This window comes from Parasteatoda tepidariorum, chromosome 3 (assembly GCF_982258835.1).
Source record: "Parasteatoda tepidariorum strain Cologne lab strain chromosome 3, Ptep-v5.0, whole genome shotgun sequence".
NCBI lineage: Eukaryota > Metazoa > Arthropoda > Arachnida > Araneae > Theridiidae > Parasteatoda > Parasteatoda tepidariorum.
Window position 1 is genome coordinate 110,979,252 of NC_141757.1, and position 71,977 is coordinate 111,051,228.

General features: G+C 29.2%; 1 long non-coding RNA gene across 4 annotated transcripts; it reads right to left on the reverse strand.

Moving 5' to 3' along the window:
- Positions 1 to 30,859: 30,859 nt before the first annotated feature.
- LOC147814168 (uncharacterized) lies at positions 30,860 to 38,860 on the reverse strand. 4 transcript variants are annotated; one of them, XR_015432703.1, is made up of 5 exons: positions 38,561 to 38,860; positions 36,819 to 36,848; positions 35,424 to 35,457; positions 34,751 to 34,795; positions 30,860 to 31,029 (listed from the first exon to the last, which is right to left on the reverse strand). It is a non-coding gene; the product is annotated as an uncharacterized LOC147814168 (long non-coding RNA). The 4 variants fall into 4 exon arrangements; XR_015432706.1 differs by having other exon boundaries at positions 38,150 to 38,860; XR_015432704.1 differs by lacking the exon at positions 36,819 to 36,848.
- Between the last annotated feature and the right edge of the window lie 33,117 nt (positions 38,861 to 71,977).

Consider the following 71,977-nt stretch of genomic DNA (forward strand, 5'->3'; position numbering starts at 1 on the left):
GAATATGCTTAATAAAGAATTAATTGCATTGGAATGATTTCGTTAGAGAAACGTATGAAATTTTTAGAACTCAGTCAGTTTAATCTCTCCTCGCATTGGACATGTTTAAAAAAATAGTGCTAAGTAGGTAAGTATTGTAAATACCCACCAAAAATTAATTTCTGTAAATTAATGGGAGGCAAAAAAAAAGAATGCTTGATTTTTCTGATGGTTAAGTTCAGTCACAGGAGCCATCTTGGATTTTAGTCTAATTTTTGAACTTTCGTCCTCCGAGAGATTTTAAATTTCTTTTTCTTATTTTTAATAAACGTTAATTGATAGAGTTCTATATTACTATACTTTTAAAATAGGTATTAAAATAAATGCTTCTGTTTCTTGGATTAGGAGAAACAGATCTTAATAAAAAGAATTTCTATGGATTTTTTTTTCTCAAAAAATAATATTATGTTTTTGTATCCTTGTAGTGGTAATAAAATACTGAACTGATAACGCAGTAAAAAAGTAATTTAAGGAATTTAACAAATGTGTTATATTAAATTAAATTTCCAGAAATGCTTTTGTCAGAATTGTTTGGAAGAAGAATGTATCAAGTGTTGTTCTAAAATATTTCCCATTGTAATTAGGTAATTTTCATGATTTGAAAGATACTACCGAATAGAGTAAACAACTTCAGTTTTAATTAAGTAAAAAAGAGCATGTTAAGAATTTTCTCTCTCTGAGATTGATTGATTGCTTTCGAGATTGATATTTTCTGGTAAGAGACAGAGAGTATTAAGAACAAGGTTGAGAAGTGCGGCAAAAGGAAAAAAAATATTCAATTTTTAAGGACGGAAAGAAAAGTTATAAATATTCAAACAACCACTTGGATCTTTCAGACTAACTTACTGGTAAGATTTTATTCTGGAATAAACAAAAATAAAACTATGAATACTGAGATTGACGAATTAAGACATGGTGATAAACTACAGGAAAACGAGTAACACTAAATATAAATAAATTTGACTAAAAAACGTTTTAAAAATTTGGAAAACATTTCAAATTACCAGAGTTACTTTATTTAAAATGAATGTAATAAAAAAACTCGATGAAATACTAAACCTTTTATCAATTGCGCTCATAGCAGAGATGGGCATTTGTCACTCAGAATAATGAATAAAGAGTGATGAATAATTTTTTAAAATCTTCCTGAATAATGAATAAGGACTTATTCATTAGTCAGAAATATTTTGAATAAAGAATAAGTCATTCATTAGTCAGAAATATTTTGAATAAAGAATAAGTCATTCATTAGTCAGAAATATTTTGAATAAAGAATAAGTCATTCATTATTCTTTATTCATTAGTTAAGAATAACTGAATAATTTCACTGGTCAACAAAAATGGCCACGGAATACTCTATTTGACTACAATTGTGACAACTACAAATAAAACGCACATGGTACTAAACTATTTGTAATTATTTTATAAGTTAGAAGTAACGATTTCAGATAAAAAGTGATTATGATTACCTGTAATCACAACAAACTGGCATATGGTTACAAGAGACTGAAATCTTTTATTTTAAACAGTCAATGTAATCAATATGTACTATTAAAAGCTGTCATTTTTACCAGCAATCATAATCTAACGAATAATAGTAACTGCTCGAATACATAAACTTCTTGCACATACATGAGCACTTAATTACGCTGCATATTTCTGCGTATATATACACACGAACGAGACTTTATATTAATACTTGCATGAATAAGTAAAAAAAGTTTATTGCTTATATACATTGTATATCTGCTCATACTGTATAGTGCATAGTATATCCGTACTTACGTACATTGTATGTTAAAGTGTACATGCATACGTAAGTAGGACACACAATGTATGTTAGTATGCATGGATGCGTGCAAAGCAAGTGTGCGCATGAGTGCACAGATGCACATACAGTGCACGTAGGTACATAATGTACGTATACATATAAAATGTATGTGTGTATAACTGTACATACGTACGGGTAAATGAATACGTATGCAAAATATGTGTACTTGCAAAGGTGTAGATGCAATACTTATGTTCATACAATGTACTTGTGTATGAAATATGTAATAGCAATTTATATACGTTAGTTAGCTCATATAACATACACTTATATACATACAGGCGTACGAAAATAATTGGGAGTCGATTACAGGAATCAATTACTGGCGATTACAGGTATCTAATCAATTACTTACAATCGTGCTTACTATTTTTAATATATGTATTCACGTAGGCACAATATATGTAGATGCAATTATTTATACATTCGATATATATATATATATATATATATATATATATATATATATATATATATATATATATATATATATATATATATATATATATATATATATATATATATATATATATATATATATATATATATATATATATATATATATATATATATATATATATATATATATATATATATATATATATATATATATATATATATATATATATATATATATATATATATATATATATATATATATATATATATATATATATATATATAAAAGGTAAATATAACGCGTTTTTTTCTATCCCCGTATTTTAATGAGAAGTGAACAGAGTTATTCATAATAATTCATCCCACTATATTTTTTCTAACTTTTTTTTAATCGTTTCTTTTCATCTTGCTTTTTTCTCAATCGTTTTCTTTTGAAAATTGCCTCATAAAGAAGGAATATACATTCTCATAATATAAAGTCAAATAGAGCTTCTTACCCCATTCATTTGAATACTACGAACATCAAAGAGCGAAATGAAGCACTTTGATCTAATAGATTCAATTGAAAAGGATTTCATTAACACTCGTCAAGAGAAAAATTCTCTTTACGAATGAGGGGGAAAGGTATGTCGAAAGAGATAAAAGTTCAACTCCCTGCATAAACTATTAAAATGTATGTTTGCTAAAATATGATTAAAGTTCGGCTTATTTTTATTCAATGGAAATCCAGACGAATAGAAACAGATATTTGTGTTTGATCTGCAACTAACGACACAGTAATATACCAAAGAAATCAGATATCTAACTATTAATAATAAATAATAGTTCATAAATTTTTCTTGAAACTTTACTGTGTTAGACAAGGTATGTTTGCTAAGTTTAATGACTTAAGGCTACGGAATCAGACACAAGAACAAAATTTTCCGAAATATTTTTTTTTATTTTAATGAATTTTGATTTCAGACTCTCAAACTATGAGGAGTAGCCTAAACCTGAAAAGTAGGGGTACAATATAGTTAAAACAAGAAAAAAGTTGAAAGTTACTTTTAATGTCACCTTTCCGCATTTTTTCGTGTTTTTAGCAGTCTTTGAGATAAAAAATTAATTTTTGCATAATATTTTAAATTTTGTTTATCCGAAGATATTTATATGCTAAAAAATTTTTTATTACATAATACATTTTTAAAAAGTAATTTAATAATGATTGAATGAATTTCTATACTAATTTTTACTTCAATTTAATGCAAAATCCAAAATTGTAAGGAAATAATCAAAATAGTTCTTGAAAAATAAAGTAAAAATTTTCAAATTATGACTTCTTTGAGATGGCGAAATAAGGAATAAGGGAAATTAATATTAGTGACTTAAAATTTTATCTGCTTTTCTGTTTGAAATATTGGGATCATATTTTCCAGATTACGGCAACCCCTTCCCCATAATTTGATAGTCGAAAACCCATATCTGTTTAAAAGAAGCTATAATTATTCATGGAAGTAACTTAAATAATTTTTCGAACAACTTAGTTAGCATATTTGAGATCATCTCTTTTAACCATTGTAGACACTTTGTTCCTAAAATCAGATCATTCGAATAAAAGTTATTCATTGTGATAGGTTTTTAAATCTATATTGCATCCTGTACATACGGTGATTGTCACACAACGTTCTCAGACCACCAGTTAGAAAGTAAACGCACATTCATTTCAAATAGGATTAACATTAAGATCGATGCAGGAATTAAATAGCAGTTGTTTTCAGTTTAAAATAATTGAAATTTCAGATGGTGAATGACAACATTAATTTTCTTCAAACTAAATAAGGAATTACTTTGCGTGTGTATTGCGCATTCTTACTAATAACTCAGTTTTAGTTTACTTTGTTACGTTAGAACAAGTAAAGCACTTTTCTTCATGCTCTCTTGAAATAAAATGATTCTGAATGCAAACAATAATTTCAATTTCAAAACGTGTGCTTTTTATACTTAAAATGCTACTTTAATTTTATTTTAAAATACTACGTGTTTTTTTTACTTATCATTTATATATATATATATATATATATATATATATATATATTATCTCACCCTTTTTTAAAAAATATATTATGGTAAATGTATGTAATATAAGAAGTCTTAAAAATTTTTTTCATTACAAAGAAGTTAAGTATTTTTCGCTACAATGATACAATGTTAGTGGCAGTTGCGTGTAGAGATGAGAGTGCATGCACAACGTTTCCTCCTTTAGTTACTCCTGAGGAAAGAGGTACAATAATTCTATTTCTAGAGGAGGAAACGATAGAGATCTGGTGATTGTGTGGGTCCACGACGCAATGTAAATTCACCATCATATTTTCGAACCATCTGATGACAGTACGAGCTGTATGAGAAGAAGCATTGTCTTGCTAAAAGTATCATCCCCAGCAGGGTACGCCATTAACATAACCTTATGTACTTGATCTGCGATGACACTTAAATACCCTCGGGCATTCAGACGTTGTTCTACAGGAATCAAAGGACCCATGCAATGCCAAGAAAATATTCCCAAATCCATAACATTGTCTCCACCAGCTTGTAGGGCATGCATTTGGGATCCATGCTTTCGTGCTGTTTTCGCCATATCCGAGCCCTGCCATCTGCATGGTGCAATTAAAAACGCAATGACTCTTTTCCAGTCATCTACTGTCCAATCCTTATGCCCTTTGCAAACTGGAGACGTCTGCCTTTGTTCAAGGCTGACAGCAGAGACTTTCGAACAGGTCGTCCGCTCTCATATCCTATACAGTGTAATGAGTGGCGCACAGTTCGTTCAGAGACGTTCGCAGTTAGACCTTCATATTTGACGTACTGTTGCTCTTCAATTGGACTGGACAACTGTGGCAAGTCTCCTTTCAGCTCAATCATTCAGTAGCCTGTGATGACCACTATCCTGATATTGAGACCCGGTTTGCAGCTTGGTAGTCCACTCTCTGTAAACAATTACAACTGCTGCTTTCGAACACTTCACAAAAGCCGTCATTTTACTGATATTGGTTCCAACGCTTTGAGAGCCTACAATCATCCCATATTCAAACTCAATTAACCCAAGAAAAAATTCTTGATAGTACCATAAAAGGATTTTGATGGTTTATGCTTGTTTCAATAAGATTCTTGATGGTCTAACATGTGATGATGGTCACCATCAAAAAGCGATTTACATCTAGCTTTGATGATTTTTGATGACCTAATAAATTTCCGTCATTACAAAATGGAAAATGTTGCTTTTGTGTTATGATGGTAAACCATCAAGTAATGTTTCATTAGTGAACCAATATAAATCATCATATTTTAATGGCAGATGTTGTTTTACCATTATGGTGGTCAACCAAAAAGTCATGCTTTTTATTATTGGACCATCAAAATGTGATGAAAGCTGCTGTATGGCTATTTTGATGGTCTACCAACAAGTTGTGTTTATTAATATTGGATTATGTTTAATTTTGGAGCAAAAAACAAATATATCAATGCAACGTGAAATATGCTGTTTTACTATTATGTGCACATGTATCATGCATCAGTCTCGAGAAATGTTTTCTAAAAATTTCAAAGCTTTAAATTATAAGCGTAAGGTCAAATAACAATAAAAGGTTAAAAATAAATAGTTAATGCAAATAATCGCAATAAAACTATAAAACTGCTTATTAAGATTTTAAAAAAAAAGAGAAAGATTTATTTATTTATGTACCCAAGTGATCGATAAAAGAAGATAAATTTCCTATTCACACGAACACTACGCACGAGATTTTGATTATTGAACATAAAGGGAAATTACAATAAGGGATTCAAAAATAAATAGATATTGAAAATATTTTCATTAAGGTGAATTTGAGAAATATAGAATAATTAGGCTTTATATCAGGACTAATAAAGTTAAGAAATATTCATTCATATTGATAGGAGAAAGAAATTACATTTTTATGTGCACGTGAACTGCTTGAGCTTTGTGTGTGACATTTTACTGAAAGGTTTAAGCATGTGATGAAAGTATTGTTATGAAAGGTAATAAATAAATGGTATTACAATTAATAAATTAAGGTGAATTTTAGAATTAGGCAACACATGAGGATTAATTTAATTAAGAAAGATTTAATTGAGATATTTTTATTCACTCGTGCGATATAGTCGAACATATTTTTATAGTACTTTACGATGGGGTTAAAAGTTGAACTTTTAATTGCAAAAATTGCAGTAATATGAATATATGAAAAAAAAGTTAAAGGTTAAAAATTTATAGTAATGCGTGCGGTATAGTCGAACATATTCTTATGATACTTAACAATGGGGTTGAAAGTTCTTTAAATGCTAAAAATGTAGTAATAGGTTGTTAGGTTAAAACTAATAGAAACTGCAATTAATATCATAAAAGGGAATTTTAAATTCAGAAAACAATAAAGCTACATATCAGGATTAATGAAATTAGGAAAGATACATTCATATAAGTACACGAGTGATAGATTAAATTTTTATGTGCACGTGCACTACTTCAGCATTGTCTGGTTACTGAAAGGTTAAGACTTGCGATTGAAATTATTTAACATGTGGTTATTGCAATTAATAATATTATGGCAGTTTTTAAAAATACAAAACAATAAAGCAGCATGTCAGAATTAATTAAATTAAGAAAGATTTAAATAAGATAAAAATTTTTTTTTAGAAGTTTTGCAATATGCATAAAAGTTCTATTCAAGGTTAAAAATAAATAGTTATTAAATATAATAACATTGAGGTAGATTTTAAATTTACAAAATATTGTATATATTCACATTAATAAAATTAGAACAATTCGTGGGTTTAGGTAAACGATTGATATATTTAATGACGAAAAAACGCATTTTCTTTGCACGTTTACCTAAGTCGAGCATATTCTAGTAACATTTTACAATGGCGTGGAAATTTGTGATTGTAATAAATAAAATTATTATATATACATTGCTTTGGTTGTCGTCGACCATGAAGGCAGAAGGGTGCGATTGTACCTGTTTTCCACTCACATAATCTATGGTAAAGAATTCTGCCACACCCATATGTCACACCCGTTTATATGGCGGAGCCATTCATTCATCCATAGATCGTAATTGAGATCTGAACTAGAGAACGATTAATCTCCATTCCAGTACCCTCAGAGATATAATTTGTTATGGGAACTTGGACGACTTTGTGACCCGACATATTTAAGGTAAACCATTTACTACTAGGGGAGACTTCGGCTGGGTAGATTCGAATTCCGTTCTCACGAACGTGAGTCGAACACGTGAGAACGTGTATTATACCGGGTGTCCCAAAAGGTCGTTTACAAACTTAACATGCTGGTCTGTCATATCATGATGAACAAGATTTACATAGAACTTGTGTCCGAAAATTAAAACTGAGACCGCTGGAGGGCGTTAAGTGCAGGTTTGGATGAGGAGAAAAAAAATTATATCGATAGCTGTATTAATATGATTTTTATTATAAAGCATCATTACATCACAGCAAATGCTCAAAATTCCTTCCATTCGCCACAATGCACGTTTCACAGCGTCGGCGCATGGATTCACGAACCCGTTCAAATTGGCCAGGAGTGTCACGGACACGTGCTTCCGCTTCCGCGATCCTGGTGATAAGATCCATGTCCGATGTTACAGGTGTCTCGTACACTATAGACTTCATGTGTCCCCACAGGTAGAAATCCAGGGGAGTCAGGTTGGGGGATCGCGGTGGCCATGGGACTGGTCCGCCTCTACCGATCCAGCGATTGGGAAAAATCCTATCGAGGTATTCTCGAACAGCGTAGCTAAAGTGGGCAGGCGCTCCATCATGCTGAAACCAGATGTTTCGGCGTGTAGCGGCTGGAACGTCACCCATCAGAACCGGCAAAACTCTTTCTAAAAAAATGCGATAGGTATTTCCGTCGAGGCGTTCAGGTAGAAGGTAAGGGCCAATCAACATGTCACCGATAATACCAGCCCAAACGTTTACGCTGAAACGTTGTTGATGTGCATGGGCACGAGTACATCTTGGGTTTTCATGCGCCCATACGTGCATGTTGTGCAAGTTCACGACACCATCCCGTGTAAAGCAGGATTCATCAGAAAACAAAATCCATGATGGAAAATCTGGCTGTGCGACCCGCTGTTGCAAATACCAGCGTGAGAATGCAATGCGTTTGGGATAATCGTCAGTGCACAATGCCTGTACTTTTTGGAAGTGGTAAGGATGTTGCATGTCATCGTGCCGTATGCTCATTATGGTGGAAAAAGCTACACCCAAGACACGTTCGCCTTCTCGGAGACTTCTTTGCGGGTTGATGGCATACTCCTGTAGCAGGGTTTCCTCTACGACAGGTGTGCGTGTAGCACGTTCTCGACCGATGTGGCTACGTGCTACGAAAGCACCTCTTTCACATAATCTGCGGTGCAATCGTCCAAACAAAACATGACTTGGCTGACGTCTGTTTGGGAAGCGCTCAAGGTACGTCCGTGCCGCGGCTCGTCCATTTCCATCAGCGGTGCCGTATACGTAATGCATGTCGGTCATTTCTGCGTTACTAAACTCATTCATCCTTCTCCTTCAACGTCCACGCCTGAAATGATTGTTTTCCCCACTCTCCCGTTTTCGTGCAATTATCGCCCTCTAGCGGTCGCAGTTTTAATTTTCAGACACAAGTTCCTATGTAAATCTTGTTCATCATGATATGTCAGACCAGCATGTTAAGTTTGTAAACGACCTTTTGGGACACCCTGTATATATATGGATAAGATATAGTGATTGCAATAATTAATATATTGAATTTTAAAGACACAAAACAACAGGTAAGAAACTTAATAATACTTATGTAGTTTATTATTTAAGTGTTCTGCTGGTAATGCAGGCACACAAAATCATCATTTTGAATAACTTCGATCCAATAATAGGATTTTCAGATTCTATTTTTCAATTTCAGCAACCCTGAGGATGATCCGAAGACATATGCCATCACTAATTTCCACAGGTCACTTCCTCAATTTATAAACTCGATCGTCGTGTATTACTTTATTTTAACTATACAATACAAATACATCATATCAGACATAGACGTTTGAAAATTAAACACATATAAGAATTTAACAAAACGTTATTAAATGTTATAAAGATAATAAGAGAATGTAATTTTGTTTCAGGATTTTCTGTGATTAAAATTAAATGTATGTTCATCTGCAAACATTTGTTACTTAGATGTTTTAGCATTGATGCATATTTGCGATTTTTTTTAAGAAATAGATTAATTAATTTCATATTTCATGTGCAACACCGAACTGTGAAATCATCCAACAGTTTCACTTGTGTTAACAAAAGATTTACGTAATAATTTTATTTTTTATGTGTCATTAATGAGCACAACATTGAAAAATGTTGTTTTGAACAAAATTCCCTATTTTTCCTCAAAAATAACTTTTTTTCTTAATTCTTAAGTCCTGTAGCTTTCCTTTTTAAGTTTTTCTCAAAAGTAAATTTAAATTTAAGGCATTGTAACTACAAAATAAGATAAATATAGTTGTTTTATTTTTTATAGGAAATTGAGGAATGGAAATCAATTTACTCAGTCCAAGATATTTTTAAAGTCTTATGAAGTTATATTATATACAAAATAAATTTTATGTACAAAAAGCCTCTACCATCTCAGGCGTCATAAAGTTTTGGCAAGCAACGACCTCCTCACACAGGTAGGCAAATTTCCATGAATCTGCCCACATAATTAATAAAACTTGAGTATTGGCAAGACATGGCATCTACGCTCAATCTTGATGGTTGAAGGGGGTGATCTCAAACTTGTTAATTAATTAAAGTACAGACAATATCTTATATTACGAAATCAGACAAATTTCTCTGCATAAGCATACTTTTTCTACGACTGAATCAGAGTTTGACCCCAAAAATACAGTGAGTAGCAGCAATATAGAAAATATGGTCCCCATAGTTTGGTCATTAGAGCGATCCTAAGTTTGGATCTCTTTGTTAATTTTTCTCTTTGCGTATTTCGTTACGTCAATGAAACATTATAAGATTGAAAATTTTCTCAACCGATTATAAAATTTGTTTATCCAAAGATAATTCTATGTAAAAAATAACTTTTAGTAAATATATACTACTTTTTAATATTTTATTTAATAATAGCTAGAAACAAATTTGAATTGCAAGATGTACAATTTTCATTTATATATATATATATATATATACAGGTAAATAACAGGTAGAACAGATATAAACAGGTAGACAAAATAATAGGAACACCTGTGAAAGAATGGAGTCGTCCTCGACCGTCCAATAAGCGGCGGGCACGTGTCGCAAAAATGTGCCACCTAGTGGTGATGAAAATCTAGTGGTGAGATTTGCATGAGAAAAATCTGTTTCTAGTAAAACGAGATTATGTCCGACCTCTCTGACCTTAAAAGATGCATGATAATCGGAGCTCACCTGGCTAAAGTGCCCGTGTCCAGAACAGCGAACCTTGTAGGTGTTTCAAGGACCACTGTATCAAGGACTCTGTCGGCATACACAAAGTTGGGTAAGGTGTCTTCGGCGAGGCACAACACCGGCAGGAAATCGAACTTGTCAGACCGTGATAGACGGGTGTTGAAGAGGATAGTCGCTCGAAAACGCAATACTGCTCTGCCGGTGATAACATCCGAGATGAATACCCACCTTCAGAACCCTGTATCCATGAAAACTATTCAACGGGAGTTGCATGCTGCTAACATTCATGGCAGAGTAGCATGGCATTCATGGCAGCAGATTCATGGCATGGCAAAACCGTTAGTTTCAGCGTGGAATGCTTTGAAGAGACTACAGTGGTGTCAAGACCACCTAAAATGGACACAACTGCAATGGGAACAAGTCATCTGGTCTGATGAATCCTCTTTTACACTATTCCAGACCACCGGACGTGTTTTCGTGTGGCGAACGCCGGCAGAAGCATTTCATGTTGCCTGCCTGGTTCCAACCGTGAAACATGGAGGTGGTTCTGTGATGGTGTGGGTACTATATCTGCCCGTGGATTGGGGTCTCTCGTTGTGTTGAAGGGGGTGGTCAAAGGGGACCATTACCGAAGCATTCGTGCGGATCATCTTCACCCTATGCTTCATACTCTCTTTCCGAGAGAACGTCCTATGTTCCAAGATGACAACGCCCCTGTTCGCACGTCTCACTGTTTTCAAACATGGTTAAATGAGCATAATGATGAAGTGGACCATTTAACGTGGTGTCCTCAGTCCCCTGATCTCAATATCATTGAGCCTTTGTGGGGTTTTTTGGAAAAAAAAAGTCCGCGCTCGGTTTCCTCCTCCAAGCACACTCTCTGAACTCGAGACAGCTCTGCAAAAGGAATGGCTGCAAATTCTAATGAACTTTGTTCAAGACCTTTATTTGTCACTCCCACGTCGAATGCAAGCTGTCATTCAGGTCAAAGGTGGCCCAACTCCCTATTAATAAAATATTTTCATTTTTTCACAGGTGTTGCCATTATTTTGTCTCCTATACTTGTATATATATATATATATATATATATATATATATATATAGTTTATAATACAAACTTTTTCGACTATTATTAAAGAAAATAATAAAAAAACTAAGAAATATTTAAGAGAGTTGTAGTTGTTGTTACACTTCACCCTGGCGGAGGATTGCCTACACCAGCTCCAGAAGGCTCTGTAGCGTCAGTTCCCCATATATCTGCAGAAAGTCCCGATCAACCAGTAGCTGCTTAAAAGAAGCTCCAAGGCAAAGAAGAAGGTGATCAGGACTAACAGGTTGTGAGCAGGAACAAGGTTGGAAAGCCTTCTCTCCATTTTGAAACCTCAACGAAATTTGGCCAGCATACCACTGATGGGATGGAGTACGGCGCCACACTGGAAGCAAACGATGTTTTCCCGGGGAGTGGATCTCAGTGAGAGTAAGACGGTTCAAACAGTCCATAGGAAGATCACAGCCATTCTTGGCGAGCACATCGGCTGTCTCATTGCCATGTACTACCCCGACATGCGGTGGGATCCATTGGAGGCTTATTGGTGTCTTATTTAAGAGAGTGGATCAAATATAACTGTGACTTTTTTAATAATTCAATATTAAAATTTTATTTTCAAAAAATAAAGAATTTTTTTTCTACTTAATTTTTGTGAACTTTAGTCCCGTTGGAATAGAAAGAAATGGGTCATGTAGTAAACCAATAGAGCGCAAAATCTTCTACAACTTCATTGAATGAAAATATCTTTCCCCTTCTTTAAGGGGTACAAACAAACGGTTGTCAGAATGTGCCAAATCGAAGCTGTAGGTAAGATGTTCAACAGTTTCCCAGTGCAATGCCTTTTTTTTGTTTTACTGCAGTTTTAAGAGGCTTTTGACAAATGTCTTTTCTTGCGTCCTTTTAATTTGTGCTCAATATATTAAGCACAAAATTCGCTGAAATTTTTTGATATTCCAAATCGTCGTGAATTACTTCCTTACGCATCTCTGTTATAGAATTTTCCTTCATCAGTCATTAAGAATAAGGTCACGAACTTGGTCAATTTCTTTTGTATTAAAGCTCGTTCTTGGTTGATGAGCATAAAACAAGTTTTCAACTTCTTCACGACCTTCATAAAATAACTTGTGCCATTTGCTTACTTGAGCCCTATGAGGGCCTTACACGTATCATTTCCAAACTATACCAATTATCTGCGCAGTATTTCAATAGGTTAGGCATTTTCTCTTTTTAAAAATTTAATTATTATGCTTTGCACCTAACTTTATTAGGAACGTTACGCTCCCTTATGATTCAAGTTACTGAAAAAAGAACTGAAACAGGAACTAAACACATATTTAAACTCTAGATAAAGTTCTATTGTTGCCACGATAATGATAATAAGAATCATTTGCTGCTATTAAAAAAAGTCTCATTTATATTTGATTCCCCTGCATACTGAAAGTTATTTTTTGTACAGAATTATCTTTGGATAAACAAATTTTATAACTGTTTGTATTTTTTAATTCGCTTTAAAAGATTTTGAGATATAGCAAGATACGCAAAAAGTAAAATTAGCAGTCAGGGGTCCAAACTTAGGATCGCTCACCTGATTAAACTATGGGACCATATTTCCCAGATTGCGGCTATCCCATATAGGATTGTGGTCACCTCAAACAAATCCAAATCTGTCGAATAACAGGTATGTTTATTCAGCGAAAATACTTTTTTGTGTCTGATTTCGTTCCTTAAAATATCGTCTTCTTTAAATCCGATCATTAGGTCAAAAGTTATGCAGGGGGGTCCATTTTATATTTTGCGCACAGTACATTAATATATAAACTGGTAAAAACACTTTTAAAAACTGTAAAACTCTATTGAGGAAAACATCAAAATCAGTTTAATTGCCTTGATAAAATGGTATCGTTTTTCGTAAATAATTTCAGAAATTTTGTCAAAAATGTATACAAAGGAGCAAATTAATATTTAAGAATCGAAAGGAAGACGCTTTCGAAGTCTGTCAAATATCTACTGAGGAAAATATCAAAACCAGTTTGATTACCTTGATAAAATGCAGTGACATTTCTAATGATCAAATTAATGATTTTTTCTGTTTCTAAAGATATTTGTGCTCTTGTGATTCCTAAAATTTTTAAATTTTTTTTTCTAATTTCCCCTCATTCAAACTTCAAATATGACAGCTGAGACCACTAATATGCATATAACTTTATTCCTTTCCTGACAAAGATTTTAAAAAGACATATTATGAGAGGTCCATACCGAACACCCGTACATACAATAAAATGAAGTACAGGCCCGTATATTTTTTTAAATACGTAATTGTTTTTATTCAGTTATATAGTGCCTTAAGCATTGGTAATAATATTAACAATATATTTTTAGATTTTTTTAGTTGAAATACGGGTATATAAATATACAATATTTTAATACTTTTAACGCTAATCATAGCAAATTTTTTTTGCACTTCAAATTTCTGAAATTATCTATTTGATATCAGCTACTCATATTAATCAATTATTCTGAAATCATTTATATCACTGATTATAAAATTAATCTGATTCTTTTGAAAATGGAAAAAAAAAATTATTATGTTAGTCTCTCACTTGGCCGAAGGTCTCTCATCGGGAGAAAATGCAAGCCGAAATGAGACACTCTTTCGTTTATGAAGGTCCGAAAAGTAATTTTAAAACTATATTTTACTAAATATTTAATAAAAATGGTCTATTAACATTTTTGAAAACATTTATCTATAAATATAAAATGTATATACAAATTATCAAATATTTGTTCATAAAAAACTTAGGAAATTATCTTATCTGTAATTACCAGTATGTGCATAAAATATGGATCACCTTTGAAATTAGAGTCCTTAAATTGAGATTGATCGAAATTGAAACATCCTTTCCTGATTTAAAGCAAACGGTAAGCGAAGCGAATTTCAAAAGTAAATGCTCGTAGAATAACAAGCGCTTTCTTTACCTTTCCTTTAAATCTGAGCACCCAAATTTCTGCGAAGGAGAAATTCTCTTCTGCTCCTGGTTACCATGACAACTCTACGGTTTGCTCCCTGCTGTAACTCTCTTAACATTTTATTCTCTCTCCTTTTTCTAGTTACTTAACCTTTTCCGGGGGGCTGTGACAGCAGTTGTCACGTCTGATCTTGGGGTCCTGTGGTGCGCATGTGACACTTTCAGGGTGTGACAAGTTACAGCGGGACGTGTTTTATTGTTTTAGTGTTTACGAGAGGTCTCACCTTTTTAAGTTAAGGGGAGAAAAGTTTCCTTAAACATCTATTCCAAGTTTGGGTACTTTTTTTTTTTTGTCCGCCGTTTTCTTACGTCTTTTTTAGTCAGTTTCATTGTCGCTATTTTTTTGTACAAATTTTTTCGTTCTAGTTGTGAGTTATATTTTGAACAAATTGATTTCGTTATTGCAAATATAATTTAACAAATATTTTCAATAGTATATAAAAAATATGGAATAATCAGAATCGAAAAGCGTTCTTTTAAGTAAATTAAATTAAATTGAAATAAAATATCAAAGCAATATATTTTACATAAACTCAAATAAATAGTTTTTTTTAGGTTATATTTTAAATTCATGTTATAAATATAGTTATTGGAATTTTAAAATTTTGATTATAATTCCTGCAGTTTAAAAAAAATGTTCTTACATGATTTTAAATAAATATCTGCATTTCCGAAGAAAAATATCTATATTTAATACTACGCAGGATAGTATTTATTCATACTTTAGGATTAATAAATATAATAAATGTCACATTTATAAATATATAATTTATAATTACTAATGTATTTTCTATGTTTGAGAAATTGAAATCATAAACGCTATTTCTTCTTTTGGTGGCAATTTTCATGTTTCTTTCCCTCATTCTGCACACAGTTCAACTTTTAGTTATAGAAAGCTAAATTTTTGAACAATAAAATTCTATAAATCTATTACATGAGTAAGTTGAAGTCAATTGTGAATGACTATATTTTTTAAATTATGTAAAAGAGGAAGAAAAAAAAATGTTATATATGCTACGCAGTTTCAATAAAGTGCTTACGTTTCACGAAATTTAATGCAAAATAAGAGAAATGAGCCCGATTGTTTTATGTTAATCAATTACAACTGTAACACATTAACTGAAATATTTCTGAGTTTTCGCTGTATTTCTGACTATTTTAAAAAGACATAAGGGAAGTTGACGAAAAATATTGTTAGAAATTTAGAACGCATTTTAGTTTCTAACTAAGAGTTCATGGGATAAATGTGCTAAGAAATGTGTTATAATTTTAGAGTTCCGGTAACGCATAAAATATTTTTTAAATGAATAATTTAAACAATTATATACAACTTAGAAAATTAATTTAAAAATTCTGTATGATTATTTTTAAATAATTAGCATAGTTATTATAGTTTATAATTTTTTAAGAAATCTTAAAAAATTAAAAAATAAAAAGAATTTATTTGATAACATAATTTTCAATCGAAATGATCTTGCTTTCTTGAAAAAAGAGGATCTTTCAAATTAGCTGGGAGTTAGGGCAAAATTATCGTCATTTACCTTGCTTTTCTATTTCATTATTATTAGTAATAATAACAATAATAAATAAATGACCCTGATGAATGAAGAGAAAAAGTATTTATCATTTATTGAAGTGACCGGTATTTTTCATAAGTCGATAGATGAAAATAAAATAATTCAGTCAAAGAGTTAATATCAAATTAAATTTCCTATGTTTTCTTCCATCGGCTATGACTTAAATCCCTTCACTAACTCAGACTGAAGAGGCCTGTCTACAAAAATATGACATTATAACTATTTATATCCTTTCCCAAGATTTATAATCTTTCGATAAAATTATGAATTATCTGCAATGTTACAAATATTTAATAAGTAAAATCTTGATATATATAATGTTTAATATAGATATTTATAATTAACCAAATTAAGATCACGAAAAAGAACTCTTTTTGCATATAAGAATAGATTCAAAGAAAAATCGATTTTACTCGCGAAAAAATAAAGGTTTTACCGCACTATGACCCAATTTCACTGCATGATAACTCTCGGGAAAAACTGATTTCACACTTAAAACATAGTAATCCTATAAATGCGAAAGAGCATGATCTATCCGTTATTTATGTGAAAAATGGATATAAACCGAGCTTTTTCCTTTGGTCTTCGAAATTTCCGACGTTTTTTAACTCAATAAAATAGTGTTTATGATCACTGTACACCTCTTCAGCTTGCTTATCTTTTGCGGAAACATTTAAATAAACCAATCGTTTTAATATGGCATCAAAGAGCTTATAAAAAATAGATATAGCTTTAATAACTGATATAAATAACACCAGTAATGCCAAACTGAAATTTTCAAAAACTGAATTAACTGTTGAAATAATATCTCAAAGAACAGTTTTTTTTAACTATTCTTGAAATGCGTAATAATAGTTTTGCATTTTAATCAGTAAAATGTTAAAATGTTTCATAATAATACGTTGAAAATAGTAATGTAAACCAGAGAGCAATGACATACCACAAATACAATAATTTTAAAGTAAATATATGATAAGAAATGTTTGATAGAACGAAAATTTTTTTTTTAAATAACCTTAAATCGAAATCAAACGCGAGAAAAATAAAAAATTCAATAAAAATACTCTCATGATGGAAATTTTAATTATTAATATAGTTTAGAATGGATATTGACACTGTATTCTATAATTTTCATTTTTTTTATTAGTTTTAAACCGCAAATATATATATATATATATATATATATATATATATATATATATATATATATATATATATATATATATATATATATATATATATATATATATATATATATATATATATATATATATATATATATATATATATATATATATATATATATATATATATATATATATATATATATATATATATATATATATATATATATATATATATATATATATATATTATATATATATATATATATATATATATATATATATATATATATATATATATATATATATATATTATATATATATATATATATATATATATATATATATATATATATATATGTATATATATATATATATATTTATATATATATATATATATATATATATATATATATACACTAAATCTGAATGTTTGTAAAACACCATAAATAGTCAACATGTGTGTGACATTCGGAATGTAGTTTTTTACACTGAATCGTATAAAACCACCAAAGAAGTTTTCCCGCGCTTTTTCAGTTGTAAAAAAAAAAAAAAAAATGGGAATCCTCCACCAGTGGTATTTCTATTATCCCGAAATGCGGTGGTGTAAAAGATAGCAACTGGCGTTTAAAATAACAGAGGGAGAATAAGACTCTCGGGGATGTTTAACACCCATCACTTGACTTGTTTCAGGGATTAGCGGTGCCCTTTCTTGAATTCATTCCCCAGACTCAGAAAGAGCCCACCAGAGGATCTAGATTTCTTATTTTTGCGCCCACGTGAAAAGGTTAAAAGAGCAATATCGTGAATAGTTCTTTTAAAAACTTGCAGAGTTAAGGAAAAAAAAGAAAAAAAAAAAAAAAACATTGCGAGAAGCAAGTACGGCAGTGAAACAAATATGGTGAGTGGTTACAATTCGAACGGATGTGGAACCTCATTATAATTTTGTTTCTCTGTAAACATAAATAGAAAAATAAAGATTGTATGATAATCATTCCAAGTGAAATAGCAATATTAGCTAACATCTGTATATGTTACTGTTAATGACTGAAATTAGAGGTTGTGGACTTCCTCGGTGAATGTCAGCAAACACATGGTCACTTTGGTAAATGTCCGAAATATATGTTAGGTCTGATTTGATATAAATTTCATGATTACACTTTGCCCGGTATTCCTTCCACTGATATTTTTTAGATGTTTTTTAAAGGACAGGTGCTACTCATTCATTTTTGAAGTCAAGTGCAAATCAAGTGCTATTCTGATTCGTTTGAAAATGGAAAAAAAATTATAATAGTTTTGATAGTCTATCATACCGAAAACTTTTCAAGAATGCTCGTCGAAATGAGACACTCTTTATGAAGGAATGTCAGAGAAATAATTTTTAAACTATTTTAACAAATATGGTCTATCCACTTTCCTTGAAATCATTTAACTACGAAAATGATATGTATATTTAAAATATCAAATATTCGTTTATCAACAACTGAGGAAATTATTTTAACTGCAATTACCATATATACATGAAATATGGATCATCTTTGAACTGTACACATTTTCCCGGTATCCGACCACTGATTTTTTCGAAATCTATTCTAATATCGGCAAAAATAACTCTTTCTAATTTTGTATCAATATAACTAAATTATTGACACAACCAATACAAAAGTGTGAGGAGCTCCAAGGAAGAAAATAGAATCCGAATATAAAATTTTCTTCATGAACTTACACTTTTCTTTCGGTGTTTTTTTTCCTTTGATGCTTCTCACACTATTGTATTGATATATATTTTCATTTTCAATACTCATTTAATAATAGAAAGCATTATTTTTGTGGATAATATAGTGTGAGCCGATGACGAAATTATATGGTTAGCTGCAAAATTTTCTAATTTCAATTACTACAACTAATTATTATTATAATTTTTTGAATTTTTTTGCAAGTTTTTAATAATTTTTCCCTTTTTTTATTTTTATTTATTTGTCTACTTTTTGTATTGTCATCTAAGTATTTTTATCGATTATTTTGGGTGTTACTTGCAATAACTGCATGAAATTTTGTAAATCTAGCTTAAATATTTATGGAGATATGGACCTTTTTTTTATAAAAAAACTAATTTTTTTACCTTGCGGGTTTGTGCAATTTAAAAATATTTAGTAAATTTAAACAAAATATTGAAAACAATTTAAAATTAGTTTAAAAATTATTGTTTCAAAATTTTAAATAAATTTGTTAAAAAATGTGCAAGATATGAGTATTTAAAGTATTTCTTTTGTACTGCGTATGCGCAGAAACAAATTAAGATTTTTTTTTCTATAATTTCGTGGTTAATCGTATTTGGCAACTAATGGAAAAAATCTGACTTAAACATCTTAAAAACGTAAAAAGATTCATGTAGTTTTCTATGTAAATTTTTTGCTTTTTAAAAGAATGCTCAAAATAATAAAACCGAGGGTTTCCGCAAATTTTATTACGTAGCATTGCTAATTATGCTACTTTTTAATAAATGAACAGCAAGAACAAAATTTGTTGAAATTGTAAAGATAAAATATGCGAGTTTCGGAAAAATTTTTAAAAGTGGGAAAAAATAACTGAAAAAATAAATAAATATTTCCATTACTTTTAAGTGATAGAACTTTTGACCACTGACAAAAATCAAGTCTCTGATTAAATTTTAGAGAGGAAGAGTAATGGATTAGAGGGGTATATCTGTGGTGAAACGTTATTTTTCCCCAATTGAGGCAAGAACCCCATATTTCCCCATCTCACATACCATTTAGATTTAGTCCAAGAATGTAAAGAACCGATCATTAGATAAAAATATATTCAGGGTAGCCAGTTTTTTTTTTCTTTTTCTTTAATGCTGGCAATTTAATGCTTTTAATGCTGGCAATTGCTATGTTGCCAGAATTAAGCACTTTCTTCGTTGCAGTGTTCGAGAAATATGTTTAAAATTATGTTTTAAAGGATAAAATTTAGAAGTTGGATACGTCACTTATAGCAGCTTATTATGGAAGAGTGTCGTAATATATTTTACAGCGTTTTTCTTTGGTTTAAAAGTTACGCATCTAAATTGATGATCACTGATTACCAATTATTTTTACTTTTTAATTCGAAAACAACGATTTTATTCAAAAAGTGCTGTAAAACAAGCAATCTAAGAGTTCGTTGACTCAAATCGCAAATACCTGAACAATCTGCCACTTAAATTAATTTTGTGTGCATATTTTGATGAATTAAATCATTCCTTATTGTAACTTTTGCCACCTACAAATTCAATTTTTGTTGTCTTAATAAATGATCGGTCACCTGCTGTTGCATTATAAGTAATAAAATATTTGATCGCCAAAACCATGAGTAGTTACCAAAAAATTAATGTTTTACATAAATGTAATAATTTATTTAAAAGAAAGAACCGAAAATTAGAGAACAGAATGTTTATAATACGAATACTAATGGTAATGAAGAGCAGACATTAATTAAATTAATTCAATAAATAGAATATGATAAATTAGAAACGGGAGTTTATTTTATGGAATGCTTAAATGTGATAGTAAACCTATTTTAATCAGCATCCAAGTAGCAGTTTGTTTCAGTGAAGACACTTTTATGCAACTTGTTTCACTAAAGTTAGGATTTTACTCAATACAGACCAGTCACTTGAGAAACTAGCAAGCAGTTTTTTGTGACAAATCTTTTGAAATTAAGTAATAGGATCACAATAGAGTTAGAAATAGTCACAACAATTACATTAACGGGTATGTACCGCTTAAATAATAGTAGCTCGAAATTTTTATGAATATGAATTTGAAAAAAAAAATTCTGAGTAAAATGATGTACATTTATAATTTTAACGTATTTGTTAAAAAAAATATTATTGCATTATTGCTACTCTTGCTGAAACTCAAAGTGTCAGAAAAAATTTAATGAAAATTAACGCATCTTTCTAATTACCGATCTATTTTAATATTTTCTTTTAGAACGAATCTTGATTCCTTTTCCTTCTGTTTTGAAAATAGATGTATATGCCTATATTTTCTTAGGAATTTGCTTAATTATTAAAAATTTGAAATTTAAAATAACTGCTATAGCCAAAAACGGACTTGATAAGATTTATTTTATTCAAAAATATTTATGCAGAAAAAAATATTGCAAGGGTAAAACAACACAATTTTTATTTAAACATTCCATAAACTGATCATTTCTGTAATCGTTTTGCAATCTTTCACTTTTGAATAAATTACTTTATTTGCGTACAATTTGATTAATACTTACCACGTTTGCACAAGAATACTTTTATACTTATTTAAATGAAAATATGAAAAAATATATTAACAAATAAAAAATAATATTTAATATACAAATTCAATAATTTTACTTATCAAAAATGAGGAATGTCATACGTGATTTATTGCTAACTCCTCTCTCTTGTTGCTAATTGTCACAATTTCACGAACCTCCCCCTTCACCTCTAAGCCTGACATCATTTATGAACGGATTCTAAAGAGATGCTTAAAATGACATATTGTAACCAGTAAAATACTCCCTTTTTTATACCGAAAATCTCTTTTCCATTCGCAATTTATTTTCGTACGTGTTCAAATTTGTTCTTTCGTACAGAAAACTCTTATAACCTCTCAATTTTTAGTTTAAAAATCTCGAAATCGGGCTCATTCGATTTATTACGAAAAAAAACATTGGAAACAATGCCTCTCTTTCATATTAATGAAAGATATTCCCTTAAATCAACCCTTCATACATCATTTAATATGACATAACAATACTTTTTGTTGAAAAATGTCTCAGTGTTTAACTTTTCAGAAGAAAAAGTTTGCTTTTACTGATATGAAATGCAGTTTAATTCTCAAAATCCCTAAATAATGACGTCCCTCGAGATTTGCAATTAAAATTTTCTCTGATCTCAGTTACGTATTTTTTGTCTTTCGGGAAACCTTTTCACCATCTTTCCTGGCTTATCACACAAACCGATTATTGGAATTTAAGGTCTACTACAATAAATAGTTGAGATAGAGTAGTTTTTATTTACATTAGTAAAATTAAAGAAATTGATCAGCATGTTTCACAGTTGAAACCAATTAAAATTCCAAAAATTTTATTCTATATATAGAGCAATCGGTAAACATTGATTAGGTATGATCATGGGTAGATAAAGTATTCCAAAAAGTTTCATTCGAACTAAGAAAATTTAAATTTAATATTAAGTACTTAATTTAAGTAGTTAAAGGCAAACATTCCCAGAGTTTCTCCGCTCTCTTTTTTGTGCACATTCATTGCACATTTACAAATTAAAAATGTGACTTATTTTCGTTTAAATAACGAGAATTTGAATACATAAATATTTATAAATATTTTTAAAGCATTGCAAATGAGTTTACTTCAAATTCTGCTAATTTATATATAAAAACAATCACTGAGTTAAGAAAACTTTAAGCACTAAAATATTTTGTTACTCAGGAAATTCACTATTTTAACATATGGAATACTCTTGTATTCATTACAAAATAAAGCATATGGTTGATGAAGCTCAAAAAGTTTCACTGTAACGCTTATCCTTAAGGCCTATGTCCAATAGTGTGAAGTTTTCCTTACAAGCAAGAAGTAAAGAAAAAAAATGTTGATAACTCACAAATGAAAGTACATGAATTGACATATTATACTTCTAGAAACATTTACCTAACTTAGTGTCTAAACATAAAAAGAAGGTAAAACAGTAAAGAGACAAACACATGTAAAGTGGTTTACCCAATATGGACAATGAAACAAGTTTGAACAAGGAAATAACAATGGAGAGATAAGAAACATGCGTGAGAGAATTTGGCGGTAACTTTAGTGTGCGGTAGATTGAATTAAAATGGAATATTGAGAAATAAGGGGATTCTTGAAAGATCATTAACTAAATTATTAGAATTTTTAATAATACATATTGACTCGCAAAAATCAAGTATAAAACGTCAAGAGCAGTGTTGAATGATTTTATTAGGAAAAAAAAAATCCCACATGTGATTTGAATTCCAAATGTGTAGAGCGATAATAGATCTGTTGATGTTCTTCATTCTGACGTCTTTAAAATTAGGGAAAATAAGTTTATTTAGTTATAATTTTTACCCTTGCCTTGATTGATGCCAGAAGTAGTTTAGCCATTCTTCAAAATAATGAAATTTGCAAGTTTATGAATGGATTTTGAGAAAATTGTCTCAAATAAAAAGTATGTTTAAAACGTTTATTAAGTGATAATTGAATTGATTATATTTAAGGCTCTATTCACGATGAACATTTCTCTACTTCATTGAATTGATGAAAATGATTTTTCTGTTTTGTTTTCATTTTTTAATTTGAAAGTAAAGTAATTTACATTACATTTTTAAATCATTTTCAAACAAGAAGTTCTATTACATATTTACCAATGAGCATTGCTTAGAAAATAAATAGTGTGCTAAAAGAGTAATAAAATTTTCCAGAAATTTTTACATTTGAATAATTGTTTTATGTAGAAAAATTCAAATCATACATCTAAGAAATTTTATTGCTTAACTATCCAGAAAATTATTTATTGTATTTATATAATTTAAATATTTAAAAATATGCTTAGAAATTGTATTGTTTAACTATCCAAAAAATCATTTATTGTATTTATATAATTTAAATATTTTCTAATTTAAATATTTATAAATAAGTATATATATAAATTATATGTATACATTTGTATGTGCGTTGTATGTACATATATATATACATATATATATATACATATATATATACATATATATATATATATATATATATATATATATATACATTATATGTGCCTACATGCTTTTTACATATTTTGTATTATAATGTATGCATATACACATAATTCATACATTGTATGTCTATTGCATGCACATACATTATGTGTAACTACGAATATACTAAGCAATAACTATGCATCTGCGTACGCACATACAACTTACCTACGTATGTAAACTTATTTATGATCTCACTTATTTATGAAAGCTTATATAATGTTTAAAAGGTTCTCTTACAAGCAATAGAATTCACTTATTGTCGTAAAAGTAATCAATAACCTACAATCCCGATTTCATTTTAATCAAGCCCACTTGAAATTATGACTGTATTTATCTTTGATGTAATTATTTACATTATAGATTACTTTCAATCGCTGTATTATGATTACTGGTAAACATGCTTTCGTGTTATCGTACATTATGATTTAATGTAATTATGATAATCTGAAATCAAATATTTCGGTCATTTGTAACCATAATTACTAGATACCAGTAATTACAAGTAATCATAATCGCTTTTAATCAGAAATTGTTGTTACATTTAACTGTGACTACTTATAAACACGCTTAAAAGTAGTTTTTTACTTTTTTATTCGTAGTTACTATCAACTAGATTATTCAACACGCATTTATGTTGAGTAGTGAAATTATTTGCTTATTCTTAACAAATGAATGAAGAATAGTAATTGAAAATAATTAATAGCTTTTCTTGATTCAAAATATTTCTGGTTGATGAGTAAATATTTATTCATTATTCAAGAAGATTTTGAATAATTCCAGGAAATTTGTAGCTAGTGTAATCATATAAAGTTGCATGAGAGCAAATGGATTTGGAAGGTGATACATTCTCAAAGAATAGATTATTTCAGATACATACCATTCTATGATACATGATTCATTAATCTGAGGATTTGTTTCAGAATGATTTTATTTTTGAACAAGATTTATTTTTATCTCATGAATCAAAGTCCACTATGAACTGGCTGGAGGAAAGCAAAAATACTGAGCACCCCATGACAGCTAGCTAACAAGATCTTAAACCAATTGAAAATCTATGGTGGAAAGTAAAGTATTAGAGCTGAGCTAGTTGAATGCACAAAATCTTCTTAGGCTGCAGTTGACAAAAAAAAAAGTTATTCATTCCATGCACGATCATCATATATATGCAGCGGAAAAAGCTAACGGCGATTCTAAAAAATATTAAGTAAGTTTTTTTTTCTCTATTTATAATTAAATTTTCAAGTGTTTATAATTAAATATTCTAATATTCTGAAAACATAAAATTTTATTCTACTATTTTAGCTCTTTTTGAAAAACGAATAGCGCAATTAATTTAGGAATTATTTTGATATTTGACTCGCTTTCTTTAAACAAAAAGACTGAGGCAATGGCAATCAGGACATAAACTTTTTATTGATATAAATTCTGAAAAACTATTCTGGGATTTAAAGACGTGATTATTTGAATGAAATAAAATACCACCATTGACTTCACGTGATATAACAGTGTCGTTGAATGTTATGAATGTCTTTGAATGTTATCATTTCTTATTTTCCCCCATCAATTCAAAAATTGCATCGTAATTATGCGTCGAGAAGAGTAGAATAACGCTTTCTCCTCTGTCTATGGTTTACAAAAAACTGATGCAAAGGAAGAACGTTGGGTTAAGAAAAAAAAAAATCTCGAACACGGACGGCTTTTTCAGCTACAAACGGAAAAATTATCTTAAAAACTTTTGATGCTTAGTGTAAATTAACATTCTTTTAAAACTTGAAAACTTTTGAAACATAAATGCATTTAAACGTCATTAGCGTAATACTTTAAATATGAATTTTTATTTAAATTAACTCTAAGTAAGTTAAGTTACTTTTGGTCAATGTCGACTACTCGCGTTTTTCTGGAGAATTCACTTGATTTTTCATAAAAATATAGTTTAAAAATTTAAACTTAAGAAATTAAGAAGAAAAAAAATATCGATCAAATAGTTAAATGGATCCCATATTACTATTATCACTGCTTTATTAAATTATACTAGCACCCTTAAAACTAATCCAAAACCCGTCAAAATTTTTTTTATCTCAAAGTAGTTTTTTTTTGTTACGAGTAGCACATCATTTAATTTCATTATTTATTTACCTTACAAAACAACAAAAGAAGCATTATTCAAAAACTTATTTACAGTTTTCTTTACCGACTTTGGTATCTCTGATCTACATTTTCAAATACGTCGAAATTCAAGTATCTCAAGATTTAAATTAATAGATTCCCAAGAATTTGCAATCCGAGAGAAACAGCGAAAGCAGTTTTATGAGCATTATATTGCATGAAAATTCATTTTGCAATTAGTAATGAAGTACAGCTGGGCTTTGTGTACATTAAAATATAAGCAGTACCCCGACCCTCCTTTAAAAAAAAAAACTCGTTTTTCTCACATGTTCCAGCGTAATTCTGTAATAATTCTGCACGGGATGAACTTAAACTTCAAAATTACGACATAATTGTTGTGCATTGTAGACAAATAGTTACGCTTAATTTCTCGTTTAATATTTTTATTTCATTAATTGTAATTACTTTTCTATAAATCATGCATTTTCGAAACTTAACATCTAAACTGACTTTCACTAATTAAATTCAAAATGAATGAAAATTAAATCTTCAATCTGTAACAAAGAAATTAATAAATTTTATAGTTTATTTGTAAAAACTTAAAATTACAAAATAAATTTTTTTATTTTTGTTTTTGGCTTACTTTACTAATTAAGTTTTTAACACCAAATCTAATTCCCCGAAAATACCAAGAAGCACAAGAAAGTCTCCTTAACATTCATAAAGTAAATATCATTTTACCTTGAATCACTGATGATTTTCTGATTTCAGATTATTCTTCAAATGAGCCGATCTCACTAAGCTACCGCATAATTGCTTCGCGAAAAGAGAGTAAAGTTTTTGTCATCTCTTCGAAACAAAAATATTAACGTCAAAACTTTCCATCCAATCCGAAAACTGGTTGCTGAATTAATGAAGGATAAAATTTCAAATGGGCTAGATCATGCTATTGTTTGAAAATGACATCTATTTATTTATCTATCTATTTATCTATTATCTATTATAATGACAGCAATATTCATTTATCTTTTTTTCCTAACAATGTTTTTTTATTATTATTATTACATATTAAGGGTTTGATATTAAAAGTGGTGTTTTTTTTATTATTATTCCGCAAAATTTTATGATAAACATATTTAAATAGGTATCTAATCCAATTTGCCGTTTTACAATAATCAGTAAATAAATTATAATGAATTTGTTATATACATTTTGTAAAACTGCTTTCAGTGAGCATATGCAGTTAATTAAATGAATATAAGGTTCCGAAACATTATTTCAGATTAAATTTTGTCAACTCTCGCTTTAATAGTCCTTAGGTTAAAAACAGTTAACAAGTTTTTATAGTAGTCAAAAGTTTCTAAAAAACAAAAATACAAGATGTATCACGATTTCCTCCAAGGTTTGAAAAACAGCTTATAAGAAAATTTATTTTTCGAATGCAGAAACACATTTTATTTTGCGTAATACAAAAACATTAAAAGTTATAACTGAGCAAAGTGTTAGCAACGTGTACACATTTCATGTAAGCGGCTGACACTATGTCGGCTTTTAAGGTGAGACGAATACTTTGGAAATTGTGTCGCACGTCCGAGATTCTCCTAAAGTTAACTTTTTTGCTCCTATTCTAGAAAAAAACTGTTATTGGCATTGTTTATCTCGATATGATGTAACTGTGGTTAATGTCGCAATAGAATGAAGATCATGCGTAGTTTATTTTTAACGAGATGAGGTATCCCTCCATTGCCTGACAGATGTTTGTGGTTCTATAAATAACGAGCCTCGTTGTCGTTGTCTTGGATGCGAGTAGGACAATGACAATCAATTTCTTCCATGGCCACCATGCTCTTCTGATTAAACTCCGTGAGGAATGAATTCTTATGAGGTTTCATCAAAAATTATCTGTTAATGCTCCCTAAGCCTCGTGATTTACCAGAACTAAAACGATGGATCACAACTGCCTTTTCCACCTTTGTGACATGTTACAGCGAGCGTGTTAAGATCTTGACTTTAGAGAAGAAGTCTGCTCCGTCACCAGAAATACTGAACAGTGAAAAAACTTGAGATGTTTCTTCATCAGGAAAAAGTGAAGTGTGTTAATGTATCATTGCTATTGGTCTTACAAACCCTGGAGATAATCACGACGTGCACATTATTAAACAACACAATTTTAAACGAAGTTGCACTGGTAAACAGTTAAAAAGCTAATGTTTAAATTTAATACGTTTAAGCAAACCAATACGTTTCTCAATTTCATAGAATTGAGAAATAAATTAATTAAATAAGTTCCATGATTATGTAATAAAACATTCTGGAATCTTTCAATTTAATTTCAATGTTTGCTTGTTTTTTCTTGCTTTAGTTGTAAAAATTTATCTATCGTCCATAAAAAATTATTAATAAACATGGGTATTGTTTGGTAAAGCAAGCAACCCATTCTTACCTAGCATGGAACAAAACCCATACTTACCTAAACCACCAATGTGCAAGCTAAAATTAAAAGTAACTTCATAAATTTTCTCAAATTCACTATTCGATTTGTAAGAATTACTTTTAAAAATCTTGCAGGAAATAATATTTCCTCCACTATCAATTTTTTTCTTCTAACAACATCAATAAATAATATTCAGAAATTTTAAAACGACAAAGGAAATCGTAAAATCGTTAACTTTGTAATAACTGAAATTTATATAAACTACCAATCATTATTAAACTTTTTTTTTAGTGAACACCACGATGTCGTTAATCAGAAAATGAATTAACCAGTATTTAGCAAGCAAATAAAACCTTTTTTAAGTCATGTGATTAAATGATTATCTTGTTACTCCCTCTTACTACAAATAAAATCGAAACCGAATTTGAAGTAAAGTTTCGAAGAGTACGACAACAGCGCCTCTCAGCGACGTTTTTCTAGTTTTAATCAATATATTTATGTTTGCAGGAGAACGCTTCCTGCCGTCGATCGTTCTTCACTCCTGATGTGCAACAAAACAATTTTTAGAAAGACAAATGAGAATAAAACAGTGCGAATATGAAATATTTTGAATTCACTTAAAGATTTTGAGTATGCTTAGAATATGTTTTAAAAAATTAAGTAAACTTTGTCGTGTCAGTGAGATTTCCAACTTACAATTTTTATAGTGAAATCAGAGGACATATTTGCTAATTGAAATGGTAGTCAATAATTGTCTTTGGATGAACTTTATTACTTAAATATCAAAAAATAGCAGTTAAATAATTACTGTAGGTATTTGAAAAATGTACTTTATATATATCGTAATTGGGCTTTTCTAACAGAAACAGTGTTTAAATTATATCAAGTTACATGTTTCTCATCTCCTAAAGAAATATGGTTGTTTGTAATGCCTGAATTATAATAATCATCATAAATTAAGTTCAACCTCTTTAGGAGGTAAAAACTATGGTAAATACCCAGCAAAAACAAATCTGTAGGTCCAGCTCCACAAAACTGCTGTTTGCCACCAGCTAAAGCGACGGGTCTGTGCCGGCAAAAGTCACTTTCAACTGTACTAAAGTGAATGGCTGGCCTTCTGTCGAGCCAACAATACCGGCCTATCGATGGCCGGTAGTACCTAACCCAGCAGTTACTGTCTAAAACGCGCTGGGTGAGTGATTGCCTGACATTTTCCAGTAGAGGGTAATCAATGAATCAATAATTGAGGGCCAGCAATTTATATACACCCAGCAGCATCCCTTTAGTTTATAGAGGTTTACGAGAGGTCATTGACCTAGTTACAGGAGTAATTAAAACCCACAAACCTAATTTTTATTTAATTCAATTAGCTAAATAAATATCTAGCTATCTAATACATTTCTGAATAAATTATTAATATATGAACTAAGAAAATATTTCTAGGTTAATTTTTTCATTTAAATTGTTTTATGCAAAGAATATTTTTTACACAGTTCAACCCCTTAGTCCTAAAGATTTGCTGTGCACAATCTATGCTTCCACTTATCAATACATTTTTAAACTAGGTAAACATATGTAATAATCTTTTCTTTACAGTGATATTCTACTTAAAAGCAGAATAATAAAACTGCTGTCCAGAATTATGAAAATTCTGTATCTCACAAGTAATTTTTCAAGCTTTAACTTGAAGTCAATATATATGTCTATAATAGCTTGTAGTCAGTATATATATGTTTTAAAATAAAAGCTGTGTTCTTAAGGAATCTAGTGATACTATTGTACCCTATACAAAAATAAATACAACCTACAGCCGATAATATTAAGAGGCTGTCCAGAGATGATCATTTAGTGCGATACTGATCATGAATTCATGTTTTACTGATTATATTTAGTCTTGCAGCAAATTTAACAAAAAATAGGTGTATTGGACAAAAATGTACTAATGTAGCCAGTCATGTAATGAATTGAATGTACCCTGAAATTAGTTAAATGAATAATCAACATTGTCTCTTGCAAACATTTTATTATACAAAGACATATAAATACAAAGACATAACCTTAATCAATACAAATATTACACAAATTTCAATTTAATTTTAAAAATAATAAAAACAACAGAGAAATCATATCTTTGTCTACATAGAATCACTTGGAATAGCACAGAAGAGTTCTCCTGAAAGAGAGGATAATAAAATAAAAATTATGCAAATCGTATATTTTAAAAACATAAGTATTTTTGTGAAAATGAGCTTTTAAAACTAAAATTTCTATCGAAAAGTTTTTGCTTTTATCATTTCATTGATAAATTTTGACTCATCAAATTAGTCTTCAAATTAGTAACACCATGCAAAACATACACCTGTCTTATAATTTAGAAAGATTTTGAACATAAAATTCCTTTCTGAATGAAATTATTGAATATTGACTCACGAACCCATTAAGATTGACAACTAGTACATGAAAATCTAACTGTTAAATGAAAAGTTATTCAGGGTGTTTAATTTTGTGCTCACCTTTTCTCAGAAAATATTTAATTTTAAAAAACATGCAGTTTTTTCTTCATTAATTTTATGGTGCTCAATTTTATTGCATTTAATATTTAAAACAATTATGATATTCTAATGTAAATTATTGTTTCAAGGAAAGGTATAAAAGAAAAATTACTTTTAAATATATATTACTTACATGCACGAATGTATCAATAGTATTTCTTTTTCGCTTTACTTTTATGATTAAATTTTTAATTGTATACCCTTGACAAAAAAAATTTCAAAATTTACAACATTTTTCATATTAAAATAGGCATCAAAACAATAATATGTATTGAATTGAAACCAGAATTGAAACCATATGAAAAAAGGTTGCTCAAAATTTGCTAGTTAAAAAGGCAGATAATTTTACAATTCTGTAATAACTTTATAAATCAATAAATTCTTAAATTACTTTAATGGTGATGCTTTGTGAAATTAATGTTTTCCTCATATAAAAAACACAAGAACTAGATAAGAATAACGACAGATTTGACCAATGTCACGATTTCCGTAATGTCTTTATATAACTGGTATAGATGTAAGACAAAAAATGAAAAGTTTACATAAATATTAATAACATTGTTTACATCTCTGATGAAATTTCTTTTCTTCAAATTTTTTTATTAATTTATTTCCTTCTTTTAACAAAAAATATTTGTTAAATACTCCATTACTATGCCTAGGAATAAAAAAGGGAAAGGTGCTTCCTAAAAAAAAAAGGGTACACCGAGTTTTTAAAGGGCTTTTAATTAACACCGTAAATAGTTAACAAAATGTGTACTATTATGTAACAGCTGAATTCGATTCTTAACGACTGTAAAATTACCATCCTATACCTACTATTTTACATGTATATTTCAAAAAGTAGTTCTCACCCATTATCAAAATGAGAAAAATTTGTAGCTTACAAAGAAAAAAAACATGCTAATAGAAAATAATTGTGCAATAGAAAACATTGTGCAATAGAAAAAAATATTGTTAAACTTGAAGGCTTTTTCCATAATTTAAACTATTAACTAATAAACGATTAACTAAAAATAAATATTGAAAGGTACATATTTTTAAAAAAAATATTCATTTCAAATTTTTTTAAAAAATCTTTTAATAAACTTATTGATACTAAAAAAATCTTTTAAAAATTTAACCAGTTGAGAATTAACAAAGTAAATATTTGTAATGGTATCTGAATCAAACTTATTAACACGAATAATTTTAAAAGTGTGTAATCATCATTTACACATTAAATTTTTTAAAAGGAATATTATCAGACAGTGTCGTCAAAGGGCAGTGAGGACGGTTGGCTCTTCTCGAGGAGGTACACTGCATTTTTATTTGATACAGAAAAATTAGTTGTCATTTTCTGTAGATTAGAATAGCAGGAGTTGCACATTAACCACTTTCAACATATACTTTTCGAATTCTAGCAAATAAACTCTGTAATAGGATACACACATTATAGGCCACAAATAAAAAGAAACAAAACTTATTTAAATCTAATGAATAATTCAGAGAAAAATTAGACTGAAAACATTTAAACCTGTTTGATTGCCCAAGGACAGGAGCGTTACAATGGGCGTTTCCTTATTATAGACTTTTTTCCCCTTTTTTTTTTAAATTGCAGGCATTGGGGGGTTGTCCCATTGGCCACAGGAATGCCAGAACTACTACTTTCTTCTCGTTACCCAGTGGGCACCTGTGGTGAAGCAGGGTCGCCCACGTCACACAACCACAACCCGTTTATAGGGCGGAAAGTTAAAAAAGAATCTTTAAAAACTTCAACATTTCAATATGCAATTAAACTGGTTCTGATGTTTTTCATCTCGTTTAACTCATAAAATCGTAAGATTTCTATAATCTTTTTGCTTCTGTCGCACTTAAATGTTAGTTTAGAGATTCCTAATGTGTTTACATTTTAAACTTCTGTTTCAAGAAAACTTTTTTGTTCTTAAAAAGGTAGGTGTATATATTTTTGCCAAATAAAAATATTTTGTACTATTGAAGAATAGATAAATAAGTGAAATGTAGGTGTTATTAACATTATTTCTTAGTTACCATAAATTAAATTTACTTACACATTTTATTAAGAATTTTTTAACTTTTACGGGGCATTTTATTTGCTTGGACTAAAAAATTGTTCTTATCGCAAAAATTTTTTCTACCAAATAATGTCTTAGAAGGCATTCAATATTGTACAGGTTAGTTTCAAGATGCTTCAAATCAGTACTTTGTCGTTACTTTTTTTTCTTCTCTTTAACCTACACGTTTTTAAGCTATGTTAACAAGGTAGGTTTTTAAATATGATTGTGTTTTCACAATCAAAATCTTACTGTACTTAATAAAATTTTTAAAAAAATATTTTATATACATCAATAAAATTTATAAATATAACACTTTTTTTCATTGAATAGGGAAGTGAACGATTAAAATGAAAATTAATAACCATTATTAAAATATAAAACTACATACAGTGACCAATCACTTCTGCGCCACCTTTTTTATGTGCCTTTTGCATATATACAAAGGTTTTCAAAGGCCCTTGATCATTATATAGGAAAATAATAATAATTATAATTCTTTATGCATCATTCAGAAAATAAATATTTCAATTCAGCACACAATTTTTTTTTAAAAGTCTAAAATTTTGATTTTATTTTTTGTTTAAATAGAAAAAAATAATCCCATTTTTTAGAAAAAGTTTTCAGTTTAAAGCAAATAAACAATCTTCGTTACAGATAAAAGGAAATAAGTTACTGGATCTAATAATACAGTTCATTTTTCTTCCCTATGGGATTTTTTTCACCTTTATTGTTTCTAGGAAGACATTTTTTTATATGAATTTGAATAAGGTGTCTTATCTATCACACCACCCACATTGAAACCACCATATATACCACCCATATGCTTTCAAAATTTATCTAGCAGTGTCTCTCCCACCACCAATTAAAACGTTAGTTTTTGGTCAAGGAATGTAAAGCTATAGCGATTACTATTACTCAGTTTACGCGAAAACAGAGATGACAAAAACATTACTCGAAATCATTAAAAACAATTAGAAGGTTTAGCCGCTATTCACGACTATTTGTAGTTTTATTCAGCTATTGAAACTTTTCTATCTAGCTTTTCTTATTTGTATGAACTTACTGTTTTTAAAATCTTATGGACTTTTTCTCTTGGTCCCAAAGACTGAAGCATAATGAGAATTCACTGTATTTTATAAATGAATTCGCTTAATACATTAAAATGTCCCTAATCCTTCTTTAAAATCATAATTCAAATAATAATAATTAAAATAATACTTCTCAAAATAATAAATTATTTATGCACATCAAAGATTCTGCAGATGATAAAAGTAATAAAACTTACAGAAATTCATGGTGGACTGGCACAGGTTTACCAACATTTGAAGAGCTAAAAGGGAAAAAAAAGGGTCTTATTTTTATGTAAATATTAACTTGAGATATACAGTAAAAAATTTTTTCAGTAAACTTTTAGCAGAAATTTAAAAAACATTATACAACGGACACCCAGAAAGATTAAGTAAAAATTAGAATAATATTTTTTAGAAATTTGAATGAGAAAAATAACTTGCAGGCTACGAAATTTTATTAACAGAATCGTCATCAATAAAACAACAAAATTTTCTAAGTTCGCCTCTAGGATCACAAAATATAAGGTCAGCGTTTAAAATCTTCCAAAGAGTTAATTGAAATTTATTTTTTTATTTCCACTTAAAGATTCTCCACAAAAAATTATTGTAAATTTAGCTTTCGCTGAATCTGAAGCTTTTCTTATGTGCATGAACTTACTGTTTTTAAAATCTTATACACTTTTTCTCTTGGTCCCAAAAACTGATGCATAAGGGAGAATTCACTGCACTTTATAAATAAATTTGCTTTATACATTAAAATGTCCCTAATTCTTCTTTAAAATCATAATTCAAGTAATAATAATTAAAATACTACTTCTCAAAGTACCTAATATTAAATTAATTATGTACATCCAAGATTCTGCATATGATAAAAGTTAAAAAACTTACTGAAATTCATGGTGGACTGGCACAGGTTGAAAAGCTAAAAGGAAAAAAAAGGTCATATTTTTATGTAAATATTACCTTGTATACAGTAAAAATATTTTACGGTAAACTCTTAGCAGAAATTTAAAAAGTATTACCCAATGGACACACAGAAAGATTAAATAAAAATTAAAATATTTTTTAGAAATTAGAATGAGAAAAATAACTTGTAGGCCAGGAAATTTAGAATGAGAAAAATAACTTTTCGACCAGGAAATTTTATTAACAGAATTGTCAACAATAAAAAAAAACACAAAATATAAGGTTAGCATTGAAAATCTTCCTAAGAGTTAATTGAAATTTATTTTTTTATTCCCACTAATAGATTCTCGGCAAAAAATTATTGTAAATTTAGCTTTTGCTGAATCTGAAGCTTTTCTTATTTGCATGAACTTACTGTTTTTTAAATCTTATACGCTTTTTCTCTTGGTCCCAAAGACTGGTGCATAAGTGAGAATTCACTGTACTTTATAAATGAATTCGCTTAATACATTAAAATGTCCTTAATCCTTCTTTAAAATCATAATTCAAATAATAATAATTAAAATATTACTTCTCAAAATAATATTAAATTATTTATGCACATCAAAGATTCTGCAGATGATGAAAAAAAAAAATAAGTTAATTGATAAATCATTTTAACTATTAATAAATTTAAAAATTTGTATCAGGGGAATTGGTTGGTAATAGTTGCTTTTCTCAATTTAATTTATGTAAAATAGAACAGTTTCACATAAAAGTCATTTTTGAAATTTAATTTATTTTGAAAAAAACTTTTCAAATTGATTATAATCAAATTTTTGTCGTTTCCATATGGTTCGCCCCCTAGTACAATAATTTAAAATATGTGCGTTTAAACCCTCACTTTGCTGTGGTCAGACTGACAGGCAAACAACAACTATTTTGCTCAAGCCAAAACAGATTATGAAAATAAAATAAGAAAATTATCAATAAAAAAAAGCTGTTAGGTTTTTTCTGTAAGCCGTGTTTCAAACTACTCGTAAATTTACGTTTAAATTAGTGTTCAATGGAATCTAATATTAAAGCATATTGTGTCTAATAAACTATTATTAATAATTATATTAGTCTAGCACTTCCATACAAAGCTCAATATAAGGATTTGATATTTAGTTTAAGAAAAAAAAAATTCCTTTAAGTGATAAGATGTAAGTTGTCAATGGAATAAGAATTGAATTTGGAGCACTTCAGCTACTTGGAAAGTGAAGTTGATGAGAACAGAGACGCAGTACTTCACTCAGTTGGAAAATAGTAAAAGTTTCAATTGCAAGTTACCATTGTTACAAACATGAAAGCGAGATAATTCAATAAATAATAAATACATTAAGTAATAAAACTTACAGAAATTCATGGAGGACTGGCACAGGTTTTCTAACATTTAAAGAGGTAAAAGAAAAAAAAAGGTCTTACTTTCATGTGAATATTAACTTGAGATATACAGTAAAAAAAATTTCGCTTAACTTTCAGCAAAAATTTAAAAAGCATTACACAACGGGCACTCAAAACGTTTGAATGAAAATTAGAATAATATTTTTCAGAAATTAGAATGAGAAAAATAACTTGTAGGTCAGGAAATTTTCTTAACAGAATTGTCAACAATAAAACAACAAAATTTTCTAAGTTCGGCTCTAGGATCACAAAATATAAGGTTAGCATTGAAAATCTTTCAAGGAGTTAATTGAAAAACTTTTATTTCCACTGAAAGATTCTCTGCAAAAAATTATTATAAATTTAGCTTTCAGTGATTTGGAAGCAGTTATAACTTGTTTTCTCAATAGAATACAAGTTAAATTTGAAGCACCTCGGCTACTTCGAAAGTGGTCAAACATCCTTTTAAGAAGTTGTACTTGTAAATAAAATGGTATTATATTCTGTCTATAGCGGTCAGGAAATGATTGTAATTTAAATTGTCAACAAGTACAGAGCTCCTGTAGATTTTAGTACTCTAACTAGTCGAAAAGTAGAAATTTTGATCGCATGTTACCAATACGAGTGCGAGTTCATTAAATTAATAATAAACACAGCAAGAAATAAGAAAACCTATAGAAATTCATGGAGAGCGTTAACAGGTTTTCTAACATTTTTAAAACTAATAGAAAAAGAGTTGTTTGTTATTTTTATTGAGTATGAATTTTGTTTTCATATTGTATTGAACTTTTATATATTTTTGTAATCCCTATAAAAATCGGGCATTATTTTATATGAATATTAACTTGAAATTCACAATAAAAACATTATTCACTTAACTCTTAACAAAAATTATGAAGTAACTTAACATTGATTTCAAAATATAAAAGAATTTTGTAATATTTTTTTTTTGTATAAGTGGGGTTAGCCAATATACAATTAAGTATGAGCAACTGCGTGCTAAAAAACTTTCCATAATCTATATTTTTTTTAGGTTGTTTAAGAATTCACAGCACGATTCTTCGCAATTATTTATATTAACATGTACAAATAAATTTTTCATCTTAATTTAAACTATTTAGTATAAATTATTAAACCTTTACCTATTTTTACACTTGAATTTAGCTCAAAAATTTCATTAAAATGAAATACATATAACAGAAACAATTTTTAATATTACTAACAGCAATTAGTTAACTAAAATCTAAATATTATTTAACATAAAGAAATAAGTTTTAATGAAAATTCTTGATTATTATACAAACCTATTTTCATAATATACTTAGATAAACCTGATTTATATCATATGCTACAACATATTATGAATTGCACTTAAAGAGTCATCATACAACAGAATTTATATTTGTTTTTGGCGTGCTACTGCTCGATTGTCGCTAAAAATTTGGCGGCGATCTTGGTGTTGATAAAACATTTGTCTGTACATTTTCATTGAATTAAATTTAATATTTTTTATTATTCTATCTTAGAAAGGTGTTAATTATGATGTATTAATTGAATAAAGATGATTGCCAATCTAAAACATAGCGCCAAAACAGCACTTCAAACGCGGTTCTTTGTAAACCGAAATCTGCACGTCGTAAACATATTTGAACAATAGTAAATCAAAAATGATTAAAATAATAACTTCAATGTAATAGAAAAAAATAAAACCTTACCTTTTTTGAAAATTATAAGAATCCAACGTGCTTCTTTTTCTAAACAATAAATTCACAGTTACAGTTACTCGCTCGACCGCTTCACTGGCGGCAGCAGACAACTTTAACTTGGTGGCCCATTGGGTAGATTCAGACTGACGGGATGCGGCTGTTTGTAATGTACAGGCCCAACACTTCCTACAATGTTGGCAAAAGTTCATAGGGTGGCCCAGCAATCAACCCAGCTGACAGTAATTTGCACCTTCACTTTTCAATCAGTACCGTCAGTAATTTCGAAGATGGCCAGAACTTATGTTTTTGCTGGGTACTAAGGAAAACATAGAAAAAAAATAGCATCGGCCGTTCTAAAATCAATGGTTTTAATTTCTCTCACTTTCCAGTTAAATACCATTGCTTATAATAAAATATTTAAATATTAAAATATGCTGATCATAAGAAACTAAATTCGAATTCTTTAGGAACGGAAGTTGATTTAATAAATTAATATTTTTCAAACTCTAGTTTTATATACTTATACGAGAACAGCCAATCATTCTTCATTAAAGTAAATTTAAAAAAAAAAATGTTTCAGGTTTCTAAGTGAGGATAAAATGGTTTCGAAGGTAAGTTTATGGTAATTTAATATATTTAATTAAATATCCTTCAAGTTACTAGTTGTTATAACCTAAATTGTTTCGTTTTTAATATTCTTGACACATTTCATGTTGAGAACTTATAGACTTCTTGTGACCGTTTTTTTTTTCATTGACACTAAACCTTTAACATAACATGCACACTTTCTGACGGTAACAGAACTCTATCACTTATTTCAGGATAATTGAGCTTTTTTATAAGTTACCATTATGACCACGGAATGCAGTTTCAAAATTAAAAGCACATAAATGTCATTTAAACCAATAATTGAATTTTCATATATTAGCAAACTATTTCAATGGTTTTAGGATTTCACCTTATTAAATTTTGTACAGATGACGATATAGAATTATTGTCTGTATTCCATATTATCGTCTTATTTATATTTGTTTTATATATCGTTTCATTTTATAATAATAATATTTCGTAATGAGTTACGAAATTGGAGAAGGAAGCATTTTTAATTATTTTCGGCTGATTGGGATTACCTTGTATGGACATATGATTGCATTAGTTTAGTCGGGAGAGCGATCAAAAATTTATTTAATAAAAGTTTTATTTTGCGTTTATATCTTAAGAACAAATTAATCAAACAAAAAGTGTTTGCGCATAATTTAAAAGCACGTTATTATAAAGACTGGGAAGCTCAAAACTTCTTTGCTCACTCATAATTTTTTCCGTCTGGAAATGTACACATTTTTAAGATTAAAGGTTGGAATGAATACTTCATAAAATTTTTCTCTGTACAAAATTCTAAATACATATTAAAAGTAATTAATAATTTTAAAAATTATTTAAACGGGGAATTCGGATAAAGAATTTTAAAATTGTGTTCAAAAATGTTTTCGAGTTATGGGGAAATACGCGAAAAGCAATATTATAAGTAAGGGGTTCAACCTTTTAACCACTCTCCATACCAAACTCTTACGACCATTTTTCACTGATTACGGCTACCTTCTATATTTTGGGAGTCAGAAATCCGAATCCGTCGAAAAAAAGGTGAATAGAATATACGTTAACTTATATTGACAAATTATAATATACAAAGTATTATACAAATCATAATACGCCAAAACAAAGAGCGGATAGTTCAAAAACAGTTAAAACAACAGTCAAAACAAATAAAGGACAATATAAAAACAGTTCAAAAAATAAAAAGGAAAGGCAGTGTGGAGTATAGAGCAGTTGGGATTATGAAATTTGCATTTTTAAAATTACTCTTCATACATTATATTATTACTTCTTAAAATTTCAAAATAATTAAGATAAAATCAGACAACTTTGTGGGAGGCAAGGTAAATATTTTCTCTAAGTATTCTAATCTGTTATTGTTTCCAAGAACACGTTTTTCAAAAATTGAATTCTTAGGGAAGAATAAAATCATTATTTCTCACATAAAAAAAATTAAGAAATTAAATATTCGAACACAGGATTTTGCAACCAACAGAAGTAAAAATTAAAATGATAGATTAAAATTTAAAAATAAAGAAAAGCAATCTCTACTTTATGTTTTACATGTTAGAATAATGCTATTTTAATATGAAGCTTCTCAACAGAAAAATTCATCATCTATATAAAAATGGAAATTATTTCTATCAAAGGTATGATAGGAACAAATTATAATAATTTTTAATTTTATTAGTTTAAAACGAATAAATATTCTAAATGAAAATTTAACTAGAATATAATTTACTACACTTACCGCCACTGAAATGATTTGAGGTTACTGTTATGGTAAGTCAACTGCTTTTACTTCGCCATCTCATCACGCAAAAGTATTTTTAATGCTCGAATTTAAGAAAGAAATGTTATTTTTACCCTCAAAAATTGTTTTGCATCATCAAAGAAAAATTTCTTCCGATCATTCTCTCCATTTCCGTCGCCGCCATCTTTATTTACATTTGTAAACGTGTTAACACATAAAATTGAAGCATCATAAAAAGCAAGCAATATGATTGGTCCAAGTGTGAATTACTCTTAACTTTTCTCAATTTAGGCAATTTTTTCTCATGGCAGAGAAACCGTTGGCGATATTACGGGCAACTGTGTTTTCTATATCACACGAGCATTTTCGAGCAATTTTTGGAGAGATTGAGGATACGATTGCCCTTGCGATTGACTTGTCGGTTTCGTTGCCGATAATTTTCATCGTGTGATATATCCATAAATTCTAAAAAAAACTATTAGCTAATTTTGTCATGCCAACACGTAGAAAAGCGCGAAAGAATTTTATTGGTTTAAATTAATCACTTTCATCGGCTTCTTTGGTTATTATTAAAAATAACCAATTAATCACATTGACTGTGATATATATATATATATATATATATATATATATATATATATATATATATATATATATATATATATATATATATATATATATATATATATTTTAACAAACTCATGAGACCCGCATATTTTAAGAGTCAGAAATCTGAATCCCTCAGGAAGAAATATGCTTATTAAAAGAATCCATAAAATAAGAATCATTAAAAGAATCCATCTGGTCTGATTTCTTTTGTTGCATATTTTCCAGTAGAGCCCTCGAATAATTTAGATTGTGTGATAATGCGCGGAAATCCAGTCTTTAGATCAAAGATGTTTGCTTTTGTTTTTTGGATGTTTGCTTTTCTATTTTGTGTCCTCGAAACATTGAATCGATGCCAAAAAAAAATTTATTTTATTTTATTTTCCCCCTTGTATTGAGTACATGGTTCAACGTGCTTTTTTTTTTACTTGAATCATCAGTCTTATATTTATTAACTTTTAAATTCATTGGTTTTGCGAAGAAAAAAAAATTATTTTATATTGCTGGACTTTTTAAGTATTGTTTTTCCACTTATTACGTAGATAATCTTAAAAGAATAACCGATTTTTGAACTTTAATATTAACATCCATACTAAGCCAAAATTTTTGTATTGTGCAACAAAAAAAATGACTACTTAGAATTACTTTTGATCTAATGATCGGAATGATTGGATCTTCGTGTTTTAGAACTCAATCTTAATGGCTAATAGGGTATGACCTCAAATATGCTAATTATTTAACACAGACAATATTTTAAGTACTCACCTTAATTAATACTAGTATTAATTAAGTACTTACCTTAAAATTTGGATTTCTGACTCCCGAAATATGGGGGTTAGCCAAAATCTGAGAAGCATGGTCACACTATTTGGTCAGGAGAATGGACCACACTTTGAACCCTTTAATGTTAATTTCACTTTTTGTGTATTTCGCCGTGTATGGAGAACTTTTAAGTGAATTGAAAAGTTTTTGCACACAATTATTAAATTCATTTATCAAAAGAGAATTCCATGCAAAAAATGAATTTTAGAAAATATTTATTCTTTTTTATTATATTATTTAATAATAGTCGCAAAAATTTTGAATTGTAAGATATACAATTTTTCCGCCATTTTAAAGCATGTAATTTAAAATTGAGTAAATTCGGTTGAATAGTTTCTAAGAAATCGAATTTAAAATATACGACTACATTAAAATTCGATTTCGCAGGAATTATTTACCCGATTTCGCTCAAAATGTGTGTTTTGCCATGTGAAATTGCATTTTAAAATTGGATTACTAAAAAAATTTTATGCCTCAAAATTCGTAATTTTTTTTAATTATTATTAAACAAACTAATAGATATTTACTTTTATTTGCACGGAATTATCTTTGGAGAAACGAATTTTATAATTTCATCAAAAATTTAAATTCGCTCAAAATTTTTTTGAGATATAGAAAAATACGCAAAAAGTAAGATTACATTAAAGTGTAAAGTACATTAAAGTAATTAAATTTGAATCGCTCTGCTGCCTGAAGTATGTGGACCATAATTCCCTGTTTCTGGCTGCCTATTTTCTGTTCAGAAATCCAAAACCATTGAAAAAAGAGTATGTTTATTCAGATAAAGTAAGTTTTTGTATCTGATTTGGAAACTTAAAATATCGTTTGCACTTATTAATTAGCATATTTGAGGTCATGTAGTCTCGATTTTGGTTTCTAACAATAACAACGAAATTGGACAAGAAAATTGTGTTGACCCATAATTACTTTCTCTTTTCTTTATCTGTCAATCACAATTTTCACGAAGTGAAACTTTTAAATTGAAAGAGAAATTTTTAATTTGAAACTGATATCTAGAATTGGGAACAGAAACTAAAATCTGTCAATCAAAATTCTAATCCAATAATCTAATTTCTCAAATTAAATCTAGCCAATCATTGCACGTCAAAGGCGTGGCTGATTCATTTCTCTGGTGAGATCCGAACTGAACTCTACTTCATCTTTCTCTGCTAAAACTCATTGCAAAAGAACGTGTAGCCCTATCTATCTATTAATCTTATTATTTTGCATGTAGCTTATATATTTTTGTGATGTGGTTAATAAACGCTTTATATTTAACCTGGAAACCTTCTGATACTTTATAAGTGTACCTACACACTACAATCCCATAAAATCATAGGTTCACAGCAGATATTAATGGATAAAAAAGATATCATCAACCGATGATTTTTGTCATGACAGCTCATGAAATCACAGCTGAGACAAATTATTTCTGACACGGAAGCAGTAAATTAATTGAAAATATTGATTGGCATAAAATGGTGCTAATAAGAATTACCTCATTGTTTGATTGGAGTTTTCAGATTATGTCTCATTTCTGTGACGGCTCACTCATTCTTCAAACTGAAAAACAGGCGACCCTTTTGTCCTAAATAACAAATTTGGATTGATAAACAGATTTAAATAATTATCCTTCCATTTTATTAGGTGAACACTGCTCTAGCGTGAAGTAATTAATTGATTACTTGCTAGTTGGAGGTTGCAAAATTTTAATCTAGTTTTCTCTCTCTCCTCCCAGTCACCACAATTCGGAGTCACCACAATTAAATCACCACAATTACTTGATAAATAATAATAATAATTTGGCTACAATGAAGAAACGATTACGTTTCACCATTAGGATTATAAACGTAAGAAAAATTCACCAAAAAATTATTCATTCCATGCAAGAACATCTTCTCTATTTATAATTAAATTTTTAAGTGTTTATAATTAAATATTCCAATATTTTGGAAAGCATAAAATTTTATTCTAATATTTTAGTTCTTGAAAAATGAATCATGCAATTAATTTAGACTTTATTTTCATATTTGACTAGCTTTCTTTAAACGAAAAGAAGGAGGCAATGCCGATCAGGACATCAACTTTTTTATTGAGTTTAATTCTGCAAAACTATCCTGGGATTTAAAGACGTGATTATTAGAACGAAATAAAATACCGCTACTAACTTCACATGATATAACAGTATGGTGGAATGTCAAGAATGCAGTTGAATGTTATCATTTCTTATTTTCTCCCATCAATTCAAAAATTTCATCGTAACTGCGTGTCGAGAAGAGTAGAGTGACGCATTCTCATGTCTGTGGTATTCACAAAACTGATGCAAGAGAGGACGTGGGGTTAAGAAAAAAAATCTCGAACACGACAGCTTTTTTTAGCTACAACCAGAAAAATGACATTAAAATTTTTTGATGTTTAGTATCAGTTAATATTCTTTTAAAACTTGACTGCTGAAAAAGAAATGCATTTCAAGCTCATTAGCGTAATACTTTAAATATGAATTCTTATTTAAATTAACTCTTACTAACTTAAGTTACTTTGAGTCCATATCGACTACTCGCTTTTTTTTCTGGAGAATTCGCTTGATTTTTCATGAAAATACAGTTTAAAAAATCTTTCCTAAAAATTGAAAACTTAAGAAATTAAGAAGAAAAAAAAAGAATCCTGCAATGCGTTAAAAAGTTAAACTAACACCTTTAAAACTGATATAAAACCCTTCGAAAATTTTTAATCTCGAAGTAGTTTTTCTTTTCTCTTGTAACAAATAGCACATTATTTGATTTCCTTAATTTTCCTTACAAAACAACAAAAGAAATAGTATTCTAAAACTAATTTACGGTTTGCTTTACCGACTTTGGTATCTCTGATCTACAGTTTTAAACACGTCGAAGTTCAAGTATCTCAAGATTCAAATTAATTGCATTCCTAAGAATTTGCAATCCGAGAGAAATGGCGAAAGCAGTTTTATGAGCATTATATTGCATGAAAATTCGTTGTCTTATTAATAATGAAAATTATTAGCACAACTTTGCTTTGTGTAAATAAAAGTATAAGCATTTCCCCGACCCTCCTATGAAAAGTAAATCTTGTTTTTTTCTTCACATGCTCCAGCATAATTATGTATGGAATGAACTTAAACTTCAAAATTACGACATAATTGTTGGGCATGGTAGACAAGTAGTTTCACTTAATTTCTTAATTAATATTCTTATTTCATTATTTGTTATAATTTTTCTATAAATCATGAATTTTCGGAACTTACACGGAACTTGAATTTTCGAAACTTCGGAGTTTCACTAATTAAAAACAAAATAAATGAAAACTAAATCTTCAATCTACAACGAAGAAATTAATAAATTTTATAGTTTACTAGTAAAAACATAAAATTACATATTATTTTCTTTTTCTTTTGTGCTTACTTTTCTAATTAAGTTTTTAACACCACATCTAATTGCCCGAAAATAACAAGAAGAGCAAAAAAAAATTCCTTAACACTCAGAAGGTTAAAGAAAAAGTACATATTATTTTAGTAGTCAGTAAAATTTACATTGAATCACTGATAATTTTTTGATTTCAGTTTATTTTTCAAATGAGCCGTTCTCACTAATTAGCTAGCGCATAATCGCTTCGCGAATGGAGAAACACAGTGAGTAAAGCTATTGACATTTTTTCGAAACGAAAATATTAACGTCAAAACTTTCCATCCAATTAGAAACCTGGTTGCTGAATCAATGGACGATTAAATTTCAAATGGGCCGGATCACACTATAGGTCGAAAATGACATCTTTATTTGTGGGAAAGGAGATTGCATTAGCCAGTGTTTGCTTTGGGCGACAAATTTCGTTTTCACAACGTTCTCCGAACTTATTTCCCTCTTGCAAATGATTATTTAATAAAAGAGTGTGTCGTTGGTGGGCGGTAGATGACAGATATATGTCATACAATTCTCATACATTGTCTTATGTACTGTGAAAACAATTGACTTCTGCTTAAAATTACCCAATTTTGACGCCTTTTCTACCAAAAAGCATGATAATAAAAATTATATCTTATTGTTAATTTTACCACAAATTCTAAAGCCCTTTGGTAAAAATTACTTGGTTTTTTGGTGTTCCCATTGAGCCAGAAATGTGGTCAATTTGACCATATTCTGGTAGTTTTGACCATACTTATTTTTCTCAGTGCAAAAACCAGAGTGCATTTTTAACATTTTCCAGGTGTGAATGAATAGAAACAAAAGTCACTTAAAATTTAAAATATAAAGTTACCAACAGAAAGTGGAAAAATAGAGATCAGAAAACAAAGCAAGAGATTTCCTTGTTAACGACATTCGTTCCTGACCACCTCTCGACGGGGAAATGCATGACATCCTGATTAGCCACTCTCGATCAATGTTTTTTTCTTTCTTTCCCGGCTACAGTGTTTTTTCTAGTTTGGTTTCTCATCTTAATTTTTCCAATTTCCATCGGAAGACTTTTATTTCTTCTCATTCACGTTTGGCAAGTCTTGAAAATGTGAACTTATTTTTGAAACACTTGAAACAAGTGGACTATTATTAACTTTTTATGTTCTTTTAAAGTGAAAGAAGGTTCAAATTTGGGCCGGCCAGGTGTGAATGTCCCCTTCCCTTTATGAACGGGTATCTGTGGCAGTGTGGCGTGGGTAATGTTGCTCGCCTCCGTTACTTAGGCTCACAGGTGCCCACTGGGTAACGTTAAAAAAGCAACACTTTCGGCATCTTCCCTGGTGAAGAACGTAAAATTTCAGTAGCAGCTAATAGAAAAAAAAAAGGTTTCTAATCAGGTAACTCGCAATGTTCTGCAATATTTAAGAATTAATCACTAAAATAATCTGATAAAAACTGTTTATATATCTATATATATATATATATATATATATATATATATATATATATATATATATATATATATATATATATATATATATATATATATATATATATATATATATATATATATATATATATATATATATATATATATATATATATATATGTAAAATGATGCAGTCGGACCGAGCAGGAAAACAGCCACAGGATTTTAATTAAATCAGAGTAACTTTTATTTGATCATACTTAGTTGAGTGGGAGCGAAGAAGTGATGTTTACTCCATCAGCAAACAGTCTTTCTGGTAGGGAAAATCTTGCAAAAAATCCGAAAATGCCTCTATTTAGGGAAAAGAGGGAAATCTCAGAAATTACTATTGGTTAATTAAATGGATCACGCGATTCCCACAATGCTTAAAAGGAAAAATATCTTTATTTAAATTTATGTATAGTTGGCTAAAAATAGATTTAGAAACAGGATGTGGTTTTTTTAAAAGTATCATGAAGTGCTTCGATTTGAAGAAATAAGTAGTAATAAATTAGGAGTTGTTTTATAACGAAGAAACTAACATAAAAAGATTAATTGAAGCTTTTTATGTTATATATATATATATATATATATATATATATATATATATATATATATATATATATATATATATATATATATATATATATATATATATATATATATATATATATATATATATATATGCAAAATTATTCTTCAGTTTCTATTTATTCTTTTACTTTCTACTTATTTCCATTTCTCTATAACTTACAAAAGTTAAATGATACTTAATTATTTTTCCTTTAATCAATCATTGATAAGCCATTTCATTAAATTAATTAATCTAGTAGAAACAGAAAATACATTTTCAGAGAAAAATTCGTAAAATTTTTTAAAAAGCAAGTAAGTTTTCATGTTGTCTCTAAATAGTTAATACCAAAAACTGTATAATTCAGTTTGAACTATTTTAAAATGCATTGTAGTTAATTACACACAGTGTTTTGCCTAAAAGTAAATGAATATGAAAGTAAAAACAATTATAAAATATAAAGATGTCATTATCCTATCAGTCATTTATGTGGCTCATCAATTACAAGAAATAATTGCAATTGCGTAATGGTCGACAATCACACTGCTCTTTATAAAATACTTGTTTACTAAGTTTTCAAATTAAGGAAAATTTCAAAATTTTGTACTTTCTGAGAATTTATCAGACACATATAAATGTAGAATTCTCTGGAGAAAACTGATATTACAGATTAAATTTAACAAATATTCTGTGAAGAATCAAAGTGAAATGTGATTCAGGGTCAAATTTTAAGCTTGAATTTAAATCTTTTGAAAAAGTAACAACTTTCCGACTTCACGAAAGAGTTACATTCATTTCAGTGTATCATAGCTAACGGAGTATTCTAAAGACAGATTATTAAAATTCTTTCCTAATTACTTGTTTTCCTCCTCATCACAAATGAAATGCCTAAAGCAGTTTTACTTCTCTAAAAGAGGAGACTTATATAAGCATAGGCCAATATTAAAAGCTATACGCGCTATAGAGCCATTTTCGAGGTCAAGAGTATAAATTCTGATTTTGAAACAGAACAGAATGTGCTTTCAATAATATTCAAAAGTTTCGTAGCCTTAAGAATTTATGTCAATTGTCTGTCTTCTTAAATTCTCCCTAGACAATCCAAAACTAATCCTGCCTGCAGCTTGGTTGCGATATCTGAAAATAACTCACAGCACTCCAACCATGTAATATTTACCTGTTGTACAATATTTGTTATATTCATATAATGCATATTTCATGAGTATGAAATCTAAAATATGGAAGTAGTAATAATAAAAATACAGAAAGATACTTTAATTAGAATCATTCAATCACTTACTCAGTTACTTTAATCAGTTTCAATCTCCACCATTGGAATGTCTTGCTTGTTATTTTTATTTAAAATTCCGTAGATTTTTTTTCATATTTTAAATAGAATTTATTTTTCTGCAAAAAAAAAAAATCACAATAAGCGACACAAAAATTATTAGCTTTTGAAAAATTATTTGTTTTGTTATTGAAAAATCAGTGCTCATATAATTATGCTCAAAAATTATGTTTAATTATTTTATTGCTATAATAACATTATAAAAGTAATTATGTTTAATTATTTTATTCTTTCAATGACATAAAATTGTGATCTATATTTGTTATAAATAAAACATGTAGTAATCAGAATTGGGCAGAAATGTAATCGATTACATTTTTTGATTACAGTAATCAATTACTTATAATCATATTTACAAAATAACATAATTTTGATTACAGCTGGTGTCGTGATTACTACAATCATTTACAGTAATCAATTACTTGTAATCATGATTACAACTTTTATTACTGCTATAATCGTGATTACAATCGTTGATTACAGTAATCAATTACTTGAAATCTTGATTACAATTCAACAAAATTTTGATTACAACTGTAATCGGGATTCCAAGTAATTGTGATGTTAATACGTTATGTTAGTATGTATGGGAATACATATTTTTATGTGTATAGAATGAACCCACTCATGTACGTACAATTTGTGATTCCTATATATACATATACATGCATATATGTTTAGTACACAATATTATGCATAAATGATTCAAGTACGTATGTATGTTAGTATGTATGCAAATGCTATGTTTTGCATGCACGTACAGTGGTGGCCAAAAGTGTGGACATTTTTTGAAAGTTTCATGTTTTTCAACTTTACTTGTAGGATATATTAATTTTCACTTAAATATAAACCTTTATATATCAAATTGAAGGTAATTTAATGTAAAATTTAATAATAAACACAGAATTACAATATCTGTATTACAAAAAAAGTTATGCAGCTAATAGTAAGATCTATCTCAGATTTGCACATTTTTAAAGTGATACTTACACAATCAATACTTAGTAGGATAACTCTTATTTTTTAAGACAGCTTCATAGCGTCTTTTCATCGAGTAAACGAGTGTTTGGAGTTCATCTTTCGTAATCACATCGTGCCAAGAATCAATTATAGCTTCAATAAGTTGTCTTTTATTGGATGAACGTTATTTTCGTACAAGAATCTTCAAACGTCGCCACAAATTTTTAATTGGATTGAGATCAGGGCTGTTTCCTGGCCATGGAAATATATCTATGCCTTTATTTTGAAACCATGCTTTGCATACTTTTGCTGTGCGGCATGGAGCTGAATCCTGCTGAAAAATAAATGATGAGTTGTTGGGGAAGAGATCCCTGATGGATATCTCATGAGGAGAAAGTCAGAGTCAAAAAAGTATTGTAAAAACTGTAACAATTGTTACTCTTGTTTAATTACGGGTAAAATAAACCTATATTTTTATTTCTGTTAATTAGTTTAAATTTTATTTTTTAATAAAATGAAGAAATGAGTGTGTAAATAATATCCATTCTTTTTACTGCAAGAAAAAAAATTTACTTAGTATCATTCGCAAATCTTATGAGGTGCAATTTCTTGAGCCCATGTGTAGGGTAGTAGGATATTTTATGCATCATTGGTAATTTCAAGAGTGGACTCTTATATTAGTAGGTAGCTAACTTCTTTAAAAATTCTAATTCAGAAAAGTAATTGTTATTTTACAAATGTTACAAAGCATGCGTTTTCAAAGAGCACATCTCTAGCAATACTTCGGCGAATCATAAGAAAATAATTAAGAACAATTTATGAGTTAGTTTATCCTCTACACCTCCCCCCCCCGCAATTTAAAATTCGATGATAAAATTAATAAGTTTTTGTCAAAAGAAACTGTTACAAACTAACTGAAATAAAAGAGCTGATAGGAAAAGATGCATATAGAAAAGTTTAATACACTACACTAAATAAATTATTTGTACTAAATAATCAAAACAAAAATTTACAAAATATTTATTTGTTTTATATACTTTTTAAATTTCAAAATGAGAAGTTTCATGGCATTTAGCTAATTTTTGTTTTACAATATTTGCAATGTTCAAAATGCTTAAAAGGTATCTACTTAAATCCTATAGGAGGAAATTCAAACATTTTGATTCAATTTATAGTTTTCTAATAATTAGGCCACTGAATGAATATGACTGAATGACACTGACTTATTGATCGAAAAGTTGAATTGTTAATTCACCTCAGTGAAATTTAAAAGAATTATTTACCACATACGCATTTAGTTTCTGATAATTTACTATATTACGAATTTTTACCTTAAATAAGGCGGTGGGAAGAATAATTTCCTACCTACAGCATTAATTTTTAAATATTGTTGCAAAAATATTTTTTTCACCTATCATTTCCGCTGCCATATTTTAATAATTTCAGAAATAAGAAAAATACCAGAGGGAGGATTTGTTAACTTAAATGCTAGAAATAGTTTAGAGTAGTAGGGTGTTAAGAAAGGCGGCCCAAACTGGGAAAATACTTTGTCTTGTGCATTAAATGCTCCTTCAATTTATCACTTTTCTTTGAGTTTATCTCTAGTTACAAACAGAGTTTATAAATTCAGTTATTTATAAGAACGGAATGATTAATTCTTCTCCAAAATGAAATTTTACAACACATCAAAAGTTTTAAAAATCAAGCTAGTTTAGGCAAACTATAAAAAATAATAGACTCCATGAACTTTTTTTTACAAATAAATCTAAATGTCAAATATAGTTTGACGTAAAATTAATAATAAAATTGCCCTTTAAAGAGTTAATAATGCAAATAGTTTTGAGAAACTAAATTTTTTTTACAACAATACATGAAAAATTCGGATTAAAAATAAAATCAGATGCTGATTACAACTTTATACCTTAAGTAATTAGGAACCTTAAGTAATTAGTTATTTATTTCGAATTATATACCTTTCAAATATAAACTTTCAACTTATAAGTACAATTTATTTTCCTCAAACACCATCTTTTAGCTGTATAATAAGGTATATTCACTACCCGACAAATTTCTCTCATGGATTTTCCCTCTTCATAAAGTGCCACTATTTTACCTTTTAGAACGTCGGAACAGTGGGATATTATAGTCTCTAATTTAACAATTTAAAGTAGCAAATCTCTAAATTATCTACAACTGCAAAATACAACGAAAAACTCTAAGTAAAATTTACTTTGCTATTTACTAGAGACCTCAGGGCGTTGAAGCCAACTTTTGACGAAATTTCCATTTTTTCAGATTTGAATCTCATTTTTTTTGTGAAATCTGAACTTTCAGTTCGAAAAATTAAGTTTTTATGCTCGCAGTAGCAAAGATTTGTATTTTAATATTTTAACAGGATTTAGAAGAAGGATTTAAAGTAAGAAAACTGTGGTATCAGTATCGTAATTAGAAAGTTATCCTTAAAATTGAAATGTGATGTGAAATGCGTTGTGGTGAATATAAACATAACAAAATATGTCTTCTTAGTTTTGCTGGCACATTTTGAATTTCTTAAGGACCTAACGAACTCTACGTAAAGTGAAGTTATCGTATCATATATCGGCAGTGATGGTGAGAATCGTAAAATAAGTTTTGTATATAAAGGAATAAAACAAGGAAACATTACTAGAAATATTTGGTGAAAAATAAGTAACTGATTTGCAATCGAAGAGCTTAGTGATAGAACATATTGAGTCAGTTTCAACGTGTTTACAAAACTCAATTTCGGAATGTATAGAAGCAGAGGGATGCTATTTGCAAATCATGCTCATTCAAGAAAATCATATATATATATATATATATATATATATATATATATATATATATATATATATATATATATATATATATATTTATTAATTGAGCAGAGACTCTCAAAAATAGAAATTCGAAAGTCTATAAATCGTAAGTATTGCTGATGGCATTTTAAATTTGGAAATGAAGCTAGCAAATGTCAACAACCATGCACTTTTGGGTCGGAAAACTAAATAGACCTTGTGTTTCGGGGCTGACGGTAGAAAAAGGTTTGGTAAAGCGCTTATTTGTTTTTGATAAAATTACAGGTCATAAATATTTGGTTGACACAGGTTCTGCGGTTAGTATCTTACCTATAGTAAAGAATAAAAAAGTTCAGCCTTCTAATTTTTTGCTGTATACCGCGAATGGAACCAAAATTAAAACTTTTGGTACTAAATTGATTACTTTAGATTTGTTGTTGTTGTTGTTAATTTACGTCGCACTAGAACTGCACAATGGGCTATTGGCGACGGTCTGGGAAACTTTCCGGAGGATGATCCGAAGACATGCCATCACAATTTTGATCCTCTGCGGAGGGGATGACACCCCCGCTTCGGTAGCCCGATGACCTGCACGCGAAGTCGAGCACTTTACGGTAGCACAGTTTAACGAGAACCAATACCGCACACCCTCGGTCCCTACGCAGACTGATCCAAGTGGTCACCCACCCGCACACTGACCGTAGACAGTGATGCTTGACTTCGGTGATCTGCTGGGAACCGTGTCTTAACGATCAGTTCACTGCGAGACCATTAGATTTGGGATTTAAAAAAAATTCCAGCGTCCATTTATCTTAGCAGCAATTTCGAAACCTATAATAGGGGTAGATTTTCTTGGGCATTACGGTTTGATGGTGGATGTAAAGCGGAAAAAATTGCTTAATAGCACCGGGACCGTGGGTCTCGGAAAAACTGTTTCTGAGTTCGAGTCTATAAGTATTTCGACTGTTCAGGGTAACTCTCCCTTTGTAAATTTGCTAAAAAAAATTGGTGATATTACCAAACCAAGTCAGCTAAAATCACCGATTTAGGTGAAACACAACACTGAGCATCATATTGAAAAACGTGGTGCGCCTGTTTATTCTAAAGCTTGAAGATTAACTCCTCAGAAGTTACAGGTTTCAAAGCGAGAATTTCAGTATATGGTATCTCAGGGTTGGTGTAGACCAGTGTTTCCCAAACTTATGACTTTTGAGTACCCTTTCTAAATTTTTCGTAACTCAGTGTACCACTAATAAAAAAATTAATGTATTCCTTTAAAGACATTTTTCGTATTTGGTTCAAAGTTTTTTAGATACTAACCAGCCATCTATATTCCATGTTAGGGATAAATATTATATTTTATAAAAATAATCAAAATAAGTAGAATTTATTACAAATCTTTACTATGAAGAAATTGCACAAAAATAAAAATCACAACTATCTGTTGACATCACCCACTAATTATTAGCTGTTAACTTTGCAAAAAATAGCCAATAGAAAAATACGCATTCGTAAATTTTTATGACTATTTTGTTTTCAAATAATTTTTTTTTAAATTTTCGTTTGTTGCAAGATATTTCGCTTAAGAACGCGTACCCCCGCTAAACAGTTCCCGTACCCCTGGGGGTACGCGTACCACACTTTGGGAAACACTGGTGTAGACCATCGAAAAGTGCATGGGCTAGCCCACTTCACATGGTATACAAAAAAAAATAATGATTGGAGATCATGCAGATATTATAGGCAGTTAAATTCTCAAACTATTCCTGATAGATTCCTAATTCCTCATGTGCATGATTTTGCTCATAATCTTTTTAATAAAAAGATATTTTCGACTATAGATCTTGTTAGAGCTTATCATCAGATTCCAGTTGCTGCTGAGGATGTTTCAAAAACAGCGGTAATAACTCCGTTTGGATTGTTTGAATTCCTATTTATGCCTTTTGAGTTGTGTAATGCCGCACAAACATTTCACAGATTTATGTACGAGATTCTCGGAGATTTAGATTTTTATTTTCCTTATCTCGACGATGTACTTGTAGCATCTGAAAATGAGCATTTAAAACATTTGGAGAAAATTTTTCATAGATTTCAAAAATATGGACTTGTTCTGAATGCCGAAAAATGCGTTTTTGGACAATCGTCTGTTAATTTTTTAGGGTATTTGATTTCTGAAAAAGGAATTCAACCGCTACCAGACAGAGTTAAGGCAATAAATGAATATCAACAACCTAAAACTATTAAAGAATTAAGGCAATTTTTAGCTCTAATTAATTTTTATAGAAGGTTTTTGAGAAACGCAGCTCATGAGCAATCAATACTGTCTGATTATCTTAAGAGCGCTAAGAAAAATGATGACCGGCCTATAATTTGGACAGAGGAAGCAAAGATAGCTTTTGAAAAATGCAAATTTAGTTTAAGTGAAACAGCTATGTTAGTGCATCCATCTCAAAATGCGGAATTATCTTTGACGTGCGATTCTTCAGACCGAGCTATTGGTTCGGTTCTAAGCCAGAAAGAAGGTGATGAGTTCAAGCCTTTGCATTTTTTTCTTGTAAGCTAGTCCCCAGTGAACAGCTTTATAGTGTGTATGATCGTGAATTATTGCCTATTCACGCTTCGGTTCGACATTTTTCTTACTTGTTAGAGGGTCACGAGTTTTCAATCTATACCGATCATAAACCTTTAATTTACGCTTTAACGCAAAAGCATGAAAATTTTCCCCGCGTCAAATTCGGCATCTTGATTGGATCGGTCAGTTTTCGACGGATGTGCGCTATATAGCGGGATCACTTAACGTTGTGGCGGATTGCTTTTCCAGAGTATCTGAGATAGAAATACCCTCTCCTATTGATTATAAAGAATTTGCTAAAGCTCAGTTGATTGATAAAGAACTTCTTGGTTTAAACTCTTGTAACAAATCATTAAAATTGACTTTTGTCAAGGTTCCAGGTATGGAAACAGAACTCTTCTGTGACGTTTCTGAGGGAAGATGTCGTCCATACGTTCCTTCCGATTTTCGTCATAAAATCTTTAAGACTCTTCATGAATTATCCCACCCTGGTGTAAAAGCTAGCGTCAAGTTGATTGTAGAACTTTTTGTGTGGCCTAACTACAAGAGGGAAGTTGCTGAATGCTCTCGATGCTGTGTAGCATGTCAGAAAAGTAAGGTGCAACGACATGTGGTAAGTTCTCCTGGTACTTATCCCTTACCTCGTCAGCGATTCAGTCATATTCATATTGATTTGGTGGGACCACTCCCTCCTTCTCGGAGTAATACTTATTGTTTAACGTGTGTGGATTGATTTTCCCGATGGCCAGAAGTTATACCTCAGCGGGACATTAAAGCGGAGACAGTAGCTTTTGAATTTTTTCCCAGCTGGATCGCAAGATTTGGTGTTCCTGAAAGGCTTACAACGAACCAGGGAAGGCAATTTGAGAGTAATTTATTCCGAGAATTTGCTAGTCTTCTTGGTGTAAAACTTGCACATACCACACCTTATCATCCTCAGTCAAACGGGATGGTAGAGAGATTGCACAGGCAATTGAAGAGTGCGATTCGCGCTCATTCAACAAATAGGTGGACTTTAGTTTTACCTTCAATATTACTTGGCATTCGAGCATCAATAAAAGAGCCTTTACAGTGTTCTGTTGCTGAGATGGTGTATAGTACACCTATAATCTTGCCAGGAGAATTTTTTTCTAACTCTAGAAATTTAACTAACAACGAGTTTCTTGCAATTTTACAAAATAGAGTTGGGTCTTTGCGACCTACTCCTGCTTCGCAACATTGTAGGAAAAACGTTTTTGCTCATAAAGAACTTAATACCTGTACTCATGTTTTTCTTCGACAGGATAGATTAAAGAGATCACTTGTTCCACCTTAGAGCTGACCACATCCGGTTCTAGCCAAGTCTTCAAAGCACTTCACCATACAAATGAGACGTCGTAAGCAGACTGTTAGTATCGACAGATTGAAGCCGGCCTTTCAGCTCTCTGAAATAAAGATTAACCACGTGAGATTTTCCGTGTGACTGTCTTCCAGACTGAGTTGGGGAGCCCTGTGGCGTCGCTGCGGTAGCAATTACTATTGGTGAAGCGAACTGAAGTAGTGCAGATCTTCAGAGTATAAAAGTGACGGCATGGATGCGATAATTACTTTTTTTCCACGTATTTCTTCAAGATCTGCATCATTCTGTATCGACAAGAGCACACTGGGCGTGTGAAATGTTTGTTTAATCTAATAAATGTTTTTTTTAGTTGTTTATTAGTCTCAAGTCTTATTTCCGGAACACAGGATAGTTCCAGAGAGTTCACCAGATGAAACTACATTTTTTATCAAATTTTGAAAGAGTTTATCGATTTTTTCTTTGGATAAATAAATATTACTATATATTCTTTTAATTCTGTTCATTTCATTAAAAGTGGTATTTAAATATTTGCTCCTAGAAACATTAGAATTCCAAGTAATTAGTTCATTAATATTAAAATTAAAATCCTTTCTTTTATCGTATAAATCAACAAAGCAGATATTTTCAACTTTTATAATACCCAAATCCAAAAAATTAAAAATTGATCGCACTCTTTTTTGCGAATATAATCGTGTTGGCTGATAAAAAGATTATATCTTTTATTTTCCGGTATTTTTAAATTCATCCTTTAAATAAATTTCATCCTTTTTTTTTTTTAATCAGTTGTTTGTTATTTTTTTATTATTATTCCCCCCCCCCCTTTTTTTTAATATGTCTTTAATATGTATTTAATAATTTTCCTTTGTTTTATCTTCATTTTAAACTTATATATATATATGAACATATATATATATATATATATATATATATATATATGTATATATATATATATATATATATATATATATATATATATATATATATATATATATATATATATATATATATATATATATATATGCTTGTAAAAAGGCACTTAAAGTTTACTAAGTTTTTCAATTTTGTCGAAAATAAATTCCGTGAATCTTAAAAAAACCTGATTCTACATCAGAATCGCTATCTTTTTCAGGCCCTCCAAATTTTTGCTCAAATTTTTTTCTTTCATTCCTTACCTAAGAGACTCGAACTGAGGTGTAAAAGCGATTAGCCGTACAACTATTCATAAATCTATAATAACTTATGTAAAATTGGTTTTAGTGCAAAATTTTCGTACAAAGGACGTAAAAACAGCTTTAAAAAAATGAATAGTGTCAGATAAAAAGTTCAGTTTTCAGATTCTAAGACTTTATAAAATCATAAATAATTTATTAAACGACTCAAATTTTATTTTCAAAGAAGATTAAAAATAATAATAATAATCTGTTTTCTTCGAAGAACCACGATATTTTGCCGTCTTGTCATTGGTTGTTTTCAATTATTTCACCTTATAAGGCGAGGTAATTTAGAATTTTTATTAAACTTTCACTAAATATATAAATCTTTATTGCAACCCAATTTACTACTCCATTTTTTTTAAATTTTGCAGAAAATTTTGTTTTAAGGGTCAGGATTCCAAATATGTAAAAAAAAGTATCAAGAGTAAGTAAAGTCAGAGAAAGGACGTTTTGTGTTTGATTTATAAATAGTTATCATTAATAAATTAGCATATTCGAGGTCAACCGCAGAAACCATTAAGATTGACACTTAGTTCATGAAAATCTGATCATTGAAACAAAAGTTATTTTGGTTGAGATATATATTTATATATATATCTTTTTTGCAGACTGTATATATCAAAAAAATTACTTGTTATACATAAAATCTCTAAAAAATTTTGAACTATTTATTCGTTTAACTCGTATGCAGCCTTATGTGATTCAGCGTAACCAAACAATCGGGAACATTATCTCACTCATTTAGATAGTAATATCAGAAGCGTAAGTAGGTACAAATACAAATTAATAATTTTTGTATATAAAACTAAAACTCATATAAATTCTACACTATTAGTCTGATCATATCATACCTCATTGATTTCAGCAAGAAAAATACAACAAAAGCTATGACTTACCCGCCACAAAAAATCAGTTCTTCCCTTCAAATTACCACCATTTTGCCCCCCACCCCACCCCCCTTGGAAAAAATGGAGGAAATTTACAGAAGAGAAAAATAAAGTTTTCATGCCTAATTTATGATTACACAAAAAAGAACTCAATGATACAATATAGATACAACTCTTGCAAAATTTTGCTCTATATTGCAGTAGTATGAAATACTTGGTCAGTGAGTCAAGCGATCAAGTGATGGAAGTGATACTATCAGCGTTTGAAATTTGTGTAAATTTCTCAAGAAATACTAAGAAGTTTATTTTACAGCTTTAGAGGCTTTTGGATCATGCGATTTCTTATATTTATCAATAAATTTTATAGCTCTCAGAGGTATGAGGGAATGGCAATAAATTACGAATTAAAACAAGTATTTTTGTGCACCCTGTGCTTCGAAATATTGCAATAAGCGATTTGCATCAGTGTTTTTAATTGTTATTTTCAATGATTTCATGGAATTTCGTTATCTTAGCTTAAATATTAGTAGAGATATAGACATTTTTATAAAAATAAAATTTTTTGTCTTCCGATTTTTTTTGTTGATATAATTTTAAAAATATTTCATAAAATTAAACAGAAATTTCTGGAGTAAATTCCAATAAGAAAACAAAATAAACAATCGCTTAAAACAGTGCAAGATATGAGCATTTAAAGTAGTTCTCTTATAATGAGCTTTTGCGGAAGAAATTAAAATTACAAAAAAAGTTACGATTTTGTAGTGAATCCTATTTAGTAACTACTTTGTAAAAAATTTCAGAAACAAATTGTGACTCGTCAAAAATGTATCTGAAAGCTTCAGAGAACTCTATTTAATATCATGCTTCCGATCAATTGGGAAACATTCATTTTATTTTCAAAATAAGGTAACTAAATCCCTTGTAGCCTAGCTACCACTGCAACTGTTAAATTCCAATTCCACTAGTATATAAGTCATGTTAATTAGATTCCGTCAGGAGGTACATTTAGATAGATGACGGTTGATGTTTTATTTTATTTTATAACCGTCTTAGAACAGCAGATCCAATTTTTGGGTTTATGACTACCAATGTTCAACTGCGTAGACATGTAATTTTGATCCCAATCAAGAAGACAAGGGAACTCCTGGATCAAGTATTGGAAGAAATTTGCCTTTGTGGGGGACTTTCTGATGGAGTTAACCCACACTTGCGTTACATGCTGAAGAAAACCTTCCACGGTTAGCCTAACGACACTAGGACTCTAACACTTGATAGGTCTACCACTGATTGCAAAGCTGAAATTTAATCTTATTAATGAGGCATCAAATTTCCCTGGAATTATGTTTCAAAGTCTTAATAATTACGTTGAATGTCGAGCCGATTTGTCTGAAAGTGCTGTGTTTTGCACTTGAAGTGGCCAGATTTGGCTGCTACTTTTAGCCAAAAAATAAAAAATAAAATAAAAAACGTAATATATAAGTGTGAATGTTGATACATAAATAATATATATATTTTACAACACTTAAGATAACACAAGATATATAATAAAGCTCTTTTATTTTACTCTTAGGATAGGATTTAATAAGGAAAATTATAAGCTGATTTAATATGTGAAAGTGTATTTAATATGAAGATAAATTTTGAGTGTATAACAAATTAGATGACATTGCTGTAATGTCCTAATTAAAATTATTTTTGCGATTCATAAATTTATATTTTTTTTCAGGAATTTAATTTTTTTTGATTTTACAAGAATAATTCTTAAAAAGAAACTTTTAAAATAAATGAAAAAAAAATCTTAGAATGAAACACTAAGCAAACGATGTTGCATATATTATACTGAGTTATATTGCGAGATGAACTATGTGAACAGCACGGAACATATGACTAGATCAAAATGTTGTCACGTCATTTCAAACTCTAGGGAGAAACAGATTACGAAATCCCCGTCTAAAGTCAGATTCTCGAGTCATAACTTTTCAAGTATGAGACCGTCAAAACTGGTGAGTGGTGTATTTTAGGACTGTTTCAATTGAATTCCATACTAAGTGACTATTCGACGAGGTAATGGCCCATATTTATTAATCATTTTACATCTGGAACATAATCTTAGACTAGAGTTAGCTTGAAGTTTTGCTAATGGGTTGCCAAATATATTCCTATGTTAGTAAGAGGCCTGGCTAATTTATTTAAAAAGGTATATCGGTGAATATCGCTTGCATTATAAAAGAAAGCGCAATAATTGATAACACGATAAACAAAATAATAAATTAAATTTTTTTCATGGTAAAAAATATAATTTATTATTGTCTTCCATTGCAGCAATTTATTTTTGAATTAATTATATTTTTTATTATATTTAAATAGGAGACATGGTTAGCCCCTGGAATGTGGAATCGGGGCTAGGGTAAACATCTTGAACAAATTTTTTATTTATTGGTCAAATATCCTCGGTGAGATATCATAAATCGGTAACACTGGAGATCACTGTAGCTGTCTAATCCCGCTGTGAATACTTAAGTAGACATTTTTAAAATGAAATTTTTATGGTTCAAAAATTACTTTCAAATATTCTCTTTATTCTTTTGATAATATATTTTATTTGAGGAATTTCAGCAGGAGGGGATAATATGTTTTATTTTTGTTCTTTATAGATTTTATTTTTATACTTTCTACATAGATTTTATTTTTATCTTTTCTAAATAGATTTTCTTTTTATATTTTCTATATAGTTTTATAAATTTTTTTTTTTTACTTTTGCTTTGTATAGTTATAAATACTACCACCACTAGATAGTTCGGTCTATATAGTGAAGGACAAGGTTTATATGCATAAATTTATTTGAAGTTATCAACTTTACTTTTAAATCACGTATCAAATCGACGTAAATAAATTGAGACTTCTTGACAGCGTTGACTCAATAAGAGTTAAAGACTTTGTGCAAAGCAAGTTTAAAAAGAAAAAGTAAGAAAAACAATGTTATGCAATGTAAAAGTTGTTTATAGCTTTGTAAAGTACGGTGTGTTCAATTCTATAGAAAGGAAAAATAGGGAAATAGTTATAAATCACCATAGATGAAATAGTATGTAACAGTATACATACCAACTCTTAATATATCTAATTTTACCATAGCAGGTCAAATGGCCAGATTTTATGTTTCTTGATTGAATACAGGAATTATGGATGTTGGAAAAAAATTAATTTTAATTATAAAATTGTATATTGTCAATTTCTATTACATTACGAATTCGTCATTTTTCAAACATTGGCTCCACTCAGTTTTTTTTATCAAAACGAATAAATTTGAGAATTTCTGTAAAATTATTTCAACTCATATTTTCTGAGAAAACTTTAGGCCTCCAAATGTTATTCCAGAAAAACGAAACTTTCAAATTTTTTGCCCTCTATTTACCTTGTGCATAAGAAATTCCTATAAATGCCTCTAATTTCTCTCGAGATAAACTCCAATCATTTCATCTTTGCTTCTGTTGTGTATATTTTGATATGGTTCATAATGTGGTGGTCAATCATCAGCCTAAATACAGTCCTAACTTTACCCTTCATATTATGAAGTTTTGCACATCCCGGATGGCCTGCTTTTTGCCAGAAAATATTATGAAGTAGTGATCATCGAGGCGTACCACCTTTTTGTATTTCTTTCCAAACAGATCCATCGCTCGCTGCTCATTTTTTTCTATTTCTTTTTCAGAATTTGAGAGTAATCTTATTCTTTATCGTCCGCCACATATATTCATAATATTTTCCCCTTTCCTCTGTACATTTAAGCTGATTATCATTTCAAACCAGTAAATCTTCATTTTCGCCTATAGTATACCGTCCCTATTATTTTGACATTTTTCTACAAACCAAAACTTCTAGTTATTTTTTTTAACACTAAAATGCTACTTCAAATCTAAAATTAGATTACAATTATATCCTTTAATTCTGAATATATCATTATTATTAGCAAACATCACTGCAAAAATTATTTTTACCACACTGTAAAAATTATCAGATTAAATTACGATATAAAGTGCCGGCACTTTGTGGCATCGTCAGTAAAATCCATTTTATCTTAAAATCCATTTATACCGTAAAATCAATTTTTAACCGTAAAATATTATTTCGCAATTTAACAATAATATTTATCATTTAGAGTGATTTAGTGATTTTATGGTATTTATGACTTTAAGAATTACGGTGTATCAGATTTTTTATTCCTTACCATGTTCCGGTAAAAATGGATTTTACAGTAAAATCCATCGGTACCCTGAGTGTTGGTATTTTTTACAGTAATTTGATCCGAAAACTTTGACAATGCATGTACACGACTTCATGTGTGGTATATTCTGCTCAAATGTTTATAAAAATAAAAAAAGTAAAAAAACACACATTTTTTACTTTTATGATTTTAAAATCGCTTACAACTAGTATGGTGAAAAATGCATAAATACAAAACTATACGGTTTCTCAACCATGTACAACTAGCATGTTATCAAAACCATCGAAAAGTAATTGAACTAGACATTGGAGCAAGTGTGTGCTAGTGGAGCTAGTGTTTTATCTAATAAAACGTGGTTTAATAAGTTTGTCTGGTTGCTTCACCTATCAGAAGATATGGGATTTAGTTAACTTTTTTGTGTTGAGCAGCTTTATGGTTCTGACATCTATGCGTGAATAAGATTATCCTATTCTAATAGTCTAGCGTTACAAATTAAGAACACTGGAAACTCTTCATGCTTCGAGGGAATGTTGTGGTGTCAACGCTGAAGCTCGACCCCCACTCTGTCAGTCATGTGATTAACCCTCTCGGCTGTACTATGTACCCGGTTGCAAGGAACTAAGTGTCTTTGGGGGGGGGGCTAATTGGTGCATTGAAGAATTGTTTATTTAACCGTATTAAGGGATACATTAAATGATAAATAACAATGAAATAAATTATTATTTCACTATTCTTTCCAAGAAATTTCTAACAGCATAGTAAAGAATTTGTCACGTATAGATTCCAGCTCTATAGTTTGCTACATTGGTATTCAAATCATAAACTAAACTAAACTCAGTGGCGCGACAGCTCCAAGGCCTACTGTGCCCATCTCAGTTTTCTTGACCTTGGGTTCGGGGGTGCAGGAGCAGATGTTCTGGTCAGGTGGTCAGCCGAACGCGGAACCCCCAGTGTTTAGTTCCCAAGCATGCTTGGTACTCATTTATCGACCCACTAAAGGGATGAAAGGCTGAGTCAACCTTGCCCGGCCCGAGGATCGAACCAGGAACCTGTGGCACGACAGCGCGAAGAGCTACTGCTCAGCCACCGGGCGTCATTAATCATCAAATCATATCTGAACTTTTTATGCCTACTATTTTTCCAGGATTGTTACATTTAAACACGGAAATTATCATCTCCCTGAGCAATGATTCAAATGCTTAACAAGAAATTTTTTATCATGGCTAATTAATTTAGTAGCATTGAAATTATTTGTAACAAATTATTATTAGTCTTAATTTATTGTATTAATTTATTGTAACATTTAAATCAAGCAAAATCAAGTATTTGTATAAATGCATCCAAATTGTTCCTCTGTGTAACCTTTAGTTAAAAGAAAATTACAGAAGGAAAATAAGTGATATAATCACATTTGTGTATATAACGATTCATTTTATGTAAATTGAATGACATTGATATCGATACTTATTAATGATATAGTGAAAAGTAAAATTGTTCTTTAATAATGATTTTTACTTGAAGTAATGTTCACATTGTTGGATCAAAAACAATTCGGGGTCATAATTTTGTCCTCTTTTAATTGACTAAGTATATATATATATGTAATACAAAAATTATAAATACTTTTGTATTAATAAAAGTATTAAAACTCATTCGTTTTCATAAAATATCTTTAGTAAAAGATAAGGGTAGAAATTCTATTTTGGGACTTCAAGGCTAAAAACATGCCAATGAATAATAATTAGATTTATACTTCAAAAGAGAAGTTATTTTAAGATCTTTCACTTCCATATATGGAAAGATCAAACGATTTGCTATGAGTAATAAATAAATTGATGAGGCGTAAGAATACACAGAAAAAGGCAATATGACTAACCTCTTCACAACCTTTAATCATCCTATATAATGCAGGAGCAATGTTTTAGCGTGGCTTTTTGGTGTATAATGTTTACCAACTAAACTCCGTCGGATCTGACTGGAACTTTGTCCCCCCCCCTCTCCAGCCGGGAGAGCGGGGATGTGACTTCGGCTTCACGATCTTTTAGTAAATAAAATCTTGTGCACAATATGTTCTCATTATTCCTGCTTTCTTGACAAATAAATCCACCAAAATATAGGGGTTGTTGCCCTTATATTATATATATATATATATATATATATATATATATATATATATATATATATATATATATATATATATATATATATATATATATATATATATATATATATATATATATATATATATATATACACTCATGGACAAAAAATTTGCGCACCAAGAAGGCGTCGTCAAAATGAAACGAAAATTTTTTGCCTACGTAATGTCTTCTTTCATATAAGTAAATGATTAGAAAATCAAAGATTATCGTTTTTCTTTGACTTGAAAACTTAGATAAAAATGTTGGAATTTAAGAATGAAGAATAGGAAAGAAAATAATTATTTCGATTTAATTATTATCATTAGGTTTCTTTAAAGCAAAATTCAATTTAAAATCTTTAAAACTTCTTTCAATTAAAAATATCATGCTATTACTAAAATTCTAATCACAAGTTATAACTAGGGAATGTAAATATTTCAGTTAAAAAATTTCACTTAGCAAGTGTTAGCATGTCTAACAGTGATTTAAACGATCCTGCATCATTTATTAAAAGTGTTTCTAACATTTATTTTTGATGTTTATTTTTTTAAACATTTATTCCAATATTCATTGTTTTTAACATTAGCTGATTGAAAATAATTGGATTTATCAGTAAAGTCAAACCAATGTTTTTTTAAATTAATATCTGGTATATTAATATTCAACATCTTGAAATTATTGTAAGTAATCCCATCCCAGCTCAAATCATTTATTTATTTACTTACTCATGATTAAATAAAAAAAATTTTTTAAAATACCGAACACAATTCAGGGTCGGACTAATAATTCTTTACTTTATTCCATTTACTTCCTTTATTCCACTGCTTTATTGCACTTTGCTTTATTCCACTACTTAATCTATATATATAAAAAAATGAATGTCTGTGTGTAGGTGTGTCCTTTATAGAGTTCTAAATAATCCAATCGAATCGATAAAACTTAGCATACATATAATTTGAAGTACGAGGAAGGTAACTGTCGATATTAGTACACTCTACGACGAGCCGCTTGAACGGGATGAGCTAAAAACGAAATAGAATTTTCTGATTGGTTAAACGTTAGTCATTGTTTTAAATTTAACTATAGACAATTCAGTTTTTCACATATTTTAAGAATAATATCACTGATAATGTATAATTTATAGCTCTATTTGATAAAAAAAATATTAATTTATTGCACGTATTTAAATATTGAATTATTTTATATTCGCTATTTCAGATAAATTCAATGAACAACATTATGTGGTAACACGCGAGGGATGCGTCACCTAATTTATACTTTTAAAGTTGTCTGATATCACGCCTTATTTAAATTTCTTTTAAAAAAAACTGTTAAACGGTAATAACGGTAATTGAATAAAAAAATACTTATGTATTTAATTGCCAAATTAATGGGAATGTTGTATTTATTTGCTTAAGTGAAACGTAAAAAATCGCAGCATTTTTATTGATGCCAATGATGCTTAATTAATTTGAATAATGTATGCATATTGAAATAAAAGAAATAAGCTGTGTACTAGAAAGCAAAAGTAATTGGGTTAATATATTTATTTGTCTAGATAGAAGAATCGTAAGAAATCGTCATGTTATCAATGACGACAATGACGCTTAATTAGTGTTGGTAATATGTTAATTGACAGAAGAAAATGAAATTATAGCAAAAATATTGGGGAAAAGATATTTATTCATTTTGAATTGACATATTATTGCTGACACTAATGCTTTATTAATGTTGATAATATGTATTGATTGAAATAAAATAAAATAAGTAAGCTTTTGTGACATTTGGAGGATAGTAGTCTAGCCACAGGTGATGATAAACAAATCTTCCGGAGTAGAGAGGAATTTTAGTTAGATTTATATTGTTTTTCTTGATTTTTCTGTTTAACTAATTTTAGGGGATATTTCTGTATCATGATCTGTCTCACTAACTGTAATTTTCAAGCTATCAAATAGATATAAACTTGCCATATATAACATTCTGCCACAAGATTTCAAATTATCCTTGTTTTAATTAAAAAAAAGCCAATTGTATCTATGCTTATATTTTTTTTTTTGTATTCATCTGTTTTTTTCTTCAATTCCGCATATTAGCAATTGTACTTAAAATATTGTTAACTTTAATCAATGATTTTATGTCTGTGATTATCTCTATGATATTTTTAATTTATATTATATATCTGTCTGTGATATTATAGCTTTATTTTTATAAAGTATATTATTTTTTTAAAATCTAGTTTTATTTTAAATATAGTTTATTAAATAAAGTTTATTATTTTTTTATATCTGTACTATATTATTATGCTTACATTAAATGAAAAATTGTTTGATTTCATACTGCTTGAAAACATCTTTTATTTAAATGTCTTACTTTTCCAAGTGAATGTTTACGTGTTTATTATTTGGTGTTAAAGTATTAATGATTAAAATGTTTCAAAACACGATTCAATGTGTGTATCAAGTATGCAAAAAAAGCTTTTTTTTTTTCTAATAGAGTTACACAGCCCAGTTTTCGTTAATTTATTATATTTTCTTGCATTTTGCAATATACATTTAACATACGTATGCTCAAACTTTTTTTAATAAAAATTATTAAGTGAAATTTACGTTAAGTGTCTAATATTGCAAAAACTTATATATCTCGTAAGTTAAATAGCTCATGCAATGGAAATTATCGCTACTACAATCTACATAAATTACGGTTTGACGAAAAAATGTATATATTTTCACATTTTTGAATAAGTTGCAAAATTCAGTGATAAATCTGCTCTATACTTGTTCAAAAAATTTTTTTATTTTATTTTTTTGAAAAGGAAAGTAAAGGAACTTATATGTTTTCTTACATGGGAATCATCTATCTTGTTACCTGGAACATGTTGCCCCCGGTGGTCCTTCAGATCTTCCTTTGAACAGCAATTATATAGTCGCCCGTTACTTATTTGATATGTTTCTATAAATATTTTTTGCAAGCACCAACATTTTGGCCGTTAAGTCTAATAGAATATTCAAAAGACTGAGATCTTGATCCGTTGGTGTTATTCCTGGGTCGTTGTCTTTTGATAGCATGAACTCTAAGTAACCCACTTAAAATAATATTTTGCTTATGATGATCATTAAGCTTGTAAAAAATTTTCCTCGCCTGTTTTCTTTGATAAAAGGTTATCTTGCAATTACAAAGTCGTAAACAGTTACAAGGTTTATTATCAAATTTCTTTGCAGGAATTATTCTTTTATATCTATTTTGATCTTCTTTACCTTGTATCCTTTTTTGTTTCTCAACATTTCTAGACCATTCCCGAGGATTTCTGCTGCGTTTTCTACCAACTTTACCGTTATTTTGATTATTTTCTATATCTTCGTTATCTGACGATGTATCAGAATCAATACGGTTAACTCTCTTTGAAATAGGATGAAATATCGTATCACTTTTACTTTGTTCTATTTCCATTGACATTTTTAGTTTTTATACCCTTACAATAAATCTTTTTTATTATTTTAAAAAGTCAGAGTTTTTACAGTTATTAAAGAAAATTTATTTAATGTTTTTGATAACACAATAATTTTCGCTAACACTTCATCGTAATATTTTTCTGTTTTGACGCACATGCATAAAACTCAAACAATTCTAATTAGAAGTAACGGTTACAGTTACTACAGGGTTTGCCAGATTCTGAAAATAAAAAATACTACGACCTCATCCGAAAAAATACTACACGTCTTAAGCGCTATCTACAGAACTTTTTTGAAAGCTCATGCAGACGAAAACTGAGACAGACGATTATTATTATTATTATTAACATAATTTATATCGTCTGGCTAAAGTTTTTTAGAATTATATTTAAATTTATTTTAGTTGAGGATAAAATAATATTATAATTGAAAAACAATTATCCTTTAACAATTATCTTAAAACAAGCATTTACAAGCAAGTTTTGTGCAATTACACTTCAGACATACGTGTAGTAACTAATATTTTTATCAGCAACTTTGTCTTTTGAAGAATAAACAAAGAGTTGTGTGTATCATAATAATGTCTCTTGTGCATCATAAATGATTTATTTCAAAGTTGTATAAAATTGAACCTAAATGAAAATATAAAATCTCATATTTTGTTTCACATCCTACATAGAAAAGAAACGTAAAATCTACTTAATCAAAGTGCATAAGAAACAATTTATATTATAGTCTACTAGTATAAACGAACTTTTATTTTTCACAATCATCACTAGATACAGTGACTAATAGAAAATAAACTGTTGGATTATTTCAAAAAATATTTTTTACTTCAAAACTAGAGTGGCACTTTTCCTTGCTTTAGGAAATGAAAATAAAATAAATAAATAAAAAAGAAACTAAATATACCACATTTTAAAAAAATACTACGAAAAATACCATACCCCTTTTTTTTTTGGTGAAAAAATACTACCGTAGTATTAAAAATACTACGTCTGGCAACCTTGAGTTACTATGAATTTCTTGTTTTTCAGTGTTACCAACAAATATCGAAAGAAGAAGAATAATTTAATTTTTATTTCAAAGTTTATGTAAAAAAATATTGATAAAAGGTGGACTTCTGAATGACACAATGTGACACAATGGCTTCTGAAATTATTATACAATATATTCAGAAGCTATTAAAAAAAGAACTGTCTAACCTAGAAAAAAGTAACCAACGAGTAAATCCTTTAATAACTAAGAAGATTATTATTTATTTCATCAAAATTTCCAAAAATCAGAAAATATCAAAAAATGGACTTAACCGCATTGGCTTCTGAGCGGCTTATATATATAAACCTATTGCCACAGTTTTAGTGTTTAAACTCCTCCGAAACGGCTTGACCGATTTTGAGGAAATTTTATTCAGTAGGTCTGAGAATAGGTTTATAACTAATTTTATTTCATTTTCTGGACAGATTTAATGTATATTTTAAATATCTCAAATTAAACTCTAATACTTATGCTCGCCCTTAAAAGAAGAGCATCAAATATATTTGCAAGTGTTATGACTCGAGAATCGTTTTGTTCGAATTACTTTATTTTATAATACAACACACAGAATAATAGGATTCTTTACATAATATATTATTTACAAGTTTGTTGAAAGCATAATCGTACATCATAAAGATGAAAATCGTAGGTTCTCTAACTTGCTATTATAAACATAAAAAAGAACATAAAATATAATTACCAGATTCACAAACTCAAATAGAAAATTAACTAGAAGAAAACATGACGGAAATGTTAAACTTGAAGTGAGTGGGAGTTCATAAGCTGTGCCAGATGCAAAGAAACACTTTTCTTTCAAAATTTCAAATAAGTTATAGGAAGAGAAAAAGTTATCAAAACTTAAATTTTTCCATCTCAGGTATTGAAACAACGCTATGTAACTTCAGAACAACTCTTGTTCCTCATGGCCTATTTTTTCGAACACTGTTAGCCTAAGCGCAATAAAACTCTGATAAAAATAAAAACTAAACAACAAAACTAATAAAACTCTCAATATACCAGAGAACTTCAATGAAACTCTGAAACCTTGCATAAAGAGAGGGTTTTCAAATTTCGCCTACTTCTCATGAATTCGGCCAATGGTGCGTTAACCCACCATTAAGTTTGAATGTAAAAATTCTAACTTTTCTGTGATATAAGTTTTATTTTAATTTTATTTTCAGAAGTTACAACTTTAACCCATCATAAAAACATATAATAAATCTCAAGTGGAATAATTATACTGTTTAAAAAAAATGGACTTTTTCAATAATTAAAAAATTAGTGTTGAAAAATATTATCCACGGTGAAATAAAAAAATTATTTATTAAAATGGTGTGTTTACGCACCATTGGCCGAAAATAGTTTTTTTTCCATGTGTGGGTTAAAGTAACTTTTCGTCAAATTATTCACGCTAAAATCTATAATATGCATTTTTTAAGAAAAATAATAAACCCAAAAGCATTCTAGAAGAGTAGATAATTCCAAGCAAACAATTTGGAAACATGGACTTAAGAAGTGCAGTAGACCTCTTTATTATTAATTTGAACAAAAAAATATATTTTCTCCATAGGGGTATAAAAATCATGTTTGTATTGAGTAATTTTTTTTCTACCAATTCTTTATATTACAAACTTTTAGGCATGAGAAATTTAAAAACTTCCTGAAGTCACTTGGAAAACCTTTTATTTAGTGTACTTTTTCTCTTTGAAGTATATTTTTCCCAACTTAAATGGGCTAAATGTTGAAGCTTTTACTTCATATAAGAATGTAACAATGATTAAAAATCCACATTTAAAAAATGTGTACTAGCGACGTGAAACTTCGTAAATAAACCAATATGTTGCAGTGAAGAGGCGATTAAAAACAAAAAGCTTTTTCTAGAATTCTTGAAAAAAGGCATGAATATCAGCTATTTTCCGTTATTTTACTTTTGAAAAGAATTAAAAAGTTTTTTTTTAAAAGTCAAAAGTAAGAACTATATTTTTTAGTGTAATCTGTGCAGCGTAATCATTAAAATACGGAATAATTTCCTTCCTACGTAGTTAAAAAAAAACCCCATTTAAAATAAGTTATTGTTCATATAATACAATGGATGTCGTAATACGGAAATAAAAGCTAAACATTTGGCTAAAATTACGTTAAATAGAAACTAACTTAGTTAAATTTACGTGAAAAATTAATAAATTCACCTAACTCAAAATAAGCGTTAAAAATATTCATGG